The sequence below is a fragment of the Salarias fasciatus genome, chromosome 22 (assembly GCF_902148845.1).
Source record: "Salarias fasciatus chromosome 22, fSalaFa1.1, whole genome shotgun sequence".
NCBI classification, from domain to species: Eukaryota; Metazoa; Chordata; class Actinopteri; order Blenniiformes; family Blenniidae; genus Salarias; species Salarias fasciatus.
Genome location: NC_043765.1, coordinates 4,777,346 through 4,849,434, shown reverse-complemented (window position 1 = coordinate 4,849,434; position 72,089 = coordinate 4,777,346). Strand labels below are relative to the sequence as shown.

The 72,089-nt window shown below is 45.0% G+C and overlaps 1 protein-coding gene across 2 annotated transcripts; it reads left to right on the top strand.

Annotated features, from left to right (window-relative positions):
• The first annotated feature begins 23,900 nt into the window (after window positions 1-23,900).
• On the top strand, window positions 23,901-67,336 carry erf (Ets2 repressor factor). Of its 2 annotated transcripts, XM_030120339.1 has the most exons (6): window positions 23,901-24,515; window positions 50,365-50,599; window positions 58,604-58,716; window positions 61,719-62,623; window positions 62,801-63,449; window positions 63,840-67,336. In XM_030120339.1, exons 1-5 carry the CDS (start codon window positions 24,494-24,496, stop codon window positions 63,431-63,433), a joined length of 1,908 nt encoding a protein of 635 aa, XP_029976199.1. In that variant the 5' UTR covers window positions 23,901-24,493; the 3' UTR covers window positions 63,434-63,449; window positions 63,840-67,336. The 2 variants fall into 2 exon arrangements, with proteins under 2 accessions (XP_029976199.1, XP_029976198.1); XM_030120338.1 differs by having other exon boundaries at window positions 62,801-63,950.
• Window positions 67,337-72,089: the final 4,753 nt, after the last annotated feature.

The following is a 72,089-nucleotide window of genomic DNA, read 5'->3' as shown; positions in this document are numbered from 1 at the left end:
AATGATGGTGGTGGTGATGAAGATAAAAGAGGAAACAAACACCACTCTGTGAGCTTTAGTATCTGTTTCTTGGCTCCTTTTCTTTCCGTTTTGAAGTATGCTTACGATATGCTGTTTTTCGACCTCGAGGCTCTCTCTGTCTGAGTTGATTCTATATCCTGATTCTGTTGGAAACGTTTGGGTTTGAAGCTGTTCTCGACCGTCCCTTGACTCATCGCTATCTGTGTGCCTGTTGTTTTGGGGGGCCAGGGAAACGGGGACAGAACCAAACCTGTAAGTGTTAGAAATAAAGTGCGAATTTAGACCAAAGTCATCTCCCGTGTCCTGGTTGTTCTTTGAGTTCGGTTGTTTTCACGCAGATGTCGCTGAACGAGGAGGAGGACAAAACGCTCCTGTAAAGTCTCGACTTTTAGCTTTAGCCTGACATCAACTGATCAATCAATCAGATAAGTTGTAATGACTGAGGGTTCAGCAGGTTATGACTTTAAACTGATTTAAAAACAATTAAAAGCATATTATATTTCAATTTTTGCTTTAAAAAATGTTTTTTTCTTTTGCATGTTACCATGGCAACGGCAGAACAAGTAAAAAATAATGTAGTTTTCATGTTAGGCCACAAGTTGGCCTTGTTTATTTTTGGAATTAAACCGCACACAGAGAAAAATACCTTATAACAATTAACAATGTCAAAATGCTAAAACTAACAGGAAGCTGAGTGAACAGGACAGAGAGAGAGAGAGAGAGAGACAGCAGCTCTCTGTCGGTTTTCACCAGAAAAAAGTAGCGACTGAGCCCACCGGAACTTTAGTTCATGCAAATATTCACAGCCGAGTTTCAGAAAACGCTACTTTGAGTTTCATTTTTATGGCGAATGTAATTGTGAAAACAATCTCAGGACTTCGTCGTAAACTGCCGTTTCCTTCAGAGACATAAAGCCGTCAGAGGTCATCCAGGGTCACGCACGATAGTAAATCAGAGGAATGTCAGGGCGCTCTGGAGAATTAAAAACAGTCGGAGAAAGGAGGCATTGTTCAGACGCCTTCAGGTAGACCAGGAGGGGAAAAACCCTTCCAGGGCCTTTGTTTAGTCTGCCGGGTTAATGGTGTAAAACCATGACCCTCCTGAGGACACCGGGCTGGGACCAGGTCTGACTGTTATTTTCCTCGTCCAATAAACACTTCTTATCCTCGGCTGTAGTGAAGCCAATCATTCAGGTCTGGTTATAACTTAAATGTGATTATTCTGAACAAAACTACGTCCGTGTCTTCATCTTCTATACCGCTTTATCCCGCTGGAGGTCAGAGGTCGGAGCTGGGATGGCCGAAGTGATAGTGATGCTGCTTTCTCTCTGCTCTGTTCTCTTTGTTGAAGAGTTGCTGACGGAGCAGAAGGGATTTTCATCCCGTATTTGCTCTTTGCTTTACACGTGTCGGGGGCTGCCGTCGGGAGGGAAACCCTTCAATCATTCAGGGGGCTGGAAGCAGGCCGGGACCGGAGCCCCGCATCCCACCACGGATTATAGATATTTAATGATTGTTGCTCTTGTTGCCATGTTTTCGAGCGGCGCCGCTGCACATCAGCCTGCACCTCCCACCACCAACTGCTGGAGCTTGAAAGAGTCGAAGTTGTTTCTGTTGTTTCGGGACCAAAGATCGAAGCCGAACTGCATCTTCAGCCAGTTTCTACATGCTTCTCCTCATCAGTTTTTTATGAGCCGGTTCCAGGCTCGTATGAGGGCCTGTAATGTCACGGATCAGCCAAACCATCATCCACATGCCTCCTCCCGACCACCGGGCATCCAGCTGCACACAAACGGCTCCGGGTCAGAGCCGCTCGCTTCAGTTCTCCGTCCAACACACACTCTGCTTCAATCCGCTCCGGTCTCCTGTTTCAGCCGCCGATTCGCGCCGCTAATGTCTGTTATGAATATGGGAAATCCTGCCGGTTTCAGTCTCAACCTGTTACCCTCGGTGCTGCGTTGACTTAGGCGGTCGTTTTATGTGTGTGTGTGTGTGTGTGTGTGTGTGTGCTATTAATTAATCCTTTCATACACACTCAAACACCAGTGGTGAAACTTTTGGTTCAATGCCTTGCTCAACACCACTTTGAGGCTTGGCAGCACAAGGTGGGGAGTTGAACCTGCGACCTTGCGATGAAGAAGACAACCCACTTCACCAACCGAGCCACAGAGAAACGACAGAGCAGAACGTGAGATAAAAGGATGAAGCTTTTCTCCTTCTGTGAGTTTCTTGGTTTTTTTTTGTTGATCAGTGATCACACGTGGGAAAATAAAGAAAGCCTTTAGTGTCTTCATTCGTCTAATTTTCAGGCCCCTGTCTTCAAGATGTCCAGCTTTCACTGAATTTATTTGTGAGTCTCGTTCTGAGTGGATTATTGCAGATATGTTAACTTCAATATCACACACTTGTTTCCTGTGTGAAAGTTCAAGACTTTCACTCGTTTCTCAGCTGGTTACATCAGTTTTATTCTATATTTTTATAACTAATTATCCTTTTTGACGTAAAAATACTGACTCACCAAATCACTAAAAGGAGCGAAAAAAAACAAAAATTCATTTATAAATATTAAAAATCATCTAAATAGTACCAAACCAATAACAAAGTGCGATCTTTATGTTTGTCTTGGTGAAGAGGAGTTTCACCTTGTTCAGATGAGTTTCAGTGCTCGTTATAAAGCGACCGGCTGGCAGAAAAGAGTAAACACGCGTCCTGTTGGAACTTTCCATGCCTTATCAGGGAATCCTCTGCTACTGTATGTCCAGGTTGTCTCTGCCTGTAATACGTGGAGAACTCAACGTTTTCTAATTCAGCTTGACTTTTATTCGATGTGGAGCGAGAAACTAGAACAGGATTCATCTGAGAGTTGATCATCTGGTCAGATGTGGATCAAACCCTGTAATTTAGGTGGGGTTTTTTTCTCTTTTTTTTTTCCCCAATCAGAGTCTGAAAGCTGTTTCCATCGTCCCCCTTTGTTCAATGTTTAGTTTGTCTTTGGCCCAGTCCGACCGGGTTTCAGCTGCAGCTGCGGTGAATTAAAGACAGATATGGAGGCTGATGGACTTTTAGCATTCATGAAGTGGTGTCATGAAATCCTGATGGTGGTTGGTCCCTGATGGCTCAGATCTGGGTGGCCCGCAGTGTGTGTGTGTGTGTGTGTGTGTGCGTGTTTCCAGTCAGCCCTGGTCTCCCTTCTGGGAACCCTCCTGCTGAACTCACACGAGTCCCTCAGGAGCTGCTCCAGTCTGCTTAGCTTCACAGGAGAAGCTGTCTGCGTCTCTTTCTGTCTCACTTCCACGCTCCGTAAGCTGTGAATGGGCCTCTGTGTGTTTGCACCTTCACACACTCTGCATGCCAGATGTGTGCGAGGGCCAAATGTTTGGAAACCCAAATGAAATGCCGGCTGTGAAGCAGCCTTGAAATCGTCAGCTTGAGTCTGACCGCAGGGCCGCTGCTGAGCGTCGTGGGGGGGTTTGGGGGGGTTGTGGGGGGGGGGGGGGGGGAGGCCCTCACACACCACTTTGTTTCCTCATCACACCGCTCTGATGTTTATCTGCCAAAAACTTGGAGCTCAGGTCTGGTTTTCTCATTAATATACAAAGAAAAAACTCTTTCTGTACCCAGTTTGATGCACCTGTATGAAATATCTACATTTAAAGAATATTTCTCGGACCAGTTTTAATAATCAAATGAAAACTGAAGATTCCGTTATGTGAATTTATTGTTAGACTGTTAACATAGGTACATTTTTATTTGTGGAAAAATATCTAAAAATAATTGTGGCAATCACAATAATTGAAGTAATTGTAATTAGTGATCTGTTTATGTATCTGTAAAGTAGACACACAAACATGATAACAGCATTATAATCAAATTTTATTCACCATTAATTTAAAATTCTCCACATTTTCACATGAAACATGGAACTACATCAGTTTATTCCTATTCCTTCCCTGTTCAGGAACATTGAAGTTTCCCCTAAAAGCCACTAGATGGCGCCCCACCACTACAAACAGCTCGTGACAGCAGCACTTACACACACACACACACACACACACACACACACACACACACACACACACTGAACCATTAAAATCCCAGCTTACTGGGTTTTCTAACTTGTTTGTTTGGATTTCTCCCAAACCTGCACTGATTCATTATCTGTGTGTGTGTGTGTGTGTGTGTGTGTGTGTGTGTGTGTGTGTGTGTGTGTGTGTGTGTGTGTGTGTGTGTGTAACTATAATATAATAATATAGTTCATCATAGTTTATTATTACTTATCCAGATTTTTTTTTGCCTTAAAAATGCCACATGGTGTGTTGTCTGTTCTAATGATTTTTTCTTTGTAAAACCATTTGACCAAAACTATTTCTAGCTCTAAATTGCACAGAAGTCACATTGCGTTCATGTTACTAAGCACATCTGCCTTTCCATTTCATTTCATTCATTCATTTATTTTGACCAAATAAAATGATATATTTATAACACAAATGACCTTCATGACTTTAAATCCAATAATACTAACACTTTTAACAGAAAAACGGACAACATGAAGGTCAAATATTGTTTCTTTCACTGCGTTCAAAAAGGAGTCGGAATAAGAAAACTAACTTAACATAAAACCAGGAAGAACAATGATACCCTAAAGTGACACTGTTTGCACATTTAGAGAGAAAAATGGATGGATAGATTGATGGATTGATGGATGGATGGGTGGATGGGTGGATGGGTAGGTGGATGGTTGGATCTATAGATGGATGGGTTGGTCGATAAATGGCTGTGTAGATGGATGGATCGAGGTGTGGATGGGTGGACGGTTGTCCTGTGGAGGGCCGGATGTTCAGGCCAGCCTCTGAGTTCCAGCAGATGGAAATGAGGTATCGTTGTTTTGAATTGCGGCGTGACGCTGTTGCAGTTTGTGTATTTCGCTCCATTTCACATGTAAATGTTCCCTCAGCAGTTAAACTGTCTGTGTGGCTAAACCGGTACCAACATGTCACACTGGTTTGAGTTATTTTGCATAAATATTAAAATGACTGGGCAAACAGACCACACAATAAGCTTCCAGGACCCAGACTGTCGGCTTTGTTTGTGTTCAGTCGGGGATGTTTGATTAAGGTAACCCTCAAATTATGTGTGCTTTGTTCGGTGGCGCTCTGGTAGCGCTCGTCGTGAATATTGACCCCGGTGACAGATAAAGGCCATGCGATGCAGGGTTAATTGTTTACCTTGATGTCTCCATGCGTAGGAAGCATTTTTATTACTATCCAGCAGTCAGTTGAATGAGATTTAATCCAGTGTTTCTGAAAAAAGAATCATTAAGTGCAAGTTTTCAGACTGTGCGAGGAATGTAGATTACCTGGAGAAAACCGGTTTATGCACAGGGAGAACATGCAAACAGCTCTCAATAAACCCTATCTCCAATTAATGAGCGAGCGAACCACTGCACCACCACAAACAAGTTTAATCTTCAGTTGGATGTTGCTGTCTCTGAGCTGACTGTCATTAGCATCATAATCTGTTTTTATTTCACCAAACCCTTCTTCACTGAAGGAGGAGACATTCATTAATCCATAACTAACTCCTCCGGCACCGTGAAAGATGTCCCACTGTGTGAAGCATTAGCATTAGATTAGTGATTTCAAAGTAAGAGGTCGACTACAGTGAGTACCGACAAAAGTTTCCAATGTTCAGTTATGTCATTGAGATTGGAATTATTTAAAAATGATGTACAGATACGTATTAAAGTTAAAAGGTTGTTTAGAAAAACTCTTATCTGATTCATTGGAAAGTGTGCCGCCCACCTCCGTGAAACAACCCGAGTGAGAAACAGACTTCATCAAAACACTTGAACTTTGATGTGTTTTTCGGTTTTAGACTCTCCTCAGTCTCACGTCATCATCAAAGCTGTGATTAACCGTAATGACGACACAGTGATTCTGCTGAAACATTTCAAAGTTTTATGAATCTGATAATATGCGCCTTATTGATCATGTCAGTGTTGAATTACGGCGAGCAGCCGCCTCCTCTGGTGTGTTGTGAATGTAACACTGCGAAGTGTTTTGGAAGCCGTTGAATCGGTGGAAAAGTGTTTCATACTCCATTAAAAACACATGATACTTCTCTCCATTTGTGGACGGCAGAGGTTCAAAGTATGTGAGATCGCTCTTCATGATGTCTGGAAGTCTGCTCTTCAGAAAATGTTCAGCCTTGCTCTTCCATCTCTGCTCGTGTAGTGATTTTGTCGCGTTGCGTAAATCGAATTGGACTGGTTTTGGTCTGCTTTTTAAAGTTTCCGCGGGCGTTTCCTCAGATGGGTGTTTCCCCTCCTGACTGTCGGGATGGGTGAAGCCGGCGTGGATCGTCCTCCTGATTCCCGCTCGCCTACAACGTAAAGATGTGAGAGCGACGACACCGCGTCTGCGTCTGACGTCTGACTGTCTCCCTGAGGTCCAGACGCCTCCAGACACAGCGTCCTCCGTTAACCGCCGTGATGCAGGCAGCCGCCCCCGTCGCTATAGAAACCAAACCGTGCCCCGGGGCTGTGCGGTAGGTGGCCGGCTTCTTGTGGTCGGCTGGATGGCTGCTGTCGTGGGGCGGGCTAATCGCCGCAGTCCCGGCGTGATGCCTGCTGCCGTCGTGTTCGCCGCCCGGGCCAAGAAGAGCAGCGCCGCAGCGTATTGAGGGGCCTATAGGCAGCGTCCCGCCCTGCCAGCATCACCAGCGACCGGGCCAAGCCTGCACAAACACGGCGCCAGCCAATCTCAACCCAACTCAGACAAACTCAGCCTCGGTCCAAACCCACCCAGGCGTAGCAGTCGGGCCCACCGCTCCCCACCCGGCCCCAACGTAAGACTGCAAACAGTGGAAGAAATCATCCTAATTGTGGGTGGCAGGATCCCCCTGTGGGTAGAGGGAGCGTCTGAAGACTGAAAGGTCGCAGACTCCATCATATCGAGAACAGATTTGTCTGTCAGTCCGCTGTCAGAGCGCTTCAATAAGACAGTAAACCACAAACCGCTCTGTCTCAGATACTCTGGATAAGAGCTCCTGCTGAGAGCCAAAACCATAAATCGCAAATAAATCCCAGTATAAAGGACAAAAATGCAAATCCAAATAACTACCAAATGATAGAGTGGAGGGGAAAATCGCGGTGCCAAACCTTCAGTGTCAGTTTTTCAGGTTTTATTTCAGGATTTCAAGTTTTCTTGGGCAGAAACTGTGAACCTCACCCAAAGACACACGCCAGGACTTTTTCTTTTCACATCAAAGCTATTTTTATTCTAATACAAGAGAAGTCAAGGAAAAAAAAAAGCCCAGCATTAGTCTGAGTCACAGCCTCTGTGAACGTCACAGGTGGAGACAGGCAGTAACATACAGCAGGGACTGGCAGGCCTGCAGCGGACAAGACAGTAGACTATACACATCAGTCTGGACGTATACATTATATTCAAACAATAGGAACAGGGAGGAGGAGGAGGCCGCAGCCTCACGTCTGTTCCACTGTCAGCAGTACGAACGAAGAGCAGAAACAGACAAGGAAGATGAAGAACAGCAGGAAGTGAAGGAGACCTTTAACCGAGGGGGGACAGAGATAAACGTGACGCTGGAAGCAGTCGTCTTCTGCAAGAATGGACTGCGTTAGCTGCTTTTCATTACATCACAGATTATAGAATCACGTTCAAGTTTCACAGACAACTTAGAGTTGCACGTTTTTGGAATATCAGAGACAATCCACCAACAGAAGAAACATGCAAACTCAGAAGTGCTCCCAAAGCCTGCACTCGAACCGCCGGTGATCTCGCTGTGAGGTGTGTGTGCGAACCACTGCAGCGCCGTGCGGCCTGTGCTCCCTCCTCAGAAAGGTTAAAAGCTCTGATGAGAGGTGGAAAAACACACCCCACAGCTCGGGACTTCGCATCCAAGCCACAGACGTTTGAATCAACACTGAAATGGATCTGAGCGCCTGGTTTGTGTTTTCATTGGCCTGTTAGCACGTTAGAGCCATCGACACACTTCACAGTGTCTGCAGTCAACAGACAGTAAAATCACATGAACGAACTACTGTGAAGTTATCGAAAGAGGAGATGGAGATGGACCGCATCTATCATTTGGATGGATGGACAGCAACTCGGGTTCTAGGGACACACTTTCATTTTTCTCTTTTCATAGAGAATCTCAATAATTTAGAAAACAGAGAAGTTTATTTGGTTTGAGTTAATCGTCTCTGCTCAGAATCTATTTTTTTGTGGATGCTTCACAGCTTCTCACATTAACTCTTGTTTCCTATAAGACTCTTCTATAAAAGTTTCAGTCCAAGAAGCGTCATATTTGACTGGACCACTTTCTAGTTGAGATGCTCTAGGTTTACACTGCCGAGGGACCTTTTATCTATCAAGTTTCTCTCCTTTTGTCCGCCTCCACTGATCCATGTTTTGATTGCATATGGCATTTGAAGACCGATATCTGTTCTTCCTCCTCCTTCAATTCTTAAAGGGATACTTCAACATTTTGGCAAATTGGCCCATTTAGCACAATTCCTTAGTCATTTCGAACAGCATTACTTACTTTTTTTGTGAGGGCGAGCTATTGTTTATTCAGAGGCGAGTCGGGGAAGGTTTTCGGGACGGACACAATGAAAGTGGATGGTATTTTTGTTCCCCCTCGTCAAACTCATCAAATATAAAATCCAACAACCACTAAACACTTTGGTGGACACGTTATAATCCGCACATTCACTACGCTGTGGAACACCAACAAATAATATTGTAGCGTTACGACACTGAAGCAAATACTGGGAACTACTTTTCTTTTGAAATCACTACGCCCAGACGCCATGTTTAGTAAGTAGTTCCGTTCTAGCAATCTTCGCGTAAACAACTCAATCTTGTAATTTTGCATTAATATTTCACAGCGTAGTGAATGTGCGGATTAAAACGTGTCCACCAAAGTGTTTTGGGGTTGTTGGATCGTGTATTTGATGAGTTTGACGAGGGGGAACAAAAATACCATCCACTTCCATTGTGTCCGTCCCGAAAACCTTCCCCGACTCACCTCTGAATAAACAACAGCTCGCCCTCACAAAAAAAGTAAGTATGCTGTTTGAAATGACTAAGGAATTGCGCTAAATGGGCCAATTTGCCAAAAAGTTGAAGTATCGCTTTAACTGTGACTGTGGTTACATGGTGTTTTAATTTGGAATGGGCATATTCTGAATTAGGTAATTCAGAATTATATTAATAAACTTGGTGTTTACATGAGAAAAACGAGGAATTAATTCCTCTCTCACGCCGGGGTCTGTGAAGCGTTCTGATTGGACAGGGGTCGGCTGTGACGTATGACGTTCTCGGAAGTCAACAGCGTTTTTCTCAATTGAATTTGACGCTACAGCTTTGGAAATGTCCGCATTGTTGAGCGCCCGTCGATCCGCTCGTTTCATCACATCCAAGTCTTCTAAAACTGCCGTTAAATAAATCGTCTCCATATGAATCGAAACGCAGATTGCGGGCCGCCATCTTGGAAAATTACGTCATCATGAGTGAGCATGCGCAGAACGACCAGAATGAAGTTGCGCTTAATTAGCATAAAATTCCTCTTCCAAAGGGGAATAAACCAGTCTTATAGGATTTAAACTTAAGTCCGAATAAAGTTTTCAGGCGTTTACATGGTCATTTTAGAGTGGAATTAGGCTTTATTCAGATTTATAGAGGAATAAAAAGTCCCATGTAAACGCATATTGTGCCATGGCTTGTTTTAAAGGTGCTGTAGGCAGGATTCAGCATCTCCGCCATCTTGCTTAGGGTTACCTAAGCAAGATGGCGATTTGACCCATCTAAGATGGCGATTTGAAACCCAGCACAGCCAATCCTGTCCTGTTTTCTCTGACATCACGCCCTTACACAAATTAAGCCCCTCCCACAAGAACGTGTGACGAACGCCCCTCGACCAATCACGGTTAGAGCCTCAGGGGCTCTTCTGATTGGTCAAAGATACCTGGAGCTGTGATTCCTTTTCAGCTCAGAACAGAGACAGATGGAAACGCTGCGCCCTCGCGGTAGTGCAATTATGCTACACTCCTAAAGGATTATCAATGGATACTCTAACATTTAATTCAAAGAAAACACTGAAAAATTAGCATTGACTAGCAAAATCCTGCCTACAGCACCTTTAACCTGTAGGAAGATTCAGTTTTCCACATTGAAGTTGCAGACGGTGATCAACTAGCAAGCGATTAAGTTACATTATTAATAGTTTAAAGGCAAATTGTGCTTAAGAATAGAATGTCAGTACTTTTAGCAACTGCATTCGTTTCTCATTTCATATGACATATTTGTCACATGTTTCCATTAAGAAACCCAATTTCATTGCATTTGCACTGTTCGTCAGCTGTGTATTAACACAATTTCTTGGATTGAACAATTTTTTTTCATTGACTCTTATGTCAACAAGCTGCTTTGCTGAGCAGCCTCATTTAATTTCTGAACCCGGCTGATTGAAATCAACATGTTCCAACACGTCCTCCAGGGCATGTTGGACGTGTTCCTTGGCTCGGCAGGAAATCTGTAATGAAGTAGAACTACAGGCAGCGGATTGAAGACACATGATTGATGATCCAGTCTGGGAGTACGCACAAGGCCGCGGCTTGTTTCAGCATCCAGACGCTGTGCGCTTCTATATTCACAGGTGACGGAGCAGTCTGGGTATTCGTGGAGTGCATTATGGGAGGAAGCGGTGCATAGTGCCAGTAGGAATAGGAAGAGGGAGTTCCTCCAGAGATAGACGGAGGAGACTGTGAACACTGAGCTCGATATAGACCGACACCGTTCCTCACATGCCTCGCTCTCGCTCTGACTGACGGACGGACTGCTGCTCCACTTCCTAACCCCCCACCCCCCCACCCCCGCCCCTCCTCCTCCTTTCATTAACATCTCCTTCTCCTCCTCCTCTCCGCCGTGCCAGCTCACACTCCTGTCCTGCGCTCGCCGCCTCGTTCCCCTCGGCTGTCTGCGCCGCCTCTCGGGTTTCCCTTACTCATGTTCTTCTTCTCTCTGTGTTACGGACTTGGCACAGGCCTGCAAATAGGTCAAATATAAGCGGTGCATTCCTCTCTGCGGCCCCCCCTTCCCCTCCGAGGCCTGAACCAGGCCTCTCTCACTCGCCTCCTCGCTCCACATGAAAGGTTTAATGAAAGTGACTCCAGCATTCCTCTGCACAAAGGTTAACTGTCTCCTGATTACTCTTCATTCAATGCTGGAGCTTTTCATGGACATTTATGTATTTTTAAGTAAGAAAAGTTGTCAGAAGGGAGTTTAAATACATTGTATCAGCTTTCAGTAGCTGAATAGCCACATTATGAATATTTCTGTAATATATTTGTCAATGTTTGATTTTAAAGAAATGTTTTGTCTCCGCCATTTCTGTATAAATGAACATGGCTTTAATGTGAAACTTTTCTGAAACAAAAACACAAAAAATATGCACTCTCACTTGAACCAAAATTTAAACAGAGTGTTTAAGCAGATCTTTGAGCAAAACATAATTGAGCTAAATTTCATAAATGTTCAGAATTTTTTTATCCAAATTACCACAAAATATGAATTAATAATTTTAGACTATCCACCATCCATCATTTGACTGTTCTCACAGCAGGTCACTGCAAGTTTGCATGATAATCTTAGTGGTAATAATAACCGAAAATGTCATGTTTTCCACTCTTTGCTTTGACAAAGCACTTCGTCTTAAAGTGAGTAAACCACCGTATCATTTTAAAACATTTCCTTTAAAATAAGAGCATGATGACAAACACAACGCTAATGCGAGCAGCTCTTTAGAAACATATGTCTAATGCATCTATTCATAACGAGGAAGTCCAGCCTTTATGTATATGGCACATTATTAAACCATGCACAGAACTGGAATTAAAGATGTTTTTAAAAGAAATATAGCAAAGCTAGGTGACGCATGAACTTGAAATTTAAGTTTGATTTCGGTCAGTTTTAGCTTACGTAACTTTTTTCTTTTACTTATACATGCCATTATGTTCAAATCCAGTTAGATCCCGTTCAGTCGACCATGTTCCAAATGTATCATTTTTGTGTTTTCATTTCATTAAAGCTTTGCGTTTACACAGCAACGCTGTCAAAGCGAAGTGTGTTTTCACAGAAACACTGAAACGGATGCAGTCTTCATGTTGGGCTGGAATAAAAAGACTGTTGACTGTATTGGACTTCAAAAGAGGAGATGATTGAAGGTCAGTGAGACGCTGCTGATTGATCGCTGCACATCGTCCCTCTTGGTGTGACTGGATGTGGATGAAGTTCCGAGGCGGGGCGTCGCCCGTGAAATTCAAATGAGCCCAAAATGTCGCCCGTGACCTCCTGCAGCCTCGTAACAAGCCGACGGAAAGAGCTCAGCCAGCCTTCTTTCTTTCCTCTGTGCATTTGTTTTCCTTTTCAGGAACCCCCCCCCCCACTCCCTCCTCCCACTCTGCATTCACCCTGTTTTTTGGCCCTCTCTCTCTCCCCCTCTCTCTCTCTCTGTCCTCCTCCATTCTGCCCCGGCCTCATCCCCTCTGTCCTTCTTCTTCTGTCCTCTCTCTCCGTCTCTCCTCCGGCGCGGCAGCGTGTTAATCCCATTACACATGTGTGAATACCAGCTGGAGGAGAGGGAGACAGACAGAAAACAGAGGGAGGGGAGAGGAGAGGGGAGGAGAGGGGGAGAAGGAAACAGAGTGTTTTTGTCCCAGTGTGACTGACTCCATACAAGCGTGTTTTCCTGACTCAAAACACCCCCAGTGAGGCTCGCCCGAATACAATGTGACATGTTAGAATCGGCTGCAGTGCAGGAGTTTTTCATGTCATGACAGTCACGGACGCCCATCTTTTAATTGGCATATTTTTAAGAATAAATTCTATTTTCGTGTTTAATCCCCACTGACCCCAGGCTCACAAATCTCCCCAACTGAAGCCCCAGAGTGCTAAAAATAAGATGCAGAGATAGATTGTAAATGGAACGATAGATGAAAATATGTGGATTATTTCCTTTGCAGCGAGCCGTGTTGTAACTCAAGGACCACGTTCTCAGAGCGTTCAGCAGCAGCATGAATAGAAACCCAGAGAGGGAGCCTTGAGTCGAGATAATTCTGTCCATGGTCAAGAATGATTTGTTCTGCTCTCTTCACTCATCATCAGCTTTCATAATCCAGAACGACACAGGGACACGAGGCATGACGGCGTTTTTACCTTAGAACTGTTTAACTGCAGAAAAAGGAAAGTTTTAATAATTAGTAATTAATAATTACCATAATTCTGCATTTCCAGGCTCCCATTCTGCAGGCTGAGTGTGCACGGGGTGTTGTGGTTTGCTGCTCTTGCTTCACAGTGAGATTATCCTCAGTTTAAGTCCAGTTTTTTAGATGTTTGAGGAGTTTTCTCCAGTTTGGACAAAGCAGTAAAAGACTGATGCATTAATCACCTGCACAAAGAATTAAACTACCTGCTCGAAAAATGTACAGTTAAAATGATAAAGACTTATCCAGATTTTAGAGCGTCTTCCTCCCACAAACTGAAGCAATTTCAGTTAAAATCCAGATTATTGAAAACTTCTTTGACACATTTTTTCTGTAGTTTGCACAAAATCCTACTTTGTTCTAGTTCTTTTGCTCAGGTGTACCTTTCTTTACGATGACAGTGTGTAAAATCGGACATTTTGAAGTGATAAGTGAATTTGTGTCTATTCTGGAAAGTCAAAAATCAATCATGGATCAAATATCATATAAAGCAATGTGACTGGACACACTGTATTTAAACTGAGGGTCATTATAATCACTTGATATGTTCTGCAACATTTAAAAATATGGGAAATAATAAAGGAAATGCAGTTTATACCTGCATTCACATTTAATTTGTATCCATAACTTGCGGAACTACTGAGTCTTAGCTAAATATACAACACTAAATATACAACCATAAAAAGTCATATCTTTGTGAAATGCAGTGACTATTATGAGAATGTAAATAAATTGGGTGTTATTGGTTTAATGCATTGATCAGTGCATCATACTTTGCAGAGTAATAGAAACATGTATTTCAGTAAAAGTCTGAAGTTATTAGATGAAGTAATCCCACAGTCAGGTTCACCTCCAGCAGAAGTTCCTCGGAGCTGGACTCTTTCAGGACCTGCTGCTCCGCCAGAGCTCTGATTTTAAATGGAGCTTGGTGTCAGTGGTTCAGATCTTTTTCTTTTTTTTTTCCGTGTTTGATGTGCTTGTTTTGGTTCTGCGATGGCGGCTCCTCCCGGCTGATTCAGGGCCGGTTGCTGGGATGTCGGAGGGACAGTGCAGACAGGCCCAATGTGCTTCCTGAAGAGTTCAAGCGCCAAGAAAATAAACAAGCCTTTTGATCACAAAGGGCCCATTCACTCTCTCACTCTCTGCCTCACTCTCTTTCTCGCTTCCTTTCTTACTTTCACTCCCTCTCTCCCCTTCCCCCTCTCGACTTATCCTTCAGCTCTCCTCTCCTGACCTCCATTTTTTTTTTCATCCTCCTTGTAAAACCCTTCCCGGTGTGCGTCTTCCCCGTCTTTCCAGACTCTTTTCTGTCTTATCTGCACATCCGAGCCTGCTGGAAGCGAGAGCCGGCCCCCGCGGAGAGACAGACGGCCGCGTCATGTGACCAGCCAGAGGGCAGACAGACGGACAGACGCGCAGACAAGGGCCTCCTTATTCCGCAGACGTACTGTCACAGAGCGGAGAGGAGGAGCGCCGCATGGAAAATGTCTTCATCTCTCCATCTTTAGCAGGAACAGAAAAGTTTTCCCCTGCAGCCGCTCCAACACTTTCGGCTGTCACGAACATGCGAGCGGCTCCAGTGTGTGTGTGTGTGTGTGTGTGAGTGGGACAGTGTTTTCACACGCACGCAGATGGACGGGTGTGAAGAGAGACCTCTCCCGTTACAGCGCTGCTGCTGGGGGCGAGTGCAGCTCACGCTGGGCGCGGCCCGGCCACCATTTGGCCCCTCAGGCCTGCTTTCCATTCCCAAAACAAGCCTGATGCCGTCCGCAGAAAACACTCAACTCTCACAAGAAAACACAAAGACGTGACGCAGCTCCGGGTGGAGCTTCGAACGCCTCCTGATCACACCGTCACACACTGATCTGCCGAACCGCTGATATAGCAGAGTTTTTTTTTTTTCTCAGAAACTTTAATCTGCTCAAAGTTACTCTGACAGTTCGTGACATCCAGTGATTGATAGAAACGGTAACGGTGTGGATGTGATCGTCCTGTGATCGGCTGCTGATCAGAGTCACCTGAATTCAACTCCAGCCGCTTGTCAGATGAACACGCAGAAGATAAACGGAGTGTGTGTTTCATGGGTTTTTGTTTCGAACAGAACGGGACAAAGCATGAAAAAGGATTTACACTTTGTGTAGAGTTTTCTTGAGACCTCCTCTATTTTTCATCTCTTTCACTCATTATGTCAAAGTTATTTTCATCATTTTGAGAAAAAGCAGTTTTTAATAATTCAGAGATCTGAAGCTAGGTATTGAATATCAGACATTTTACTCCAGATTACATTTATATTACAGGTGTGTATTATTGCAAACACCTGTATGCATTGTTTTAATGTTGTAACGTCTTACATACCTGATTTAGAAGATAGATTGTGGAGGAATAACCACGAATAGATCTTTTTAGTCATACTGCATTCATTTGAGTGTGTCTAAACACTAAAATATGTATCTACCTTAAGATATTTTTTTAATATATTCCATCTTAGAAGTTACTTCCTGTGGAATTATTCAGAAAATTCTTATGCTGTGGTTTGAAAAACCATAATAAACAAAGATAGATGGATGAATGACTGTCTGAGGGAGAGAAAACAAATGTGGCGGGGAAGCGTCCATCTTATCCTGAAGCCGACTCAGATGACCTTGAGAGAGCGACCAATATTCCAGACTGGGTATTGAAGACGCTTCTGCATCCGATCAGCTTCACATCGTCTTGAAAATACTGTTGTGTGAAGCAGTGTCTCTGACGTTTCCTGTAACTCGCTGCAAGATGAGCGGCGGCTCTTGTCTCGGCGTCAGACCAGCTCGGCGCCTTTTCTTTGTGCCGGACAATCGACTCACTCATGGTGGCTGCATTTCCATTGCGGTTGATTCATCCATGAAGACGAGTCGTGTCCGAATCCCCGCCAGCCCTGGAAGGGGCCTGTTTGGACAGTCCTGCCTCCTGATTCCGAGAAAACATGTTGACAGCTTCAGACAATACAGATAATCGAAGGTGAACTCAATAATCTCATACAGGCTTTACGTTTATGTCACTTGTTTGTTTTGTGGAAGTCTGATTTCCCAGTCGAGTCCCTCAAGTCCCCCTTCAGGATGTCGCCGTTCCAGGTTTGATCTTCCAGGACTCGCCGTTGAGCTGTAATGTTATTTGCCCGTTCCGGTTCCAGCGGCTCCGCAGAGCGTCACACTGCAAGGAAGCAATAAGATTAACTTTTTCCCGAAATAGCGACCCGGCTTTCTTAGAAAAGTACGATGATTCAACAGGCTGTTTAGTTTCCCCGAGTCCGACTGAAGCTTTGGTTCATGCAGCAGGAACGCAGAACATTTATCTAAACGCCCCACTTCTGAGAACGACGGCAAGAAACGGCTGAGGCCTCACGTCATCTTCAGAACAACCCGGTCATCGGCTCTAATAAACCAACAACCGGACGAATCCGTTATCAGTCATGCGCTTCATTTGTTCTTATATGGAACTACAGTCAAGCCTGTTTTTGTGCTGAAGCTGTTTTTTGCCTTAACTGCAGAGCATCGTTGAGAAATACGATCTCTCCAGTAAATCTGGCTGCGTTTCTGGTTCTGTTACAGCAAAACTTCCCACAATCTCAGTTCGAAATCAGAGCTCCAACTCCTCGTGTGAGATTGATTTTGTCAATAAATGTTTCTTCAGTGATTATTAACTGTTTGAGATGCTTGAATGTTCTTCTCTGATCAAAGCGAGTCAAATGTCTCTGCCTGCCTCAGCCTCTGTTACTCCGATTTTAGAGACCGCTTTCTGAATATTCTGATCAGGTTTGAGGGAAACTTTCAAAGCAGCCACAAATAACTTGAATTGGAACTGCGGTGCTGATTTCCCCTGCAGGTCAGTTCATGACATTAATATTAGATAAAGCCGGTGAAGTGCGCCTCTCACCAGATCAGATATCATTCATTAATTCTTTAGTTCTTGTTTTTCTTTGTCATTTACCATCCTGACTGTTTACAGACGGGGTCATTACCGCCTCAGAGTCCCGATCACCCCGCCGGGTCACACCTCTGTAGCTGTCAGATCCCCCGCCCTGAGCTTTTGTTACCCAGGTTTTCACATGCATCTGGCGTCTGCGTCTCCCACCCAGGCCGAGTCTCTGCCGACGCGCCTCGGCGGGAAGCTGCTGCCGAGTGAAGGGAATTCAGGAATCCCGTGGAAGATGTTGACCGGGAAACAAAAATACATGACTCAATGTGTTTTTCATACACAAGCAGCATTCCTTCAGTTCTCTCCCATCCATTCATCCATCTCTCGTTCTAATTCAATCAGGCAGTTATCAGGACACCACAGGACAAAACGCTGAGAGACACACACTCCACAGGCCGCTGATAGGCACCGGTTCAACTCATGTTCTTTGACTGTGGGAGAAAAGCAGATAATCCAATCATCACCGTTACATAAACTAACTGAACAGTGACACAGCTAAAGCCAGCGGCTTGAGCGAGACAGCGGCTCTGCAGCTGTCCGACTATTCACCACCAAAGTATGACTGACATTCGGACCTGTAACGAAAAGTACAAACATTACCGGAAGAGAAGATCACTTGTATTTGTTAAGGTGTTAATTAATTAGAACTTGTATCATTTGCATAATTTTTGCTTTACAGTCTCCTATGAATTCGGCTCGAGAACAAACTTTGAGAGAGCGTTTCTTCCTCGTTAAGAGACTGCTGCCCTCAGCGGTGGGCGTGGAGCTGCATGTCTTCCTTCAGATTTCCTCGACACCTGGTGCTGGCAGCGGAGAAGGCTTTCACCGCCGTTCCCGCTCCGCCTCCTGAAGGTGTTCGTTCCGACGCGTCCTTGAGTTGAGCCAAAGTTCAGCTGCAAAAAACTCTCAGAGCGATTTGGGACTGTGGAGCTGAAACAGTCGCTCATCGGGCCTTTTTTCACACCAGACATTCTGAAATACTTTTCAGTGGGAAAGGAGAGCGAGTGAGCCGTGGGAAAGCCAGTCAGTAAATTGTGTTTCGTTATTCACAACAGATCCTACTAATCTAAAAACAATCTTATTTGATCACTGATGAGATTCTTTCTGAACGTGAACTTCCTCTGTTATAATCTTTATTTACTGTGTTTATTAATCCAAAGTTTCTATGAAGATCATAGAAAACTACAACTTATTCCAGATCCTCTGCGATTCGATCGGATCCAGTCCCTGTTCTCCAGCCTGAAGACGAACTTCAAAACATTTTTCTTCCTTAATCATGGTAATTCATTACAGTAAAATGGTTGTGTAACAAATTCCTTTCAGCAGGTCTACATTCAATCCGATGCTGAATGTGATATTTCAGAAAGTTTGCCGTTCAGGTAGCTCAAGGCTTATAAAAAAGAGAGTTATTCAGAGACGCGGCGCCTCCTCTGTGGCTTCACTTTAAAGAACCTTCTGAGTTCCAGTTACCAGAAACACACATTAATGTGGAGAGTTTGGGGGTGGCTGTAATGAAGCATCACACTGACAAACACAGGTAAGGAGAGGAGGAGGAGGAGGAGGAGGAGGAAGACGCGAGGTGGGAGAGAGCGCTAGTGGGAGTGGAGGTGGAGGAGGCGGAAGAGGAGGAGAGGATGACGGGTCCGTGTGGAGGAGAGGACGGAACGGAGCTGGAGGAAGAACTGATGAGATGCTTTCTGCGGCAGTGTGTGTGTGTGTGTGTGTGTGTGTGTGTGTGTGTGTGTGTGTGTGTGTGTGTGTGTGTGTGTGCGTGTGTGCGTGTGAACAATTGTGACAGAGCATAAAATGCTTTACCTTCTGGTTGCCTTCACTTCCCACACACTGCCACTCAAATGAACAGAGCAGAGACGGGTGGAAGGATGGATGGATGGATGGATGGATGGATGCAGGGAGGAACAGTGGGATGACTGATTGCCTGGAGAGCCGGCGGTGGGCCTTGATCCACACTCTCGTTCCGGGCACTTCATTTCCAGCTCGGCCTCGCTCCCTGCTCTCCAGTTGAGTAATTATGGCTCCTTTCTTTTAGCTCCTCTTCCCTCTGCAGCCTCCTCGCCGCTGATGGAAGAGCTGAAGGGCCCTTCATTAGAGAGCAAAAAAGGAGTGTGGGAGAAAAGAGTTGTGTGAGGTTACAGTGAGACCATATGGCTGATAAGCCCCTGATGGGCTGCAGAGGAAGACCTCTCGGAATCACAATCTATGTAAATGCGCTTGTTTTGGTAACTAAGCACCTGTTGATTGGCCTTTCTTTCCTTCCCGCGTATCAGACGGCGGCGGCAGCTCCCCGGCCGCCTGGCTCTCGCAGATTACAGGTAAACACGGCTCCTCTCATCACCCGCGGCGCTCGCGGGTCTCCACAGCAACGCGGTGACGCGCCAGCCGGGAGCGAGCGGGGCGACAAGCGCGAGGCAGCGGCGACAGCTCCGGGCCGCAGCCCAGCACCGGGCCTCCAAGATCCTCTATCGAGGCGATGGGCGGCTCGGAATGAAATCAATGGAGGAGATATTGAAAACCCGACTTATTTAACAGCATAAAACTATCAATTAATCGTTAAATTACACAACTATGCACATATAAAGGTGTAATTTTTTGAAGAGGAGTGTAAATAAGGGCAGCATGGTGGAGGTGGAGGCCACGAGCTGGTCTTATGTGTGGTTATTTTCATCAAGTCCCTGGAGAAATTGAACTTGGAGTCATGACAGTCTGGAGACTGTTATTGTTGTCATTTTCCATCTCCTGCATGGGCAGAACAACTATTTCTGCATTTCAGGAAAGTTGCATATTCCCCCATTTACACAGAGTCGGAGTATTTTCAAAAATGTGCGTTTGCCTCCGTTTCCGAAGAGTTGCTTTTCTTTTTCCAATTCCCACAGAAACTGAGACAGAGTATTTTCAAATCTTCCACCTTGGGAGCTGTTGACAAAAACTTGCATTTTGAGCAGCTCGGAGCGCTGTTGTCTTGTAAACAGACACCTGAAACACAGCAAAAATGTTCCGTTTTCTCTTGAAACTGTTGTGTAAACGGAGCCTCCGTCTGTTCTGGTCCCAGGAGACTCGCTTCCTGAGGCTCCAGCTGGGCTGCTGCCTCAGATGTTACACAAATTCAAAAAAAAAAACCCTGTCTGTTTTCAGCAAGTTCACATCCTGCAGTACACTTTATTAGTCTCTTTCTCAGAACAGCTAACTGCTCACGTTCACATGCACGTTTAAGCAGATGCACAGGAGCCAGGTCGCTCTATTTACTGCTAATGATGGAACAGCTGCAAACATTTCTGACTGAAAACATGAGTGTCATTTGAAGGTGTAATTTGTGGAGATCACGTTGTTGGCCCGAGGTCACATTCAAAGGAGTTCATCAGCTGAATCAGACACTCAAGGAAAATGTGTGTATCAGACTTTTCTGGTTCTAATGAGTGCTGGTAAACCAAATGGAAAAAATAAGCACTAATGGATAACTTTACAAATAGAATAGAATTAAATGTAGGTGTGTGGGTATGTTTTGTGTCAAGGCTTGTTCCATTTTCCACCATGATGCTCTGAAATGTTCCACAGCTTTGTCAACATCTGAAACACACAAATGTAAAAAAAATAATACCAGACATGTGAAGAGAGGAGGCAGAGGACGGGACAGCCGACACATCTCAGACCGAGAACATGAAGCCACGCAGAAATCATCCTAGATGAAACATGAGCATGTATCTGACAGAAAATAGATTCCCAGCCACTGTAGTCCTGCTCTTGTGGGTGTTTTCCTCAGTCCGACTGACAGCAGCTGTATTTGCTTCGATCTGTGTACATCAACGCTAAATAAAGCGATCCACCTTCGATCCTCAGAGGCATGGCTACATAGTCAGCGGTCTTCAGCGGCTGTACCAGCTGTGTTTTTATCTGTTCAAACAGCTGTGTGATGCTCTGGCCGCGGCTGCTGCTGATCGTCTATCACAGGGTAGTTTGAACAACTCGCCGTTGCCTCGCCGTCTTACCGCTTAACAATTGTTTGCTCTCTCAGGGTTTCCATTGAAGTGTTTTTCTCAGCCACCGTCCGGTTCTTGTGCTTGTTTATGTTTTGGCTTTTCTCAGTTCAAATCCTGTTTTCTGTGTTCATCGTTGTGTGACTCTACATATGAAGGAGCACACGTTCAGACTGAATAATCCATTTTCTACAACCTGATCCACTATTCAGCCGTTTGTAAGAGGCAGCAAGTGAGTGATCAATTGGGAAAGACTACCTCTGACAATCCGAACCAAAATTCAGTCTAATCCAAGTGAATTGGATTCATCCTTTGTGTATATGAGACATTTGCAATTCGTTTCACCTCACAGTCCCTTTGTAAGGAGGATTTTAGGAGCCATGTAAGCATGGTGTAGCTTCATTTACGGGTTTGTTTACAGGACAGCAGTGCTTAGAGCAACTGAAAATTCAACTTTTGGAAAATGACTCCCGAAGTGAACGTTTTTAAAAACACCTCTTACTCCGTCTCTGTGTAAACGGGGGAAAACACAACTTCTTTAAAAACCGTGCTCCTGCACCTGTGCCGGCAGACGGAGGATATCAATGAGGTCGGCCTCCAGAGGGTCATGTGACCAGAAACACCGTCCAGAACAACCGTCACAACAACCGGACAGCAAACACCAACTGTAGAAACCACAAGGAAAAAAAAACACAAGGAAGGGAAACAAACTGACAAGACAAGACGATACAGACTATTGATCATATTGATCACATGATCACCAGCATCAACAGGCTCATTTAAAGGGAGTTTTTCACTCGGATGTCCATGAATTTTTAATGTGATTTACTCCGAAGTATTTCCTGTTACCACGCTGCGCTTTACATGTTATTTCTAACAGACATGTTTTCTGAGGCTGAAGAAGTTAAAGAAAGATACAAAAGCAAGACGCTAAAAAGATTAATTAAAGACTGCATTTAAAAGACACTAAAGCAGTAGTGAAATATTAAAATGTGTGCTTCAGATTTCTTAAAATTTTTTTGGTATTTTTTTAATGAACTGAAAATATCAGCAGACCAGTGTGTTTTTGGTGCTTCTAACCTCAGATGAATCTGGCAGCTTGAAAACACAGCTCAACCAAATGCGTTTGAATTTGTTGCCCTTTTTAGTGTTTTTTTTAAGCAGCAATACGGTTTAACATCTTTCCTCTGACACAGGAAATCACTGCAGCACGTCCGCCGGCTCACCTGCTCTCAGTCTGTCATCTTTATTACTGACTCTGCATAAATAGAACATAAACAAGCAGACGAGTCAACGGCATATGAGTTATTGTCAGCCTTTTTCAGGAAAACAGGAGCCGCCACAGCTCAGCGAATGATGAAGACAAACACTCAACGCTCATTTCTGATAAGTGAACGTTAAGTAAACGTTCCACAGATAGATTAAAACACAGTAAACGTGACCACACTGCACTGTACTTTGAACATAAATCTGAATAATCTTCAGATTTTTAGATGTTGCTTTAATCTTGACCTTATTGCTATGGTCTTTGTTAGGGCAGAAACCTGCTTTTGCCTTCATTTTTCATTTGATTTCGTCACATTAACTTTGGTGTTCACTGTGTCATCAATAAGACAAAAAAAGTATATATCTAATCTTGTAATCCGATGTTTGAATGTATTGGTGTTTCCTCCCTCTGCTGCTGTGTTCTGTGTTGCATTTCATTTCTAAACGTGTGCAGGATGAGTCTATCAAAGTAATCCAGATCCTCCTTTTCTACCAACAACTCTCAAACACAGGTTTTGATGACTCTGGGAGGAAACTTGAGAAAAACAAGGCACACACATGGAGAACATGCAAACTCTGCAACTTATATACCATGCACTCACTCATCACATCTTTATTCAATCTTAAAAGAATGTCAAAAAACTTCTATTATCAAATCTAATGAACATCATGCTTTAGATCGTGGTGTCAAACGTAAGGCCCGTGGGCCGAAACTGGCCCACAAGAGACCAATCTCATCCATAAAACCCAGCAAATGGTAAACATTTCAAAGAAGGCATTGATTTTTTTTCTCAGAACACATTTCTTAGGAGTAGTGGACACAACACAACACTGAAGCCTGAGCTGAAATATTGGTGACGCTGCTATGAAAGTTCGCTGCCTCGTTACTATCAACGTGACCTCCAGGGAGTTCGGAAAAACATGCAGAATACCACAAATATAGGAGAAGCTTTATTCACATTTCACTGTACTTTGCACAAGAAGGTTTCATTAAAATCATATTTATGATGAGTCTGTATTAATTTGCCATAGTAGTTATTTTGGTTTTGTGAAGATATACTTGTTTTCATCATGCATGCTCTGCACCGTTTGAATGTTAAGGCCATTATGGCACAGTTTTACCTGTAGGGCCTACTCAGGATGAAGTCGGGCTGTACGTGATCTCTGAAGTATGAAGTAAGAAATATGTCTGACAACAATGATTTAAATGTTTTACATTTGGGATAAGTAGCAAAAAGTCTTTCAGTTTAAAATTTAATTTTAAAAAAATCAAACAAATAAAAGTTATCTTCAAAAACCATAGACGATCTTCGGTAAGAAGTGGGCGTTGAGTTTCTCCCTCCCTCCCTCCCTCCGTGGGTCAGCGTGGGCGGCCCCGTGTGGCAAGAAGAGAGCGAAACACGACACCCCGCCAGAGGAAGGAGGGGGTAGAGAACACGAAGTGACTGAGTGAGTGGAAAAAGAAAAACTCTGGTGAGTCGGAGAAAGCGAGAGGGACGGAGAAAGAGTGGAGTTTTGTTCCTTTCTGTGGCGCCGCGGTGGAGGACGGAGATGATGTGGAGGGGGGATCGACCACGCGTCGCGGCTGCCGCCGCCGCCGCCACCGCCGCCGCCGCTGCACACGGGGTGAAGCTGTAGACATTCCGCCGCTCCAGCTCCGAACGAACGACCGACCAACAGCAGCGCGACTCCTCCAAACTTTGACCTGCGCCATTCAGACCGGGCGGCTGGATTTCCCCCCGAGGAGCCCCGGGGGAACTTCTCGCCGCGAAGACGCAGACTCTCCGGCGCTCGGAGAAAAGTTTCGCCTCCACTCCTCGATGGTTACTAAACTCCTGGTAAAGTTACCGGGCTGCTGCGAACTCGAACCCCGAGCGGGCGCTTTCCCGACGGGCCGCCCCTGAGAACAACACCGGAGGAGGACGGAGCTAAAGCTAACTGTCGTCTAAAGTTACCGATCGACGGGAAAAGTGACCGAAGCGATGAAAACCCCGGCGGACTCGGGTAAGTGAGCTTCCCCGCGGGTCGGGCTGCAGTTTGTTTGTCTGACTTTGTTGTTTGTTCTGGTGAAAACAGCCGCCCGGCCGCGGCGGCGGCGGCGGCGGCGGCTAGCTGCAGCTAGCAGGCTAACAAACTCTCCGCTCCGGGGAAAGTGTGACAGGATGATGGCGCTGAGAGCCGAGCCGAGCATTGTTCCAGCCAGCCGGGAAACTCTCTCCTCTCTCTACGATCCCCGGGTTTCACTCCCGCGTCGCATCGAAACGACACTTGGGAGACTTTTGGTTTTTCCACTTGAAAACTGCTCCGGGAGATTTGTACAGTAGAGACAGTCCTGCTTCTGATCAGCGGAGTCGAGGTGCTTTCAACTAGTTTTAAAATCAAAGTTAACTTCAGTGAATATTTAAGGTTTGCGTCTACAATCATTCCTGCAGTCCCATTAAAAGAGGAGTAATCCAGACTCATGTCACATTTCTGCAGACCTCTGGGGAATTGACAGTAAAAACCCATGCAAAGTTTTTTTTCTAATCACTTCCTTTGTTTGTAGACTTCAGTGTTGGAAGCAACAATGCGTAATGTAGAATTATTGACAGTTTTTGAGCTGCTGATCCTTGTAATGGTGACACAGTGCTGTAGTGGTATGCACGTTCACCTCTCAGTGGACCTCTGGTTCAACTCCAGAGTCATTGACCTTGCTTTGGGGAGTTTGCATGTTCTTCTTGTGCAGCAGGGATGACTTTGGGTCGGTTGGTAGAGTGGCCTCAGTGGTTGAGTCTCAATTGGCAAGTTTGAGTTTGATTCCTTACATGTGGAAGTGTCCTTGAGCAAGATTCTGAACCCCGATCTACTCAGATTAAATGTATAGTGTGCCTTACATGGCTGCCACATTTATTAGATGTAGAATTTTTTTTTATCTCATATTAAAGTATTTCTCCTCTTTGCATGAATCCCCCCCACCCCCCACCGTTTGCTTGTGACCCCCCTGGTGGCACATTGGCTTACGTCTTACCTTGGAGTGTGTGGAGCCCCAGTTTGAGTCCTGGATGTGGCGAGAGGAGTGTATGTCTACGTTGCAAATTGCAGTGGCTTGTTGTGCTGCAGTTCAAAAACATACATTTGAAGTTAATTGGTCTCTAAATTGACTGTAGTTTTGTGTGTGTCTGTGATTGTATGTCTGCCTCTCTGATTGCCCTGTTGTTAAGTTGGATATTGAAGTCACATAGACGTAGATACTTTACAACTTTTTGGTTGATATCTACACATTTTTTCAGAGGCGATGCTCGGTTTCCTTTGCAGTAATGCACATATAATACATACTGATGATGAGGCAACATCATTATTTTTCAGCATGCTGAAAACTTGTACTGGAGCTGGTAGTGCCAATGTGTATATATATTGTGAATTCTCATTTATAGCATCATTATATGCAGCACGAATGTCCAGAAACCCTGCAGATTTTCTTTTTAAATGCTGCAGCTTTTTGTGAGATCTGGACAGTCACAGTCTCCTCCTAAATAACACCGAGGAGCCAGATTTGGGTTTCTTTAGTATTCAGCTCTTCCACTCTGGTGTCCACTGTGTTCCACTCACCCGCAGAGAAAATCAGGTCTCTTTCGGTGTGATTAACGTTGTACTCTGCGTACTCTCACTCTGATCACTGCAAATGGGAAATACAATGTTCAAGATGCACATGTTGAACACAAGTACAGTTTCAAAGCTTTTTTCATGCAGCTGTTTGAGTATTTAGGTGTAACCGCAGCTTGTGGCGGCCCAGGAAAGTGGCAGAATTATGCATTGTGATGATGATGCTGGTACTGTTGTTTTGAAGCCAATAATATCTAAAATGTGCTGATAATCTCATTTGTCCTCCACTAAAGCAGTGACTGTTATTGATAAACTACAGAGGAGCACTGCCTTCTTGCCTTCCATAAGCCTTCCTTTTGTTCACTTATTTATAAATTTTAGGCTTTACATGTTGATCTGCATTCACCTTTTTCCCCAGGTTTCATCATATAGCGCTCTCTCTCTCTCACACACTCACACACACACACACACACACACACATTTTTCAGCATCAACAACAGCTTTGATGATCTCCTAAAGAAAAGAAACCCCTTCAAAGAAAATAATTGCCCCCGGCTCGTCTTCCGGCTGCTTGTGGAGTAATAATCTGCTTTTAATATTTTCACCTTGTTTGCTCCTCCAGATGAGGGGCTTAAAGATGGTGTGGGTGCATCACGACCGAGGCTGTAAAAGTGACTCACCAACTGCTGAGTGCACGATGTGTGTGTGTGTGTGTGACTTCAGTTAAACTCCAATCTGAACAAATTCATATTGTTTTGGTTTTTTTTCACACAGAGGGAGTCCAGTTCCCTTTAGAACAGCCGTGGACTCATTAACCACGATGAAGAAGACCAAAGCGGCAGAAGCACTCGCTCATTACACTTTTTTTTTTTTTTTTTTTTTGACGAATCTACATCTATAAAATAAACATAGATCCAGACGTCTTAGTCATAGAAACCGAGAGTTTGTGGGTGTTTGTTCAGTAGTGGAGCTCATGTTTGGGAAAATAAATCTTCCAAACAGCACTTGTTAAATCTTTTCCTTTCCTCTTGTCACTCTCGCCTAGATTCATTTCTTCCACTATATTCTGTCCGTTTTGTCTGGAGGTTTTAAATGAGGGAAGCTCTCCTCATTAGGCTTCCTCCAAACAGCTGAAAGTGTTATTTCTTAGCTAGTGAATACTTAAAGCATTTCATGTAAGAAGAAGAAAAAAAGTTTTTGTTTTACGTAGTTTAAACCAGCATTGTGAAGCTTCTTCACTTATCTGACTAATACTGGCAAAAAAGCCTCGAAGCATTTCAGTTTTTTTTTGGATAGTTTTTAGAGAAAACAAGTGTAAACTGAGGCACTGTTTACACGTTGAAATAAAAATGCTTTGTTTTTGCATTTCCATTCGAAAAGTTTTGCATTTACATGGTGACATTTTGAAATGTGGTGTCAATTTACACAGAAACGACTGAAACACAGCAAATGATGCAGTTATAATCATTATAGTACATCTACTGATGCGTATGCGGGGGGACATTTCACTACGCTCGTGGTTTACCTGCTCAGTAGCAATGTTTTCAAAAAGTTGTGTTTTCCCCCGTTTCCATGGAGATGACATCAGTGTTTTTGAAAAGTTTCTCCTTTGGAAGCAAGAAAAAGTTTCATTTGCAGTGTACGTCGCCGTGTAAATTAAATGCATTGGCGATCATGGTGACCCGCCTGAAGCTATCTGACGCTGAACACTGACACATAAACGGAGACTGTCTGAAATATGGAGCAGAGTTGGGAAACTTTAATACTCCTGCTTTTGTATGCTTGTGACGGCTATTGTGCTCACCAGTGTTTGGCTTCACTGTAATGTTTGGGCAAATAAGAGATTTGAAAAGTGGCCTGCGATCCGGGGGAATGGGAACAACTTGTTTAGACCGCGGTCACCTCGGTGCTGGATACACAAATGACTATATATTACATTATTTTTGCATGAAAAGCTCTTTTGAAGGATCTTCGAACAGAAAAGGAAAATGGTCCGAGATGTGAACTTGCGTGTGTGTGTGTGTGTGTGTGTGTGTGTGTGGCCGAAGTTGAGAGGTGAGTATAGTGTGTATAATGGAGAATCTGGGCCACAGTAAATCCAGTTAAATGTGCCGCTTATGGGGGTTTTCACACACGTAATGTGCATGAGGAAATTACCCGCAGAAAACTACAGGCACTGTGTGTGTGTGTGTTTTCATAAGCAGAAAGCTAGCGTACGTTTTCAGTTATCAGCACATCACAGCCTGAGGCCAGAGGTGGAGCGTCTGGTGACGGGTCTGCTACCGGAGATCATCCCAGTCTCCACCTTAACGTGCTTCACCAGAGTCCAGGAACAAACCTGTTGGCCTGTTTTTCATCGCTTTCCTCACTTTGCATGTAAACTTGTTTCACCCTTGACTTGTTGGTGGGGGGGGGGATCGGAGCCAATTAATCTAATCAGGAAATCTTCCCCCCTGCTGTTTTGAGTTTCACACACTGCGATATTCCTCACGCAGGTTGTGATTTGTTCTCTATTGGACATTCAGACTCAATTTAGTCGGCAGTGCCTTGTGGGGAACATGCGGCAGGCAGAGATCCAGTCCCCATAATGGATGTTTGAAGCCGCAACACAACATCATAATTACATATGTCATTTAGAATTCTACTGCTTAAGATAACTTTTTATATCGCAGTTCGTCAGTGGAAAAACTGAACTCAAGCAACATTTCAGCCACACTGGAGCTTTTTCAGCTGCTGCTTTAAGACCAGCCAATATGCTGTTGAAACCAGATTAAATGACAATATTTAGCAACTTACTACCCGTGTTATAAGTTGACCACAGAGCTCCTCGTGCCAAAAAACAAGTCAACTCTACATCCTGATTCTCTCCCAGATGAAAGACATTTTACAATTGGTCAGAAACGCCCAACGGAAACTTAGTAAAAAAATAAAATAAAAGTTTTACGAGAACGAATCTTCACAAGTGGCCTTTTTTATTTTTAGAGGCACCACTCAGCAAACATGTCTGCAGCCTATTTCAGACTTGTGAACATTGTACTCTCTCCTAATGACTTCCATTATCCAGAGGAGCAGATTAGGAAGGTTATTTTGCACACTTCCGCTTCAGAAGTCGTCGGCCCTGCGGCGGAGGACGTCTCCCTTTGTGTTGGTAAATTATGCTAAAGCTCACGCTGCTGCCGTGATGGCTCAGCTTTTCACAGAAAGCCCGCTTGGTTCCTGTTGTTCTGCATTTGTTGTGTGATTCAAATCAACTTCCCCATGTTTCCAGGGAGAAACTTGGAAGTAAAGCAGTTTTTGTTTCATGTTGCATTGATGAGTCACAGCTTTAAATGAAGTGGTGTAGCTTCAGCAGTGACATTACCATAGTGTTGTTTTTTTTTTCTTCTTTTTTTTCTTTTTCACATTTTTTTATTAGGGGAACCAATGCTGTCAGTAAAAGACCCAGGTGGGAGCCATGATTTGCAACCAGGTGTAAATATGTTGCGTTTAAATATATATATATGGGTCAGCTTCCACGCTCTTCCTATCAGGAAGTCTGAAGTCTGGCCCCTGCAGCTCCAGCTCCAATTTTCCGCTTGTGTTGCTTCTTATATCAACAACGCGCCACATGTGAGACGTCACAGCTGCAGAAAGCCAGCACACTTTGTTGCGCTCCGTATGTGTGTGTGTGAGTGTGTGTGCAGTGAAAGGAGTCATACATGAGCAATTAGCTGGAGTAAAGTCTGGTTAAAGCAGGGCTGCTGTTTATGACCATGAGTGTATTTATGTGTTTGCGAGTATAAATACGTATGTGTGTGTGCGCGCCCATATGTCTGTGACACTGCGGCTCTACCTGACGTTGATGTGGTCACAACAAAGTGAGTGTTTGACTTTTAGCAGCAACACCAAACTGCTGCCCTTGAGGAAGAGCATTTGGTTGTGGCCAGGTTGACTCAGCCCCGTTTGTAATTACAGGAAGGGCAGCCAGACGTCTTTATGCCGATTCAAACGGCTCTAATAACACCGGTTAGACCGAAGCTAATGAACCGCAGTCTCATTTTGTTTTAAAAATGATGCCGTTAGTTTCCTTTGGGAAGGATTCTGTTGTGCCACCGTCTCACCGTTATGCCGGATTATACTGTTGGCACCGGCCGCACAGATGGCACAATTACGCTGCAAGTCTCAGGCCAAGTTGTTTGTGTAAAGGACGGTTTGAGAAGAGGTGCTGGAGACCGATGAGCCGCGATGCCGCGCTGCAGTTCGTCTGTGTCGACGCCTCATTTCCAGGATTTAGTGGGGACGCTGTAATGTCAAGTGCTGCAGTGGAGAAAAGAAAAAAAAAACTGTGGAGCAGTGGGACTTTGTTTGAATGGTTGCGTGAGATGAGATTGTAATGAGAAAAGAAATGAAACGGTTTTTGGTCATAAGATTTTGTTGTGTTAGAACAACAATCACTTTCAAGCATGTTGTTCTGTAAGATAGACTATAAAGTTTACATCTATTGTTTTACATCAACTTCTTTATACAGCATGAGCTGTAAAAAAAAATTATTAAATTCTTCCAGTGATAATTGTACATTGAAACTCTTCTGTAGTTCAGATACCTGCGTACAAACAAGGCATGCAAGGAGCTCTCTTTTTTGGTGCACATCCATCAAACTAATGCTGCACTTCACTTGTGCAAAAAAACCTTTTTAATTCAGAATTAAATTAAGACACTTGAGGTTGGGTTTCTGAGAGGAAGCAGATCCTGCGAGGTCATGATGAGCCGTGGTATTTTCTCAGACTGACGGGATCACAGTGTCTCTGGTAGATGATATCAAATTGGCCTGAGTTTGGCTAGCGCCGGCGATGGCCAAATGGTTGAGTTGAACTATTTTAAAACGGCAGTCTGCTGGAGCTCGGCTGGGGGGGGGGTGGGGGCTCTGGCTGGTGGCTGGCAGCTACTGATGAATTAAACATTTAGCATTTAGTTTGTGGTTCTGACTCACCAGAGGGCAAACAAACATTGTGCTGAAAAATGTCCTACCCCCTCCCTTTTTAATTTTTTTTTCCTCAATCATTATAAATGCCTTACCTGTGTTACATTAGCACAATCTGCAGCAGCTTTTCTGCATGCAGTAGAATGGTCTAGCAGAACCTTACAGTTTTTATGGGTTTTGCAGTATTAACAGTAACTCCTAAAACGTCATATTAGTGTGAACAACGTCTAAAGACAGTGGAACTCAAGCCTACCAGTAGTTTGCAGATTTGATCATTATTCAGAACTGAGAATTTTATTTGTGTTTGAATAAATTTTTCCCAATTGTCATACAATAGAAGTTTCACATTTTAAATAGTAGGGACAGAGTGTGTTGTCAACGCACTTCAGTGTTGAAGATTTGTTGTAGTTACACCAGCTAAAAGTTTCCCTTTTGTTTCCATGTTCAGGATCTCAGCCGCTGTAGAAATGGATCTTGTTTCTGTGTTTTTTCAGTACCAGTCGGATCAGGCCACTAAAAGGCCTAAGGTCGCTCCAGTAGGCAGTTAATTATCACTGTATGCTTTTAGGAGGAAGGCACCATAACCCAAAAAAAATCCCCTAAATGCTTGTATTTCTGACAGGATGCACTCTTTTGCCTGGCTTTCCTCCCATTATATGGTGGCTGTGAGTGATCAGGTCGACTCTGAGGTTGACCTGATCACATTCCTGATTAGCGCCGAGCCAAGCCTGGGCAAGCAGACCCTGGAAAAACTCCGCCAGCGTGACGTCAGTATCTCTCCTGTGTGCTGTCAAGTGGCGACCCGGGTCAGCGCTGCCGCGAGCATCTCCCCGTGCTACGGCAGAGCTGTTTTCCTGGAAGTGTGTGTGCACGGTGGCTTCACTGACCCGTGCCGAGCTTCAGAGCGGAGACAACAGGTCGCTCGAAGCCGGGACATGGTGGCCAAACAAACTACAAGGCAGTCGCTCCAAAAAGAGCAAGTAAACATACAAGCTTCATTTACATTTCTAAAATAAAGACTCCATTTATAAAACAGCTCATGCTAAAAAAAACAAAACAAAAGAATTTCTTCCAGAATCCAAAATGCAATTCTACATCAGAGAAGAAAAGGCTCTGCAGTGTATTGTAAATAGTTTTTTTTTTTTTTTTCTTGTGTCTTTGGGAAAACTGTTCAAAAAGAACCTGTTGTGGCGGTTGAAGAGTTGAATGACGTCATCTCACGTTAAATTCCCTCCTCTTCCCTTCCGGTAAAACAATGTCAGCTGGTGAGTCATCCTGCTCTTGAGGGGCTTCATGAGCCTTCACCCAATGGAAATGCAAATGCGGCGTCTTCAGAGACCGGCTCGAACCGGCGCGGCTGTGTGTCACACCCTTGGTGCTGCCCGAACTGTTGCTCAGGTCTTACCCCCCCACCGCCACCTACCCACCCCACCTTAATGAATCAGCAGCTCCAGGAGAGACACTGAAAGCTGGCGGGAGCCGCCTTCGCCCCAGACCCTTCCAACAGACTTTTTAACCCTTTAGCTTTGAAAGAGCTCTCCTACAGGAGGCGTTTACGTACTACGGTGGCCTGCAGGCACACAGCCTGAAGATATGAGTGAGTGCGGGTGCGGGTGTCGTGTTTTAATTACCACAGTTAAGGGGAAAATCCATTTTAACTTTTTCAATATCTGACTCGGTAAATAATTCAATTACTATCTAAAATCGATTAATTGCGCAGCTCTAATATGGATCAACAGGTCTTGCCAGTTCAGAGCTACTTTTGCTGAATTTTCAGAACGATAAACTCACTTCGTGGAATCTGTTGTTTCTGTTTATGACGATGTGACGATATGATTGAGCTGGTTTGATAGTCACTGGTTCTGCTGTTTATATAGCTGTCAAAATGCGTTCAAATCGTTGGCAACCCTGGAAGATGGGCGGGTTTCCTGGTGAGTGTCAAAACCATCCTCTACAGCTGAATCGTGCTGATTGTGTGTTAATCGTCTCTTGTTTTGGCACAACACACACCCTGGCATTCACAGGTAAATTCACAGTCAAGCGAAGGGATTGAACTCTCCGTGTTTTACTGACAGTTTAAAGCTTCGCGGTCTTTTGAAGTGGGAGTTTCTTCCTCTGTCTAAGCTTGTGGGATGTCTGGTGGAGTGACACTGTGCAGCCGCAGTACCTGAGCAATAACTTTCCATTTAATTTCACTGTAAGGAATTCGGCTGTGGAGCTGTCAGAAAGCAGACACACCAGTTGAGCTCTGACAAACCCCAGCCTCGCGCTCTGTGCACTGTCATCTGTAAAGTGCCGACAGTACCACTTTTTGGTCCAAGAATGTGCTCATCTTACGCCGTCTCGTGTCCGTGGAGCTGTTGGATCCGTATCTCTTTAAGTGTTTGCGATTGAGCGACTGCGCACGGGGTCTGTGACAGCTGACCCCCAGCGGGGCGAATGAAAAGAGCGAGCCGCTGAAGTGGAACCGGCGACTCGCTTCACCGAGCAGATAAGGAAGAGTCCTGCAGGAGGACAGATATCTGCTGAGCACCTGACAGGATACAGAGCTTCCGGCCGCACTCCTCTTCTGTCACACGCACAGGAGAATCTCACTTCTCATAAACTTGTCGTTTGATCGGCCAATATTTATCAGAATTGAGCTGAAAGAAACCTAATAAATGAGGTAATAAATAGACTTGTTGTATTATAATATATGGTCGTTTACACCCTTTATCCTGTTTGAAGTGACAGTTTGAGCGGGCGTGTGTGTGTGCTGTGGTGGTCATCCAGAGAAGGGATAGAAGAGCTCCCTGCTGAGGTGGCTCTCGGTTTGTTTTTTTTTTTTTTGCCATCATTTGGAGTTGCTCTTCAGCAGACTTGTAGACCTGCCGCCTACACACTATAAAAGGGTAAGTTGAAAGATTACAGGAGTGTTCCTGTACGGCTCTGTGCAGTGCTGCCCACATTGCCAGTGTCAGTGGTAAAGTAGTTACAACCAAGTCTCTGTTAGAGGGGAAAAGGCCCTCTGAATGCCGCCTGTTTTTACAGCGTGATCTAACGTGGAAGAGTGCTTGGAGGTAGTCAGGCAGGCAGGTTCTGCTCGTGCAATTACAGTCACCTACAGTGGGTGGCAACATCTATTAATTTACAATCAAACGGTAGCATTGGCATGCACTTGAAGCGAAGTGCGGCTCTCACTGGCACTGCATTGCACTTTCACTGGAAAGTCTCAGCTAATTCATAAACCAGTTGTCAAATGATGCAAAATATTTTTTTTTTTTCACAGGAGACCACCTCAAGAGCCGCTGAGGGGAAACTCTGTCAACAGGCTACAAAACAGCACAGTTTGGTTTTGTGGTTGTTTGGACTTGTTGGTCCAGCCCAGACTTTCACTGCTTCTACTCCTGTTGACTTTGCACCTGCGTCTTTCAGACCACACTGCTCGACGCAAAATGCGAGGCTTTGTGAAGCTCTCAGGGTCATCGGGCTTCGTTTCTATTTATGTTCTCTCTGACTCAAAACCAGCGGACTTTTCAAAATACCTGTCCGCTGGTGTGAAAGCAGGAGTCGAACGAAGAGCGGTGCTGAAGCCAGCCTGTTCCGTTTTTTTTTTTTTTTTTTTTTTTACACCTTCTTGTAAAGTGTCAGTGTCTCACTGTGTGGTGCTTTCTGAGCTCATTCATGAGGGCTCTAAAATGTTTATTCAGGCAGACGCTGATCAAACGGCTGCCAATGGGTGTATTTTTACTGGGCTGGCGTAGTTTCAAATTAACTATGAAGTTGTTAGTGCGGAGGTTAATCCTTTTTTCTTTACACTGCTCCATATTTGTGGCCCTGACCACCTTTGAGCGTGTCTGCAGTCATCAGCTTTACGAGCAAAATAGAATTTTGTTTGTTGGAAAACCAAGTCAACAGCTTCGTTAAGATGCATCTGTTTTCTATACTGACTCAATCCGTCTTCACGTTGGAAGTCCTGGAGCCCGTCCCGGCCGTGACGGGGCAAAACACAGCACCTTGGACAGGTTGCATCATTATGAGCCCAGCAGAGGACTGCAGCCGCTCTCACGCGGGATTAGTGTGAAGGGGTCAGCTGACCTGGCTATCTTCCCGAGTTGTTATCAAGTCAGACTCTGATCAGCAGCTGTAGGAACGGCGGACGCGCTCTCACTCACGTCGTCGAAATGTCACAACGCAACTGCTGTCGATGGAAACGGCAACTACCAAGGAGGTAATAGATTAAAAAAATCTAGCAAAGCGGGCCCGAACTGGCAGGACTTTTTAGCACCCGTTCCCAGGTCAGTGCAGTGGGCCAATTTCAGCGTGTTTTTAAAAAGGTCTTTTTTGTCCAGAGTCCATGTTTTGACAAAAAGACGGTATGGCTCCAGCACGTGACCTGAAAGGACAGAGAATTACTTTCACAAGTGTCCTTGTGTCAAAAATACTCGAATCCAAAGCATCAACACATCGTATAAGTGTCAGTCTGAAAGACATATTTCTCCGAATTGAAAAGGGACCTTTACCTTCAGCTGCTCTTTAATGATCTCTGTGCAGCAGCGTAGAATTACTCTGAATACACACATCATACCAAAAACAAAAGGCTGCTTGTGGATTGGAAATGCAGAATATAAATCCATTTATTTATTTAATTTTTTATCACAAATTCCGAGAATTGGTGAGCTAAGAGAGTGTGAAGACTTTTTCCTCTGTGCTATTTTGAAATTATTTTAAATTCATCCATGTGTTCAGTTTTACTGGTTATGCCGGGTTTGGACGGCTATCAGCCGTCATTATCATCAACAGGCAGTTATGGCAATACAGCGGTCAATCAGTCGTTCTCGCTCTGGCCAACATGTTGTATAACATAGCAGTGGCTCATTCTCTGAAATGTCCTTTCACCAATTTATGCACAGGAATAGCTGTTGGATTTATTTTGAAATTCGAGGTTTATGCTTGGTTTGGTCCAGTCGCTGTGAAAAGCTTCATGTTGCTTTATATCATTCCCACCGTACAGGTTACAAAATAATCAAATAATGGTGGAAATTAATATTTAGTTGTCCTGTAAGCTCCGGTTTCTGTGAGGAAGCCCTGTGGCTTTTTTTTTTTCCTGGTTGCTGCCTCAACTTGTTCTGTGAATGAACATGTGGAATCTGCTGTATGAGCGTGTTTCACATCTATACTATTTAATATTGATCTTTCCTCAAGGTTGATTGTTTTACTGTACTTTATGGTAGGAGGGACGGACTTTCTTTTTTATGTTTTATGATTAAAATGCTGTAAAGCACATTGTCTTTTTATTGCCATTCTGAAAAGTGCTATACAAAAAGTTTGATTAGATTTTAACACTCTAAATTTCATACTTTCTTTTTGCAGAGACCTACAGCTAGCAGCTTTTTGATAGTTGATAAATCATGATTATTAATTGATTGTGAATTGCAGAATAAAGAAATTAAGCTTATTTAGCTATTGGCTCCCAAACATCAGCAGCTTGTTTTGTTTTATGTGATTATTTACTATTAAAAATCATAAATTAATATTTTGCTCAAATGTTCTTGGTGATATTCGTCTGTTACACATATAAAAAGTTAATAAATAAATTAAATCCCAACATAATTCAAGTCCAGTTTGTACTGCTTTTATACATTTTGGCTGTAGAATAAGAAGACCCATTTACAAGGGTCCAGTCCCGGCGTATCGTGGAGCTGTTTGAGCAGATGAAAACACACCGGGAGGCGCTGAAGACTGCTGTCAGCAAAGCTCAATATCAGAACCTGAAAAGTGGGAGAGAGACCTTTTTACACATGTCACAGATACTCTATAGTCTGCTTCAGCCGGGGCCCGTCTGTACGAGATTTGAACATGGATCGCTTTCCTGTTACTCCGATTGTTTTCAATTAGATTGGGGGTAAAAACCAGCTATGTGAACTGGGTGATAATACATTTTCTCCTAAATCTGTGGCTGATTTGTCAGTGTTAAAGTATTGATAAAACCAATATTGTAGCTGCTGATAGAGCATCTAAAATTATAATCCCAATTCCTGTTTATTACCCTAATATTGGTATCGTCTACTCCCACCATCACTAACCATTGTTGAGCAGGTGGCTGTGTTTGTGGTTGGTTTGAATAAAGCAGTGCAATTTTTTATTATTTTTTTTAAGATATAGTATATTTACTGTGACCTAACAATATTAATCAAGCTGCAGACACCAACATCTTTGTTCAAGCATAACACGCACAATTTTTTTTCTGTTGATACATTATCTGCCACCATGAAAGCCAAAAAACACAGTTTTCCACTATTAATATGAGACACGTGAAAACAGAAGGAACGCGCCGTGGAATGATTGAGAGCCTTGTCCTGGCCTTTACTCAAATGGGTTCACAGCAGGAATCTCAGTTGCTGAAACTGTAAAGGAGACTGTAAGGCTGGTCTTGTCTTGTTGGCTGCTTCAAAGGTAAACCGTAAATTCAACTGAGTGATAAGAAAGGCACCATTTGATCAGGACGGCACCATTTGCAGGCCATAAAGTTGGCTCTGCTCCTCTTCTCCTGTCTGACCTCTCTCTGTCACCCACAGCAACGGACGTCATTAAAACACAGATCCCACGCTGAACCGTTTAAAAACTCGGGGCTTTCTAAAAGGTTTTTTTTCTACAGCCGCTTACATGACGCGACTTGATGAATGAGCTAATTGAAAGAAATGACCTGAATAAGAGAGGAGGCTGAATCACTGAGGGACAGCATCACCTCACATGTGGATCTGTTGAGTTGAAAGAGCCACCGTCTTTCATCCGTTAGCTTGCGCCACCCATTTGGTGTCCCTGAAAGCTCCGGGCCAGCGGCGGTGATGAACGAGCTGCGTCTCTGTTTTTATTGAAATGTGAAAGTCAGTTAGTCCCCCAGACACTCGCTCACTCATCTCGCAGCATGCGCACTTTATTAGGGGGTCCGGACCCCCCACGTGTCATGAAAATGGGTGCTATCTGTCTTGCATTAATGCACACGCACACACACACACACACACTTTTAATTTTCTCACTCAAGCACACGAGCGTGCCTTGCTCATTTGGGCTGCCTTCTGCCTGCGGTGACGCCGTCGAGCCTCCGTCTTTAATGTTTTTACACAGGCAGCGAGTCACTCTGTCTGCAGGCTGGAAGATCCAACTTTAATGCAATAGAGGAATTAAGGCTGCGGTGACGCTGCCAATGAGGAAAAGCTGACTAACGCGGCGCAGCCAGACGTCGTATGTGTAGAAAGTCCCGCGCGGGCTGTTCAACATTTTAAAGATTTCACAAACACACTCATCCAGAGAGAATCACTGTCCCTGTGATCGTACTACAAGCCACACGCAGCGGAGAAACAACATGAGAGGAGCTCGAAGCAGTGCAGGTCAGAACTACAGTGATCTGTTAGTAATTATCAGTCTTCACGTTCAAGATGGAAGGAAAACTGATGCAACCTCTTTTTTTTTTTTTTTTTTTTTTTTTTTTTGCTTGCTGTGACGACTGAAACTCTTCAGACATGGCAGATGTTTGTAATTGGGTTCCTTTAATCAAATAAAAGCAACATAAACTACACTTGGGCTTTGTATGGAACAAGTATTTCATGGTTTTTATGTCATTATCCTCGATTTGAAGGTTGAACGTGTTAGGCGACTCCTGACAAATTTTCCGAGTTTGGATCAGAGCAAGTTGCCCTCTGAGTAATAAAGCTGTAGAGTCCCGCTCTTGAGGAGTCTAATCTGAGAAGCTTAAGCATATATCTTGAATTTCAAATGTTTGTCATGGTTGAGACAGGGATGATGGGGAAATCTGTTTTTAATGTGGAACTTTTTCCTATTTACATGGAGATGGAGTCAGAACGTTGTCTAAATGTTCCGCCTTTGGAGCAGATTTCAAGAAGTTGCATCCTCAGTGACTTTAAGCGCCGTTTTCGTGTAAACAGACACCCAAAACGCAACCAAAGTTTCTATTATCACTAAAAAAGCGTTGTGGAAACGGCACCTTGGTTGTTGGTCTGGTGTGAAAACTGGCAGCATGCGGTGCAAATTGCCGTGACTTGCTGTGTTGACCCATATAAACCCAAACGACAGTAGTATTTGCATTTTAACCAGCAGGCGGCGTGCTGCATGCCGCCTTCATTCGAATGTGCAGTGCACCAACCAACATCCAAACATTTCTTAAGCATGATTATATCTAATGCGGAGATTCATGCAAGTTGCTTTCATAGGCTAAAATAGTCAAACATACTTGGAAAAATGTTTTTTTTTTTGTGTGTGTGTGAAGTTGTTTAGATGTAACCTGGTCCATTTGGTAGCTCAGCCGTTATTTCTCAGGTTCACAAAGAGGTTCCTTGTCTTGATTTAAATTAAAAGAATGAAGACAGTGCAGCAGCATTCACTTTGTTAAAAAATCCAGTGAGCCTGCTCCATCTTGACTGAAACGTCACTGTGTCAGAGCTGCTATCAGGCCGGAGGATGCAGACGTCTTCACGCGTTTGATTCCCTGGAGGATTCTGATGGTCGTGTTTTACTGTCAAATCAACTGCACTGACTGGGTGGTTGATTACAGACAAGCCAGACCTGCCAAATGTGAACGCTCCCAAATAGTATTTCTTGGAACACATTGTGGAAGTTTTAAGAATACACAAACCACCTGATCCAACTAGTTGTACAATTGACTATTTGTCTGTTATTTCATCTCAGCTGCCGAGTCTGTTTTTTTTTTTTTTTAAATTCCCTCACGCTGTCTGTGATTCAAATATATGTTGGACATCGAGACTCCAGTGTATGAAAAATGGAACCAGTTTGAATCCATTGACCAGGTTAATATCTGTGTAGCTGAACCACAGGCATCTGATTCAGTGTAGCGAGTCGCTGCTCTTTTTTTGTCATCCTGTTTCACCACATTGTGTTTCAGCTCTGTCTGCTCTGTGCACAGCAGCTACTGTGTGTCAGCCCTTCCTGAACAAGGTTTTCCTCCCATGCTGCTCGTGAAGTTTCTCGCTGATTTCCTTTGAAAGTTTTTTTTTGAGTTCTGATAAGTAGCTGTCGAGGACACGAGTGAACCCTTGAGAATGAGTTTTTAAACTGTATTGTGGGTCTTCATGTCTCCATGTGAGCTCAGCGTTATTCCAGTGAGGATCAATAAAGTAAACATTATTTCAATGGATTTTAAATGCTGATGCAGAATGTAGTGAACTGTGATTTTTTTTTTTTTTGTCCTCCACATTTCTGTCCTATCAGAGTCACATCTGTGAAGTGAATCTCCAGCATTGTTGTAATCAACTGTGGAGCCTCTTTGTCTGTGTGGAAAGACGCTGAAAGGAAAACAGCATGATGGGAAAGAAGGGGGTTGGGGCGGCGAAAGGAGGAGTTGAAATTTGATTGGCATGGACCACAAGCATGAGTCACCTATCCAGCTCCCTGGATCTGGAGCTGCAGGCCTATTCTGGGCTGCGGTGTGTGTCCCAATCAAATAGCTAAAGTCGCCAAATTTGCCTGGTTGCCTCAGCCTGCGAGTGTGTGTTGGAGGAAAATGAAAGTAGTCTGGCAACCAAACCACAGCACAGAAGCCAGATTCAAAGTCAAGATATTTATCTTCTCTCCCTCTCCAGCAGTAACACCCCCAGCCTGCCGATCACTCCAGCGCCCCCCATCAGGAGCTGAAAGTCGTGTTCACGGCTGACTTTTCACCAATCGTCTGTGGACAGTTTAGTAGCCAGTGAAGTTTGTCGGTGGATTTTCTGGGTTTTGCCCTTATTCAAAGTGATGAAAGTACAAGACGAGTCATTTGAATATCTTCATGTAAATGCTTTTGAATGACTGTAAAATGACAAACTTGCTTAAACTGGTCGTGTATTCTCTGCGGAGAGGTTCATGCTGAATGTCCTTCAGCAGCCAGGAGTTAATCTCATGCCGGAAGCCACATTGATGATTTGTCAATAGCCTAGCCTCAACCAGTGAACATCTATCATCTACTTCTGTTCTAGAACTGGACATGGAGACACCAAACAGACAGAAATCATGGATTGTTTATATGTCCTTGAGCTGACTCAGGTTTCCTCATTTCTTCTACAAACAGATATCTAGTCCCTTTCTCTGACTTTATCGATGTAAAGTCATTATGTGATATTTGCGGATGCTTTTCAAGATGTTAACTCGCTGAAGGTATAGCAGTGTGTCAGTCTAATTACTCTCTACCGATTGATGATCGTTTTGACTTTGTCAGTGAAAAACAAAATCCAGCAGTGGGATCAGCTGGAAAACCCGACCCTGAAGGCTACATTTCCGCTCTCCACATTTCCATCTTTCCGGGGGCTTTTGCATTTTGTTCGATGACTTAATGGAATTCTTCTGAGTGAATTTTATTAAAAATGTGCTTGTTTGATCAATTTTGCCAGCCGACTGCTCAGTTTCATGTTAATCAGCATTAGTCGTTGTTTGCATTCGTCGCCTCCACTCGGCGTATTCTCATCAAATCAGTTTGAATGTTGATTTATTGTGTCCATACATGCAGAAGGACACAGCCTGCTCCTCTGTGGTACAATGCAGACACTAATGTGACACCAAACTGGGTGATAACTGAAGGTGGAGGCAGACGTGCTGCGTGAGACAGCCAGGTAGCCGGAGGCTCAGCTGAATGGTTTACAGGGTTATCATTTTCTGGAAGGGAAACAAGCTGAGACGAGTTTGAGCGCACGTGTGCGTGCCTGTATGTGTCGTCCCCTCCCGCTGGGAAAGTAGGTCTGAAACTGATAAGTGTCCAACCTTGTCTGAGACGCTGCAGATTAGGAGACAGAAGTTTGAGCTCTGAGATCATCTCTGATGTGATTGTTTAGGATTTTGTTCCTCATTAACGCTCCAGTAACAGTCCTTTCCTCTGAAGAAGGCCGGCTTTCATGCTGTTAATCTGTTCTGCCTTTTCTGTCTTCCCATCTGGGCTGACGGTGCTTAAGGAGATTTCTTATGGAAGATTGAAAGGCGCGGAAGATATTGGCAAGTGACCGCAGTAACGTCATTTCGATGTCTTGGAATTAGACGGATAGCCCTGAAAAGCCTGCTTTATATGATAGGAGCTTCCCTTTATATCGGAGTGTAATGACAGACGCTTGAATGCATTCACACACACACACACGCCCAGTCTTGTATTTCTATCCTTGTGGGGACCGTCCATTGACTCCCATTCATGTCTAGCCCCTAACCCTGACCCTTACCCTAACCCACACCACAACAAAGCCTAACCCTAAAGAAATGTTTTTGCACTTTTACTTTTTTCAGTAACAACAACATGGTCAAGAAAACACTGTTTCTCCTACTTAGGACCGGAAAAAGGTCCCCACAAGGCACGTCGTTCCACGTTTTGCTATCCTTGTGGGGACATTTGGCCCCGACAAGGATAGAAATACAAGAACGCACACACACACACACACACACACACACACACACCATCCCGGGGCCTTTTCAGTCTCAGCCTTGGCTGCCTCCGAGCTGCTTCGAACTACTCCAGGCCGTGACGTGTTTCTCTCTGGTCCATCAAATCACATTTCAGAGCAGTTTACGTGCCTCAGTTGCTGTTAAATGGTTTATACCGCTGAATTGGAACTTTGATCACTGTGGTTGATGCAAAAATGTGATTCTCGGTACCAGAAGACCAAATTGTGACCAAGCACACCGACCACCGGTGTTATGCAACATTAATAAAGTTATTTTAAGTAATTTCAAATTATACTTGGTTCACATGTGCTGAGTTTCTTCAATATGGGTCGTGGGGACTCGGGCCACCAGGTCGTGATGTCTGGGTCATATTTTTATGGCGCCGTGTCAAACGGTCAGACAGCGACTTTGTTCTTCTGCAGAGCCGAGCAGCGCAGCTGTCTGGTTCGTCCCAAACGGCGAGTCCGTGTTTGGTTTGGATCGCCCGCAGTCTACGGGAAGCATCATTCACAGCACGGCTCTCTGAAAGCAGCAGCCCCGAGCGCAGGGACGGAAAGTGACCGCAGGAGAACCTGTGGGCTGATTTAAGCTAAGCAGCGCCACCACTTCGGTGGCTACTTAAAGCCCCAGCGGTGTTACCAAATCTGCCAGCAAACCCAGCACAAGTCATCATTATCCGAACAAATTTTCTCTTTTCAGCTCAGCTTGTAGAAGATGTTATTTTGAGACTGCAGCCTTTAGCATGATTCCAGGAATCAGATGTGTGGGTACTGTGCTGGTAAATGAAAATATTTTATCTTGATCTAATTTTTTACAGATGTGTATGTGCACTTTTTTTTTTTTTTAACATATCCAGCTCAGTTCCTTCATTATGCACTAACACACACTTTCTGACTATTCTAGTTCTCTAATCTGGCTTTTATTCCTTTATAAAGCTAACATGGCATGCTTATTAATAATGCTTAAAAATGGATGTAGTCAGTTGTGTTTTCTTTTTACTGGGCCTGGTGTTCAGTGGCTTTTTTTCCTGAATTTGGTTTTAGTCATTGTGAGGTGACTTACTCACATGGATATCTAGGTTTGACAGATGTTTAGCCTCTGTTTCTGTCGCTCATATTTTTTTGTTTCAATACCTTTTTCTGACTATATATATATATATATCTTTTCAGATATATTCAGATATATACTGTACCCCAGTACATAGATGACATTACGTTTTCTGTGCTTCTCACAGCTTTAGGCTCCTCTTCTCTCTGACCCTCCTATCCTCTCTGTATCTGTCTGCCTGTCTCTAATGAACAGATCATGTGAGCGCTGAGGTGAAAGTTCACGCCGTGCACCTGCAGATGGTCATCCTCTGCTCTCTTTGATCTCCACTTGCTTGTGTTTCTCCTTCTTCTTCTCTCACCTCTTTACGTTTTCCACCTGATTTCCTCCCCGCTCTGTTTCTCTCTCCAGCTCCTCCCTGGCTTTAAGCCTCTGGCTCCAAGAATTCAAACTTCATACTTTCAGGGTAATTATGAGATCAGCTCGGCGAGGAGCAGAGAGTGTTTAAGCGGTAGTTTCAGGCTCAGGACTCCTCATTAAAGAGGCAGTGGATTGTCTGTTGTGTTGCAGAGAGGTAGTTAACTTCCTAAGGCAAAGATGGAAACCCAGACAATTTAAGTGTGTCATTAATCATCTCGGTATATTTAAGACAGCAGGAGCTTATATCCAGAGACCATAATGTATTTTGGTTTAGTTTGAGCTCTTTTTTTTTTTGAAGATTTGTTTTTGTTTTCCCCTGAAAGATGACTCAGCACATGCCAGCGCCGTTTACGCCCAGCAGAGATTCCCCGTTTCCTGCTTTCACCCATTTATTTCCTGCCTTTCTGTGTTGTCCTGATCCCACTCCTGATAAACCCCATCCAGATTTCAGCAGTCAGCCGGCCCCCCCGGTCATTTAAACTGTACTCCACGGCGCTCTGCGTGCCCCTGAATCATTACCCTGCAGACAGACACAGGCCGACCTTTCCAGCGGCTAATTTTAGACGCACCGAAGAATAGGAGGAAGGGAGGGAAAAATAAACGGGGGGATAGATGGATAGATGGAGCAACATGTTAAAGAAACTTGCCGGAGAGAAAGAGGCACAGCGGAGGAGAGCGTTTGTGTTTGCTCCCAGCAGCCACAGGCCTTTTGGACAATACCTCAATGATGGCTATCAGGCATTATGAGCACCACTCAAACTGTGGTGACGTCAGCGTCCCGGAGAAAAGCAGCGCTGCGTGTTAAACTGGCTCCCCCACTGCTCCGCAGACGGCGTGTTTCTCTTGGAAAGCAGAACGCAGGTGGCTCGGGACTGCGGCCTAATAGTAAATGAGTCGTTCTGCCCTGTACTCGGCTATATATAGACTCCAGCGAGCCCTGAAATGTTGTTTCACCTCCGGCTGACAATCAGAAATTCTTCCTGTCTGGAGCGGAGTTCGCCAGACGTTACAAAAGCTCTCGGTTTTGACCAATTCGTGGCTGTGCGTCCACCAAATCCAGAGCCGCTGTAAAGGATGTGCTATAATGTCGCTGCCCAGATGGTCTCGTTTCAGGGACCTGTGCTGTGATTTCTGGAACCAACACGCCAGTTTGGCGTGTTGGTGTTGCTTTAAAAGCTTTCCAATCACCTTTTTTTTTTTTTTTTGAAAGGTTGTCTGGAAGATTGCCGATTTACAATCCATTTACACCTCTGTAAAACTTTCTACGCAGCTCAAGTGTGGGGGAAAAAAAGCTCTTACACTGCTAGTAAAAAGCACACTAAGGGCCGAAATTTCCGTAAATTCGTTCACATCCACGCCGAATACGAGGAGCAAAGACCAGGGGTGAAAAGTACAGGAGGAAAGTACCTTCAGCGACTTCACTCAAGTACAGTTCTTCTGCTTCTCAAGTGTTTCTTTCCTGCTCTTTACTACTCGTCATACCTTCATTGCGTCTGTAACTTCACCGTATGGTAAAGTTTTGTGTCAAAAGAAAAGAGAAACATCAAGTATTAATCTCATAAACGGTTTATCAGGTTTGTAGCACTAATTCATTGTGATTATTCCAATTATGGCATTGACTGTAGGAAGCGTTGGTTTGATGTTCCTCTCAAAGCTACAGCGGCCAAACAGCTGTAGGCGTCCCATAGTGCCATTTGTTTCCTCTGTGCCGTCGCTGCCGTCCTCCCACTGTCTCAGCCTTCTGTTTTTGCTCGCATTACACGAACCAGCAGCTGTAACAGATGCAAGACGGAGGTCCAGTTGGAGCTGCATCTGTCTGAGCGCCGCGCCATCAGCCGTGCCGTCTGCACCTCCCTCTCCACGTCACCTCTGAATCTGTTCAGAGCCACGCTTCCAAGATTCATGACGAAACCAGCCAGTAGTCATAGGTCTGCCGCACTTTAAGTGCCAGTTGATGTATGTGATGGCGAAACGTGCGTCTGCCGTCAGAACAGAGCAGCGCGTCCTTCCTGTTGTAAATACAGTGTGACAGAGCGGCCGGCGCTGCGGAGACGGATCACACCTTCGCACTGAGACTCTCTGGACATCAGCCCAAACTCTAAACTCTTTTGGCAAGTTTCTGTAATTGAATCATATTTTGCCTTGTTTGTCGTGACTCGGCCATTTATTTTTAGCGCTAAAAGCTTTAGTTGCTAGGAGACTGCGTCTTAGGAGAGGCTGCATGAGGGAGGGACAGAATGAAAGAGAAAATAAAGAGAGAAAAAAAAAAGACGGTAGCGGTGTTGAGGGGGAGAAAGGCGGAATCTGTGAAAGCTGAACGACAAACGAGCGAGCTATGAGTCAGCAGGGACATCTGCAGCGCACACACTCACACACACACACACACACACACACACACATGCAGTGGGCATGGTTGCTATTCCTGTGTTCTTTGTCTGTGTGCTCTGTGCACCCACGCATGAACCCACTTACCTCTCCCCACGAACCTGAGATGTGGGAGCTTGTGTGTGTGCGTGCGCGCGCACGCACACACACACGCACGCACACACAAGTGTGCATGTGTGTGAGATATTAGCTCGCCCACTTTGATTTAATTCACTCCTGCTGTGTGCTGCGTGCGTCAGCGTGTGTGCCACATGTGTGTTTTTCTATCAGTGTACCCCATTATGCAGCAGTGGGCTGCGTCTGTGTCACAATGCCTAACCTGTCCTCAGCGACAAGAGCTTTATTGTCTGCTGTATGAATCATATGCCGCTCGTACCCCATTAGTAGTCTGCCTTAAAATGGCTATTAGTAACCATCACAGCCAGCTCGCCCGTCTTTTGGCTCTCTTTCCGGGCACCGTAGGAGATCAGATAGCAGCATGTGGTTTATTAGTCATCAGGAGTGGCTCTGTTTTTCACAGTATTTTTTTTTTTTTTCTCCTCTCTTTCTTAAGTCTTTTGTATGATTTGTGTGAGTGTGAGCCCAGCTTGTGAAAGTTAAACAACCGCCACGTTTCCTGATTTGAAGTCAGTCATCGGACACTTCCCGTTTTTTGGAAATGAAGTTTAGAATTCCTATAAGCACTTAAAAAAAACAACAACTCAAAGACAAACACAAGCTGACTGGGATGCACAGTTACATCTGAAGATGTGGACATTTATTCAGAATAAATGATGGTAAAATATCAAGTGGATGTTCATTTAAACTATTAAACGTTCACCACTTGATAGCCAGCACTCCAAATACCACTCTTTTCATTGAGTCATTGTTTTATTAATGCATAAGGTTTCTTCACTGTCATGCGGCCGCCTGCCACTAGTCGGGGCTACAGAGTTCAAGCAGTAGTTCTGAAAAACATCGTTAAGTCTGAAACGTAAAATGTACAAAGCCGTTTGATGTGGTGGAATGTTTGTAACTCTTACCTCATTGTCAGAGCTCGTGATCAATAAGCTCCCTAAGTTATCGTAACTATCTGAATGCTCATCACAGTTATTTCTGGGGGAGCTAATCAGTAGCTCCATTCAGCACACACATCTCGCGCTTTTGGCTTTAGGTCAAGGAGTTCAAAATGAGAAAAAATGTCCAATTTCCCTTTGCGATTTCTTTTTTTAACTCATGAATTGAGCCCTTTGATACAGAAATAACTTCAGTAACCGCCTTTACCTCGTTGGACAAAGTGGATGATGGAATCAGTAGATTTAATTTAAGTTAGACACAAAAACAGCGCAGCGCTTCCCCCTCCAGTGGTTTTCCAAATCTGGGACGACACAGCGCAGCGTCTTCCCGTCCTAAAGGGGGAAGCAGATGGCAGTTCCTCAGCTGGTGTGTGTCTCAGTTATCGGAGGGGAGCTCGGGGGGCAGCATGCTGTGCGTTTCATAAACGTGTGTGATACGAGCTGGTTATCATTCACCAATGAAATCACTTCCCAGAACTTTTTGCTCTTGACCTTTTCTTGTAATGTGACAGACGGTGTTCCGTGAGCAGCAGGTTTTTACTCCCCGCTGGCTTTTTCTGTGGCTTCCTCTCCCTCTCTACATATCCAGTGTTGTCATGGCTTTTCGCTGACAGGCCAACATTTGTTGTGGTGAGACGTTTCCACTTTTACTTCCTCGCGCTCACAGCGACTTCTACTACTCCAGAGCTCGCACCACTACTTCCTCAACCTGATACGCTCTGATCTGCAGAGACACGGCCGCGCTTCACCCGCCTCGCCGAGCACTTTGGTTTCACTGCGTCCTACTTGTTGAGTTTTTCCATGACTCACTTTGACTTCATTTGCACCTGCTAATAAAATCTGTATCTGGTTAAGAGAGAACACACGCTAATTTCAAAGCAGCTCGTAAATCAGCGCAACATGGTGTTCGGGATTAGGCCTCACGCTGTTTGTGAATGCCGCGGCGATATTTGAGCTTTCCTTTGTCAGACGCAGCACGCGTGTGGGAAGGGGCTGTTATCGTCCACTCTGATCTCTGTCATCCACTCAGTATCGCCAAACCATTTTTACAACTTTTTGTTTCATCAGTCGTTGCACTTGTAACTGGTTTCATTGTGAAGGACTCGACACAAAGACTTTTAGAGCAAAATCCCACTGAAATACACCCTCGAACCATGATGACAAATGAATGTCAAGTACTGCGGATCAGTGGCGTTCGTCTTGTCAGTAAATGTATCGGACATCGTTTCAGCGAATGCCTTCAAAATCCGCTGCAAGCCAGTGGCAGGCCTAACATTTTCAGAAGAGCCATTAATGTGGCTTTATTGTAACTCTGGCCACACGGTTTACCAGCTGAGTCTGACAAGTTTATCTGAAAACCAACAAATTCTGTCAAGAAGACTAGTTTTCAACCAGCAGTGGATGAACTGGAACTGTTGCTTCTGGAAGCCACAGCTGGTCGTGGTTTACCTTCAGCTTTATCATTTTCAATAAACTGGTGCCTGCTTTGTTTACTTCGCTGTTTCCCAACATATTAGATGACTGAGCCCGTTTCCAGTCAGCCAGCCGTCCAAACAGAGAGAGCACGTGCTTCGTAAATGGAAAAAATCTTAATTGGTTTAATCATCTTCTGGGCACCGTGACTGGGATTTAGTCACCAGGTGTGTCCTCTTTTCTTCCTTTCACTACTTTTACAACCCCGTTGTTATGTTGTCTTATCTGTTTTTCATCTGGCATTGTGCTCTCTCCTCTGCGGTTGTTCTTTGCATGCTAGTGTCTGGGTGGTTTTTTTGTTTTTTGTTTTTTTAACGCTGCCCTACAGCGGTCTCCTATCAAATGTTGACAGGGCAATAAAAGATAAAACGATGAATATTTAGTGGTGCGGTCATCCGCTTTGTTGGCTGCACACATCAGATGGTGTGTTAAGATATGGATCTCATGCGGTGTGATGCAGCGACTTTGACATAATATGAGCGCAGTGGCGATGGAACCCTGGTCAATAGGCCAAATCACACCGCTGCCCGCGTCTGCAGCCTTGAACAAATCACTGTTAACAGTTGGCTGTCACTGCTGTATAGATATGACCGGCTTTGTAGACTGTGGGAAACTGATTGTAACCTTGGTATTTAGGATAGTGTTTCTTTATAGCCACACACACACACACACACACACACACACACACACTCACACTCACACTCACTCAAACATTAGCATAGTTATATTGTGCCCATATGTTTCCCACCCTCGGTTTTCTCAGCCCAAATGCCAAGACACATCTGGTCCTAATAAGGTGTGTGTATTTTGTGTGTGTATGTGTGTGTGTGTGTGTCACTATGCTGTTGCCGTTGAGCCTGGCCTTCTGCTGCAGTGGTGTTGAGTCTTTTACTGCCACCCACCGCTTTACAACACAAAGCCTATACTTTTAACTTTGGGATAATGGTGTTTGTGCGTGTGTGTGTGTGTGTGTGTGTGTGTGTGTTCTGATAGCAGTTATAAAACCATAGCTTTTATTTTGTCTGCACACATTTCAAGGCCTGTTAATCTGCTGAAACAGGGCTGATTTTCCAGCTTTCATGTTGATAGCAGGGACGTTTTGATATGGCTGCAGCCTGTGGGAACCGATTCAACCGCAAAGCTCATCAGCGGCTTTCAAACAGAAATATTTTAAGGATTTCATGTTTTGTCCTTTTTTTTTTTTTTTCTTTGGCTCGCAGTCATCTCATGTCTTTCATCCTTTCTGAGACGCTTCCATCTCAGTTTGTAGCTTCATCCTTTCTCATCATGATGAAGATGTAGAGACTTATTCATGGAATCGTTATCATCTTCAGCTGTAAACACAAACCCGGTACCTAGCGCCAAGTTCATCCTTGATGAACTGGTGACCTGTCCAGGATCACCACCCTGAGGCTACATGTGGACAAATGCTTTAAAACATGCATTTATGCAAGAACTCAACACCAAGCCTGAAGTCTTTCTGGTTCTCTGACTCGTCTTCTCTCCCCCCCTGCAGGGTTTGCCTTCCCGGAGTGGGCCTACAAGCCGGAGTCCAGCCCGGGCTCCAGGCAGATCCAGCTGTGGCACTTCATTCTGGAGCTGCTGAGGAAGGAGGAGTACCACGACGTGATCGCCTGGCAGGGGGACTACGGGGAGTTTGTCATCAAGGACCCGGACGAGGTGGCCCGTCTGTGGGGGGCCCGGAAATGCAAACCGCAGATGAACTACGACAAACTCAGCCGAGCGCTAAGGTGAGCCTGAAAGAGAGACAAAACCAAGCACGTCCATAAGATGCTGAAAAAGTGCAAATCAACTTGAAAAAAGGTTGAACTTGGAAAAGCACAACTTTCTGAAAACACTGTGGCTCTACACAAAAACTGCCCCGCTTTTAGCGTTTCTGCAGACATTTTCAAAACGTTGCTGTGTAAACGTGAAACTTCACTCATCTACAATATAAATATGTTGTCAGACAGAAATCACTGCAGACTCGGTGCACACTCATCTACACAGAACTGTTGTAAGTTTACATCAGTGGCTTCATCATGTGTTTATCAGCATCTCTGATCCTCCACTTCACCAAAGCTCAAGACATCAAGCAAGCTGTGGGTCCTTGGTTTAATTCCCTTCAGCCTCGGAAGGGTTAATGCCATGTAACCCTGTTCCCCTGTCAGTGTCGTAACTGAACATTTTCTGTCACTGATGTAGATGATTGAAAAAAACTGGAAGGCTGTTAAGGCCTCAGTATGCTCCCCCGTCGCCGCCACGGCGTTCCTACGCCGACAACCCTACGCCGCTACTGAACATATCTTGCTCCTGCGTCAAGGGAACGCCCTCCTCTGCCAAGCCGCTAGCAGTCACAACAACAATGCGGCTTCCGTAGCTCCGGCTTTACCTAGACATAGATCTATAGACATAGATTTCTAGACGTACGTATCTAGACACGCGTGCATTTACCGAACATATATCTGCATATATGACATATCTGGCGACACCGAGCTGTGGTGGAGGAGAGGCTGAGCAGACCGTGATGAAATATTGGTGAAACTAATGAGCTTTTGGACGATTAAAGCCGTTTTCGGAGCGGCTATACACATAGCCCCGTCTGCTAACAGTGCTAACACTGCTAACAGTATAGGGATGTGCGCCGCTCAATTTTGGATCTCAATTTCTCCCGAAGCACTGTTCGGATCAGAAAAGTTTTCCGGGTGAGTTCTACTTTATTCTATAAACAACGCGAAAGCGGACCAATCACAGCCCTCGACGTTCACGTCACCACGCGTCGAAACGACGCGAAGTCACAATTTTCGGGAGGCGCACGTCAAGCCCTGACGTAGCCCGACGTAGCCCGTCGTAGGGCTACGACGTCTACGTCGTAGGAACGACGTAGCGGCGACGGGGAAGTATACTGAGGCCTTTAGTCATTCTGACAGATCGTATAACTAAAGACAGATATTTTTTTTTTGTCTTACACAGTTACATTCATCACTGGTAGATCAACCCGTGCAGAGGAGGTACTGTTGAAAAGAAACAAATATGAAAATAGTAGCAAAGAACAGATCACATCAGTGCCATTTTATGTTGGAATATTTGCATACAAAATCAATTTTCCATGTTTAAAATAATACAGAGTTAACCAACAGATAAAACTTTAAAAAATCTGTTATTTGGAGAAAAAAAATCTAGAAGTAGGCATATGTACTTAGAAAACATACATAGTATCAATAGTATAAACAAACATAACATTATAATGGTAAATGTTTTTATTTGAGAGATTCGGTGAACATCGTCTTTAATAGAAGAAAAATGACTAAATGATCCCAATTTAATCCGAACCGGTTATTAAAGTGGGAAATCTGAAACACAAGTGGAGTCGTGTATAAATAAAACCCACAAAGACACAATATAAATGAGCACTGAGGTTTGGGGATTTCTGTTCTGTACAAAACTGACATCCCACTGACAAGCATGAGAATGAAAGTCTGCAGCCAACATTGTTCTGATTGACTATTTGTTTAGTTTATTTGGAGTGGATTCTGTGAATCTTTCATTGCATGAGTGTCTAAATCTTGTTTAATGTGTGATTATAGAAATATCAGCTATTTAGTTTAAGTCGGTCTTCATCAGCCTCGGGTGTGTGTGTGTGTGCGGTACATCTCATGCATCTCCACCTCAACCACTCAAAACTTTACACTGTATCACTTGAATGTTTGTCATGGTGAGATAATGTTTTATGATATGAGGTGTTATAAATTGATTTATGGTGCTACACCAATATAATAAGTCTTCCATGGACATTCTCAGTGGGATAATGGCGAACAGTCTGGTTCGTCTGTGTGTGTGTCAGTCTTCAGCTACAGGACTAAAAATCATCTTTCTTAACTGCACATGCACTTTGATGAACTCGGCACAGCACACAAGACTCATTTGAAAATAGATCCGGTTTGTTAGCGGTGAGATAACAGTGCATCAGACCACAGGGTTAAGAATAACACAGAGTCTGTTCGCTCACAGCAAGATCACAACATGCTTTCTCTCCAAATTCTCATCAGTCTGCTTCTCTGCTCCGTTTCCTCAGCACATTACTGGGTGTTAAAAACAAGCTAAAATAGCAAGCATGCAAGCTCCAGAACGAGAGGAACGCCAGGCACACATCCTATTTACTCGCCTCAACCCGTGCTGTTTTTCCGGCTCCTTCGCTCTTGTGCATCATGTTGAGTATGAAACTTCAGTGATGTAGGTCAAAGGGCAAAGCTGAGTCATGAGTTCAGAGCTTATGAAATGTACAAAGCTCACCACATTTGACCTGCTTGGACATCTTTTGATTCATGCTTCCTTACTGGATTAATCAGCCATCCTGCAGATTCTAGTTGGACGCGGACAAAGACCTGCAGATTAAATGATATTAGCGGTCTTGCTTTAATATTTCCATCCATATTCAACGTGCACCATGCTTCCAGGAATGAGTCGCACAGCACTAAACTGGAGTAGTTGCATTCATTTTAAAGGCATTTAGGCTAATTTCTCTCATTAGTATTGGTTATGTGCACTGCCAGTGAGCTTATTTGTTCTTGTTTTTTTCCTTTTCTTTCTAATTTTCATGATTAATTTGGAGTCATTTGCAATTGTTTAATATGTGAGTGTGTGACCAAAAAAAAACCAAAAAGGTGCTTTGTTGTTTGTGAATTGTGCACGCTGAAGCTCCAGGGTGACGGCCGATTTAGAAACGCACACCTTCACCCTCTGCGGAGCACATGTGGGATGCTGCAGGGTTTTATTTAGCTCCCAGTCTGTTCTCATCGCCGTGTACACAAACACACGAGCTCACGAGCATCCAGTCATCGCTGTCGCCTCCTGTGTGGTAGGCTGGTGTGGGTTAGAGTTTGCCATGGTGATGAGTAGTTACACTGCCTCATCACCACACACACACACACACACACACATACACACACACACACGCACACCACCTTGTTATCCGTCAGCCCTCCTCCAGCCCATCTGTCTTGTTTGTTAAACTTTTTTTTTTTTTTCCCAGCACAACCTCATGTGACTGAATATTTAAAGAGACAACCATTTCTGAGGAGCTCTGCAGCTTATCTGAACCCGCCTGGCTATTTAAGAGGCATTGTTTGTTTTTGTTTTTTTTCTAAGTAAATTTTTAATTGTATGTACTTCTAAAAATAGTGATATCTAAAAAGAGACGTGAAGCAAACGTGAGAATGGAGCAGATGGGCAGCGAGAGTCACAAGTCGTGGCCGCTGAGAGGGGAAATGAGTGAAGACAGACACCAGTCGCTGGCCCAAATACAACTTTCTGTCACTATTTTTAGGACAAAGTGAAAGCTCAAATATGCTTGTCTTAACCTGTTTGCTTTCTCCTTCCAAAAGCTCCATAATCTGATCCGCGATTCCAAACTTGAGTTCAGCCTAAGCTCTTCCTTCGCTGCAGTCCAGGTACAACAAAAACGTTCAGATTGAGCAAACTCAGCGCAAGAAATCGAAAGAGAACGTCACATCACTGCGCCGTCCTGCGCTCTCATTACACCCGCAGATTTAGCATTTCTAGTAAATATCTGTTCATCACGTTGTAGCTGAAGTATTGTAGCATCACGAAGTCTGTGGCTCGAGTATCTCAAATATTTTGTTATGTAATCTCCCTTCCTGTATTTTCCATTGCGCGCTCTCCTGTGACGTCCTCATCAAAGTTTTCACGAATACACAGAAACACTCCAGACATAAGACGTCTGCAGTCAGCGCGGGATTTCACCGGCTTCTCCCCTCTCAGGGGAATTAAACCCTCAGAGGTTTAACAGTATATCAACAGTCCATTTGATAGAGGAGCACTCACTTTCTTCCAGCTCTCAGGGAGCGTTTGAAGGAGCAGCTGGAGCCAAACTCTGTTGTGAATGCCTTTCCTGTGGTTTGTAAACCTTTTATATGAATGACGAGCTGCTAATTAATTCAGACGTCTTTGAAAGGGGCTTCTCTTCATCTGTGATTGATGCTTCTCAGCCTCTTTTGAACTGAGGTGAATTGGTGTGTGTGTGTGTGTGTGTGTGTGTGTGTGTGTGTGTTCGTGTTCAGTGGTGCATATTCAGCACATGTGTGTAAAGACGTGCACGTATGCGCTGGTGGGTTTGTGTATCGATGTGTGTGTTCCTTGTATAGACGTTTAGTATTTGCAGGTCTCATTTGAAGCATGTACAAATGGTTTTCAAAGCGTGTGTGTGTGTGTGTGTGTTTTCATGTGTGTATGCCCGGCCTTTCCCAACTCATTCGAAGTTGCCATCACCCACCATGTCTGTGAACATTATGTCCCTGCAGTTTTCACTGCATAAACAGCTTCAATGTCGTTGACACCCACACACCAATCCTGCCATTTCCCTCCTGACTGCATGTGTGTGTGTGTGTGTGTGTGTGTGTGTGTGTGTGTGTGTGTGTGTGTGTGTGTTAGACCCACTGTGGTGTTTGTATTATTACAGCTCTCAGTGTTATTGCTTTAATTGCAATTAGACTAATGTCATCAATAATGCGTTAAAATATTTTAATGGCAGCCTTTTTGTCCCTTCTGCTCGCCCGTAGTCGGCTGGTCTGACTGTACTGTAGCATGAATGCAGCCTCTAACATCGTGGCCCCGCCCCCTTCTCCCTCTCAGCCAATTACCTGCAAACTCACTCTTAACGGTGCATTCAAGGAACTGTAATGAGTAGGAAACTACAGAACATTGTCCAACCTTGAACAACGTTAAAGTAACAGCAGAGATCAGTTTAGCTTAATGATACATCTAAATGCTGTGCGTTCACAACACTCTGACAGCATCTTATTCTTGTCGTTCTTTTGTAATAAAGTGTAATTCTGCTCCGTGATCAGACTGCTAGCTAAACTGAGGCTAAATGCTCTCTAGATTCACGCGGGCTGGAATTCAGTCTTCAGGATCAATCTGTCACCTTCTCATAGAGCCAAATCAAAACCACTTTCACACACTGCCGCACGCAATTCCACCTTTTGGAATTATTGGCTCTGATGAACTCACTGCAACTGACCTTCCTCTCCACAGGTTATCTTATCTTTATATTTTTAGGTGTATTTTTTTAATCCCTCCTCTGTCGATCATCATAGTTTTGTATTTGGAGTTTAGTGATTCTCCTATTAATCACGATTTAAGAAATGAATCTTTTGACAGCCTTAATTGTTCCACAATTTTAGCGTGACGTGAAATTTTTGCCAGCTGTAAACTTTCACCTGTTCAAAGTTCAGTGATGTCCCAAAATCAGAGGCAATCAGAGGACTTTGATGCTCTTAGATAATGCACAAAAACATAAGGAAAACTGGGATGTGTGTGTGCGAGGGCATAAAAAGAAACTACAGTTTTCAAAATGGTACTAATGACACTTTCAAAAAGTAGCATTGTTAAAACCTCAGAAGTCGCACTTGAAGTTGTGTGACATTTACGTTCGTTCGTTTTATGGAAGACGTGATAAAAGGTATGTCATAAAATAACTTGTAACTGATTTCTTGTTTTATTGTTAGAAAGATGTTTCAGATTTCAGAGAATCATTTTTATGGACTGTTCCAGAGAGACACGCCTGTGAGCGTCACATATAAAAGGCTGTAAATCGTCACATTAGATCCTCCCAGCTGGGCAGCTGCCGCTTCTCCCATCGTCCTGATGCTCGCCGGTGACTCTTTATCCCCACCTCAAAGGTGGTCAGTTGCAAAATCGCACAGTGGAGATGAAATTATGAGCGAGCGATTGGCTGAACATTAACCCGGCTGAACCGAGTGAACCTGTGGGCCTGAACCTTCACCTGGCTGGAACGTGCCGCCGCCGCTGACCTTACCTGGTGCACAGCAGGCGGGAGGAGTTTCCTGCTGCTCTTTCTTACGAGTTTAAGTTTGATGAAAACCAACTGTGTTGCAATAGCTTAGTCCGCCTGTTTCTGGAAGTGTGAATCTGCACAAAAAAGCAGGCGCAGCCATATTAAAAAGCAGGTTATGAACTGTTCACTCCAGAGTGGTGAGATTGAACTTTGACTGGAATCTAAACGCAGCAACACCAACTAAAAAGCTCTAAAAGCTAAAAAAAAAAAAACAGACCAAACACAGGAAGCTTCAGAAGTCGTGCGTCCAAGGAACAAATCCTAACATCTTAAAAAGAAGATTTGGTGCGTGAAAATGCAGCCATACAAGTGCCTTGCTCAAGAGGGACTATGTTTACCCCTCCAAAAACAAGAAGCATTACGTGATGCTGCAGAATATCATTATAGCCTGAGGTGTGTTAATTTCAGTCTGATTTCTCGTCCTGTTTTTTTGACTCTCAATTTGACATTTTTCAGTCTAAATATAAACACTATTTTGTTAACAGTGCTGTAAATAAAACCAACATATTTACAGAACATGTTTAATTGTAAGGCTGTTCACCACAGTTCTGACTCATCTCATATTGAAAACATCTATTCTGGGTTTTCTTCTTTGTCAATAACAGCTGGCCTTCTATTATTTCCCCTGTTGAATGAAGTTCACGATCAAAGTTTTGTGTTCTGAGTGGCTCCGATCAGAACTGTCAAACAAGCCCCCAAAGCACAACGTTGTCGTGTAAACGCAGCCTGGGCTCAATGGTTTTATGCAGAGTGTGTGTCTTGATACCTGTGGGGTTAAGAGGACTCCGGCGCTGTGTGTTCTGCGGCCGCGCTCCCATTTGTCCTCGGCGGTTTCTGTCGTCACTCGCATATGTTTTCTGTCTGACTTGTATATGCGAGTCTTTGTGCCTGCTGTTTACCCGCCTGTGTGTGCGTCTGCGTTACATCTGATGATGTGGGTGTGCGTAGCAGCCTGTCCATTATTCACTGGAGGACTGCGTGAGCCTCCTGCTTCACTCTGTTCTCTTTTGCACTAATCACGCACGTCGACACTGAAGTGTGACCGACTGCTGATCGTACCGCCACTGTGTGACTGACCTTAGCAGAGGAACATAGGTTAATTGTTTAGCTTCTTTTTATTGCACCATTCTTTAATTTGTTGTGTTTGAAGGTTTGAGCTTCACTCGACTCAGATTTTCAGACATTGTCATTAAAAGAAACGCTGCTTCTTACTGAGGATTAACATTGTCATGACTGTTGTGTGTTTAGCCACAAACAAGCCTATTATTTTGCTGGTTGAGTTGATTAATAAAGAAAACTGGGTTGATGGCTGCATAAGAGGCGGTTACACAAGCTGATAAACTCCCTCCGTGATGCTGGACAGTAGCTTCATCAGTAAATTATTGACGAGGGACCCATTAGCAAATCTGAATTTCGATAAGTCCATATTTTCCTGTATAAATATGGTGCGGTGAGCTCCTCTCCGCTTGCCGCTGCTGGAAAAAATGAATAACGTATTTCATTTCTCACAATGAAGTGGCCAGGCTCAGCTGAATGAAAGACATTGATTTAGAAGGGTTTTTTTTATGTGAAGAAATATGAATGTTGTTTGGTCCCGAAGCGATCGGTGACTCACACGGAGCCATTTTATCATCTTTTCAATGAGCTGTCAGCAGCTGGCTATTCACTCCTCGACATGACTCGCTGTATCTGCGATGACTAATGTGCTCTCACAAATAGAGCTGCCCGAGTGAGACTGTTTCGCTTCCTGAAGTCATCTCGGAGCGGCGCATCCCTGTGTCTTTACAACGTGACCGGCTTTTACCCGAGCCGAGAGATGAGGTGCAGTTCCTTCTTCACGGTGATGCTTAACGCCCGTTTCTGCCCCCTCTCCCCTCAGATATTACTACAACAAGAGGATCCTCCATAAGACCAAAGGGAAGAGGTTCACCTACAAGTTCAACTTCAACAAACTGGTGCTGGTTAACTACCCCTTCATCGACATGGGCTCCGGTATGTACACCCTGTTCCAGTCTGCCTTTGTAAACCACCAGTGGGCCGGAGTGCCGAGGTATTTCTTCATGTTCCTGAGCCTCAGTCCTGCAGGTTTTTCATGTTTCTCTACTCCCAGCACACAACGACGGGAATACTCGTCTCGATGTAGCCATAGACCAGTTTTACTCAGTTCAGTGACGCTTTTCCTCGGCAGAAATCAGGCTGATGTGCCACAGTAAGAAAATACGAGTGAACCGTCATAGTCTCTGAACTGAGGAGCTCTGAATCAAACAATATGGAGGCCATTACCGGGCTCAGGCTGCAGTGGGTTGTCTCCATCTCTGAAATGTTGACTAAACACTGACTCAGACTATAGTGAACCGCTCTAGTCCCTGTAGTAACCTGAAGCAGATCATAGTGGGCCGGAACAGGCTCCAATTCTTAAAATATGGTGGGAATCCTGAATCAGACTGTAGTGGGCTGTCAGTCTCTGTTTCCTTGAATCCAGAACGGATCTTTGAAATTGACAAATGCTTCTATTGACCACCAGCATTTGTCTTCACTGTAATGTGTTTTAGCGAAACGGAGAGACGAGGTCTGCAACCCTTCTTGGACAAAAATGTCCGAGAACCGCTGCGATAGACGTCTTGATGTCTGTGAATATTCTGTCAAAATACCAGACGACCTTCCAGTTTTCTCACTGTTCGGCCCGCTGGTCAGGGACAGAGACTGTTTCATGATTCAGACCTTGTGGTTTCTTTGCCCAAACATGTAACCTCACTCAAATATTTATTTGTACATTAACCAAGTGGGACACCTTGAAATTCTGCCTGAGCGCCTTTCTTCTTAGTTTTTCAATGCAATTAAAAAACCACCGCAGTCTCTTTTCCCTGAACACGGTGCAGCCTGTGTTCGCCACGACATCAAAGCTCTAATTCAGTCTCTCTCCTGGTTTTGGGTCGTCGGCAGACAGGAAAAAAGCTTCGTCGGAAAAGACTGTTTCAGGGCAGACTAGAAAGGAGCGTGTCTAACCAGGACGTTAAAATGTTATTGTCTGTGAAAGTTTCCGAGCCGCTGTGTCGTTTCACTGGATCACCGCAGAAGGTGCCGACTCGGAGCCAGGTTCTGGTCTCGGTCGGGGTAGATTCACTGCCTCCCTCAGATCCCGTACCAGTTAAATGGGTTTACTCGACGTCATTTGTGTGACGTCTCCCCCCCCGGTTACTGTGCACCAGCGTGCCACGTCCCACTTCACCCCCCGAGCGCCGTCCTCTGAAGTCGGCGCTCGCTCTGCTCTGGTCGCGGCCACCCAGTGTAAACACGGCCCATATGGAGCGTTGGATCCCGGGTGACATAAGTGCAGCACGAAACTTTAATTATAGCCTCCGTGTGATGTGGCCCACACACTGACATGTTGTGATATGATGGTTTCATACAATGTTCTCACACACACACACACACACACACACGCAGCAGTGTGGATTGATCGGCAATCACACAGATTTTTCTGGTCATCATCTCTGAAACACACATGGCAGAGATGTGTGCTCCTGTAAAAAAAAAAAATATACTGAGCCGCTCTGGAAAAAACAGAGGAACCCAGCCCATGTTTGTGATGGCAGTAAGAGCCACTTTTCCAATATTTAATTCTGGCACGTGCGCGGATGCCAAGAATTTATTGCAGTGCCACAGTCTGACTGGCGGAGGAGGGAGAAAGAGGAGGGGCGGAGAGCGGGCCGCTGTTTTCTTTGTGACCCTCCGGGTAAAATTAAGCCCACGCTCATTAGTTACTGTTCCCATTCGCCTCACTTTTAAAAGCTACTTCATCCAAATATAGAAATAAAAATCCCCCCCCCCCCCCCCCAACATTTTTTTCCAAGTTGAGTCATACAAGATCACCCAAAAACCAGTTTTAGGGCTGTTTTTTAATATTTGCTTGTCTAAATGTAATATTTGCTGTATTTAATTACCTCGTAATGTAAGATGACACAACCCTCCCCACAAGGCTCGTGTGTTCAAAAAAAAAAAAAAAAAAAAAAAGACCATATTTCGTTTTAATAAAGCCATACACATGAAATTAAACAGCGGTTACTATGGGAACAAGACACACGTATGCCTGCATAGACACACAGGAGGGCAAGCGCTCAAAGCGCCACTTCGCTAAACTTCTCTGTTTCGTGGAGACATGAAGTTTTCTCTCCGGCCTCCGGTGTCCTCGGCTCATTCACATCTCCTGCCTCCTGCTCCTCCCTCAACACGTCATCCTCTCTGCATCCAGACGCTCAACTTCCTGTTGACGGCATCCAGCAGCTGTATCTGGTTTCAGCTCCTGCATGTGTAAATGCAAAGCGGCTCTGAAAAACAAGAATGATGCGTTTCCGCTTGAGGTGTCGGGTAAACAGATCCTAAGACAAGCCCATTTTTTCAGACCCATGTCAACAAACAAACAAAAGGAGCAGCACCGTGATTATCTGATTGTCTCACAATGCATATCGGTCTAATCTGTGATCTGGAGTGTCACTATAATGCAAAAAAGAAAAAAAAAACGTGAGAATTACCAGGAAACTAACTTGTTTAAAGGTTTAAGTGGAAGTTTATCTTGTCGGGTCATTGTAGCTATGAACAGCATTATTTTGTCGGACGGGGCGGGATCGTTGGATCTCTGGGTAAACCGTGTCAGATTGTCCTGAGTGTGTTTGAACACACTGCTAGCCGCCGCTGCCGCCGCCGCTGTGGTTCATGCTGAAATGTTTGACCTGAATGTGGTTGTGCTTTTCTTCTCTGGAGTCATTTTGTGCCAGTTTTTGGTTGTTGTTTTTGTTTCCTGACCAAACTGCGATGGTTCTGCCGTCTGCTCAGGCAGTGGGGCTGCTGGGTGACGGCTCTGTAGCTCCAACTAGTGGCGGTTCGCTGTATGACTGTTCAACAGCTATGTATAAAAATAAAACCAAAAAGAAGCAAACCAGAGAAATTTCTGCTGTAAAAAATAAATAAAAATAAACATTTTTTCCTTGACGCAGGTCGAGGAGTCCCCCAGAGCGCCCCCCCAGTGCCGACTGGAGGCACCCACTTCCGCTTCCCGCCGTCCACGCCCTCCGAGGTGCTGTCGTCCAGCGAGGAGCTGCGCAGCCCCGGCATGTTCAGCAGCGTGGCGCGCCGCATGGCCCGCGGCTCCGTGAGCGACTGCAGCGACGGCACCTCCACAAACTCCGAGCTGGAGGAGGCGGTGGGCGCCGAGGAGCGGGCCGTGGGGCCCGAGAGGGCGTTCCGGGGCCTCCTCCCCCCTCGCCTGGCCCACGAGTCTCTGTTCAGGGTCTACGGCGGGGCGCCGAACCCCGCCGGGCTCCCCAGGCCGGCGCCCAGGGTCCACCCGGAGCCGCTGTCCCCGTTCCCCGTCTCCCCCCTGCCGGGCCCCGGGGGCCTGCTGGCCCCCACCCTGTCCCCGGCCCTGTCGATGACCCCGACCCCCCACCTGCCGTACACCCCCTCCCCCTCCCTGTCGTCCCCCATGATGGGCTCCCACTTCTCCTTCAACCCGGAGGACATGAAGCACTACCTGCAGGCCCACACCCAGTCCGTCTACAACTACCACCTCAGCCCCCGCGCCTTCCTCCACTACCCCAACATCGTCATCCCGCAGCCCCACCGCCCCACCCCCGAGAAGCCGGCCGCGCACCACCTGCACGGCCCGCCGCTGCCGCTGCCCCACGCGCTCGGCCAGCAGGACGACGGCCACCAGCACCCGTCGCCCTTCAAGTTCAAGCTGCAGCCGCCGCCGCTCGGCCGCAAGCAGCGAGAGGCGGGAAGCTCGCTGGCTGCTCCCTCCTCCTCCTCCTCCTCCTCTTCCTCCAGGGAGGCCTCCTCCTTCACAGCTTCTGGTCACCTCAGCGGATCGGGGCTCGGCGCAGGACCTCCCAAGATAAAGGTGAATAAAAGCTCTGAATATAAGCACACGGTGGGATTTTGACGGTGAAGTCAGCCGGACTCAGATTAAAGTACAGGTGCTTGTTTTTGTTTTGAGTCTGTGAAGAGTTTGTTTCTCACGCCGTCCACGTTCAGGAATCGTCCGTTTGTTCCTCAAGCGTGTGATTGAATGTTTCAGGTGGAGCCGATCTCGGACATCGAGTCTGAGGAGGAGGTGGAAGTGACCGACATCAGCGAGGAGGACGAGCTCAACCACGCCGAGGACGGCGAAGGTGACATCTTCGCCCGCGCTGCCCTCCAGCACCACCTCCAGGCCAACGGGCGCGGCGGCAGCTCCCCCGCCGCCCCCGGCAACCCCAACGACGATGACCCCGACGATGACGAGGAGGTCTTCAAGACCCCCGCCACGCCTCCCCCCGGCGGCCCGGCCTTCCCCCTGACAGGCCTGAAGAGCGAGCCGGGCCAGGCGGCTCCCATCAGCCCCGGCGGCACGCGCTGCATCCCACTCAAGCTGCGCTTCAAGCGCCGCTGGAGCGAGGACCAGAAGATGGAGGCGGACGGAGAGCGGGACGAGGCGGAGGACAAGAAAGTGAGGGCCGAGGAAGGGGAGGGGGAGTCCGAGGGGAGGAGGGAGGAGGAGGAGGAGGACGGGGGAGGAGGAGGAGGAGGAGGAGGAAGAGCAGCAGCGGCAGGAGGAGGAGGCGGGGTTATTTTAGGGCTGATGCTGCCGCCGCCTCCCACCCAGCGCCGGGCGAGCTCGGAGCTGCAGAGAGCCACCGCGCAGCTGTCTCTGGAAAACAGCGGCTGCTGAACACACACACACACACACAGGATCTCACAAGACACACACTTGTCCACACACTCAAAGGACCAGAGGTGGAAACCTGCAGCTGACTCTTGGTACAGACAGCGACGAGCGCAGCAGGTTTTACTCAGAGATCGTTTCTGGGGGTTTTTTTATTTGCTCAAATAGGAACAAAACCTTAAACACGTCATTAAACCGTGTGTCTCACGCAGGACGCTTCATTTTGGTGCAATAATTAAAGGAGTCGTCGGCCTTTCGCTCGCCACCTCGCTTCACTCCTGAAATTACTTAACAGAACAAAAAGCCTCCTGCTCCCGACACGTCTGCACAATCACCGCTCCCCTGCAGGTGTTTAGGTTTTCTTCCCGTTTGTGCAGAATCCCGTTTTCACAGCCTCTGTTGTACAGTCAGTCCACACACACACACACACACACACACACACACACACACACACACACACACACACTTCTGTCTCTGGACGAAACGCAGCGGGACGAGCTCCTGCTGGACTGAAACACTAAGAGATTACACGCTTTTCTTTTATCTTTTATTTTTAAACCTGACGAGGAAATCTAACCGTCATACTCTTTGCAAACTGCCTCGGGGATGCCTTCACGCCTTGTTAGTGCCAGTTGAGTCTCCCGTGCACGAGGAGACGCGCCGAGCGGGCCTGACGGTCGGTTTTTAAAGTGACTTTTTGAGGCGGTGAGCGTCCTCCTCCTCCTCCTGCTTTGTACCCGCAGACATCCTGATGTTACTAAAGAAGACTTTAAGCTGCCCCGATAGAGATTACAGAAGTGCCTCTCTGTCTGCGCCGCCGCCGCCGAGCCGAGCCGCCGTTTACAGGAAGAAACAAGCAGGCTGGAAGTGGAGCGGCTGAAGGTTCAGACACTGTCGGAGTGCGCTGCTGCTCCTCCTCCTCCTCCTCCGCTCCCTCACCTCGCTGTACAAAGACACGAGGGCGAGCCGTTGGTGCGGTGGGTCTGGCCTCAGACCTGGAGGGTCCGCTGTGTCCCACTCGGCTCATCTCTGAGGGGTCTGGAGGTCTGAGGGCATTACCGCCGCCGCCGCCCGCCGTCACACGGATCCACAGCTCTCTTCTGCATTCCCCTCTATATTATGTTTTTGTAGGACCGTATTCCTTCTATTACAGGACGTTTGTGCCTCTTTTAAAGGACGTGGACAGTATTTTAGGGCATTTGCAGTGAGCGGAGGGCTTCTCTTTTGGAAACGTGGACAAAGACGCTCGAGACTTTTCACCGTGAGGAGAGAACCGGTTGGTCCCGGACGAGAAGCTCCTCATGAATGTTAACTCAGGCGAACCCTCACTGAGACGAAAACGCAGCTTATTGTTGAACCGAGTTTTAAGGAGACGCCGTGCCCACTTTTCAAAGAACAAATTATTCTGAACGAGATTGTGCCTTTTTGTAAGCCAACATGAGTTTTAACTGCCCCCAGCGAAATGTTGTAACACACACTCACACACACATAAACACACACACACACACACACACTCACACACACTCTACCACCATGCCTTCTGCTTTTGTAAAAGAGATACAAACAAATCTACACATATATATTTTATTCAAATATATATTGAATTCAAATATTATATTTCAATATGGTCATTTGATACAAATCGGGAGAATCCTACTATTTTTAGAGGTAAAGATGTGTATATATTCTGACGGGCATATTATTACCAGTATCATTCAGCCTCTGCCTTCTCACCCTTGCCTTCTCTCGACCTCTGAGCCGCAGCGACAAAAGGCCACCGCTGTCACACTTTTATATTTATAGTGTAAAAATAAAGAAACTCTTATCGCGAGGGTGTGACGGGACCACGAGACGCGGGTCGGCGTGTTTGTTTTAGCATCCCTGGAGTGGCAGCCGGGCGGGGCTTATCAGAGGAAGGTAAATTGAAAGCTGTCGCGTTGTTTGTGTGCGGGGCAGTGAGCGATGGGTTTTTGTAAGAAGTGTTTGGCAGCAGCGGCGTTTTGAAAGCTTTCGGCCTCCAGCTGGTGTTCATGGATCTGCTCCGTCACTTCCTGATTTGCCTCTGGTCATTTTATCCATCGAGATTCTGCTTTCAGGGTCGTTCAGCGACGCTGATGAAGCTGGAAATGTTGAAAAAGATGAGTTTAGTTTTCATGAGTTTATGTTCCTGATTGATGACAGCTCTGTAGTGTTTTGTGGTTACAGTAAGTGTTGGCACAGAACGACAGTCACACGGTCAGGAAGCCGACATGAACATGAGCTGGAAACCTAAACGAAAACGTCTGCTTTTAAATCATGTTTTAGTGTTTTCTCATCCTGGTTAAACGCCGAGCTGCCTTCACTTCCTCCTGCTCACATTAACAGTCAGCAGAGCCTGGATCAGGCTCCTTCTGATTGGACGGCACAGACATGAAGCCACTTGGTGTGTATGAACAGACAGACACACACACACACACACACACACGGGTTAGCGAGTTTTTACTGTGTCTCGGCTGAGAGGAAACTTCCCGTCACAGGTGACATGAGACAGAACCTCAGCGCGAGAGGGACTTCCCTCACTGTGTGTGTGTGTGTGTGTGTGTGGTGTTTATAATCGCATACACACTCGCCACAGCTTCATATCTGTGTCGCATCACTTTTTCTTCAGCCGACAGAAAAGTCTGAACATGGACTCTTCAGTCTTCAGTTTAAACCTCTTTCATCAGGAGGAACGTTTTACATCTGCTGAAGGAAAATGAGCCTCTGGCTGTTCCATCAAGTAAACCCACCTCCCCCCAGCTGGCGCAGCTGTTCCCCCTGTCCCTCCCCCAGCCGTTGTGGCTGTTCTCCCTGTCCCTCCCCCAGCTATTGTGGCTGTTCCCTCTGTCCCTCCCCCAGCCGTTGTGGCTGTTGCCCCGTTCCTCCCCCAGCTGTTGTGGCTGTTCCCCCTGTCCCTCCCCCAGCTGTTGTGGCTGTTCCCCCTGTCCCTCCTCCAGCTGTTGTGGCTGTTCCCCCATCCCTCCCCTAGCTGCTGTGGCTGTTCCCCCTTTCCCTCCCCCAGCTGTTGTGGCTGTCCCCCCTTTCCCTCCCCCAGCTGTTGTGGCTGTTCTCCCTGTCCCTCCCCCAGCTGTTCCCCTGTCCCTCCCCCAGCTGTTCCCCCTGTCTCTCTCCCGGCTGTTACAGCTGTTCCCCCTGTCCCTCCCCCAGCTGTTCCCCCTGTCCCTCCCCCGGCTGTTACAGCTGTTCCCCCTGTCCCTCCCCCGGCTGTTGCGGCCGTTCCCCCGTGCCGCCGCCCTCCACCCGCCGTGTCTTGGAGCTGACTCTGAGAGGAGAGCCGTGTATTTCCCCCTCACCAGGTCGATATTTCCACCAGTGCTGTTCTTGTTTTTTTTTCTGTATTGTTATTTTTCAGACATATTACTGTTACTCTTGTAATTATTATATTATTAACATGTCTATGTTTTGATTACGTTGTCCCCTCTGGATGGCCCGGCCTCCCCTCCATCCATCTGTGAGTTCTGGTTCCAGTTTGCACTCGTTCAGAGGAACTTCAGTCGTCTTCAGTGCAGTTTGTTTCCCACTTCCTTGTACTGTTTGTTTATTTACTCACTGATTTCATCACCATGTTACCGTGGACAAGAGGAGGGTCACGTCATCCCCAGAGAGGGAGGATGAAAACTATTGTTTCCATTATTTTTGATGTTTTGTATATATATTTTTTCCATTTTGGAGGATTGTGTGAGAAACGCAGCGTTTCTTGACCCGTTGTTGTTGGACAGGCGCCGCCTCCGCCCAGCCGAGCGGCAAGCCGTCACTCCGGAGGACGGACGAGGCCTTTCAGTCCCACGGTCCGCCTGTCCTTCTGTTCCCTTCTTTTCATCTTCATTTGTAATTAAACAATAATCAGGGTTCATTCAATAAAAAAGGTAAAAATGGTCCGTTTGTCCTCTTCATTCATTCTTTTTTGAGCGCATCGATCAGGAACTTTGAACTTGGGAAATCTTCGCATTTCTTCTGAACTAAAGTCAAAAACTTCTCAAACAACTTCTGTTTCAAGCTTCTCATGCACACACTGCTGTTTTTTTACACCTTTGCATTGGTTTTGCTTGCTTACTTTAGAATTGCTCAATACTCCTGAAGATTTCACGTGAAAGCTGAGAAAAAGATTAAAACATCTACCTGTCATTTTTAGCTAGTCCCAATTTTTTCCACCTTTACACTTTACAAATGACTTATTTACATAAAAAATGACTAAAATAGCATTTTAAAAACTCAGCAAGGTGAAAAAAAGAAATTATCTCTTAACGCATAACTGATAAAATTCAGTTAAGTGACTAATAGTCACATGGTTCAAGTTCATAAATATGTTTTATCCACCAGGAGAATAGCTAGTTCTCCAGCTAGTAGGACATTTATTTTGAGAAGTCCTGTAAACCTGCTCTGAAAGAGGAAAGCTGACATATTTAGTGCTTTAATGTGTCTTTAAAAAGCAAATCCAGGTGATTATCAGACATTATTTCCAGAATTACTCCTGTAGCCTTTACTAGACTCAAACATGAACAATCTGCTCCATTTTTTCCCTCCACATTGTCTGGTTGGTGAAGGGAAGGCAGCATTGTGTGTTTTAACTGTATTAAGGATCAAAGATTCCAATTCAAGTCCTGAAAAAGTCAAAAGCCCACAACCAGACTCGAACTGGGGACGAACGGTGGAGTGACAGTGCTAACCACTGCACCACATGCATTTTGTGACCCTTAGTGTGATCAAGTAGCGTAGAACAAGTAAAGTAAACCTGAATGGTTCCTTTGAGCCCATAAAGTAATCCTGGTTTGTTTCTTCCTGATGGAGAAGTTCGAAGGTCTGAATGAACCTTTACAAACCGTCATGGAGTCGTTTCCACACTGCTGCCCAGTCAGTCGTTTTCTATTCATCCTCCTCACCTGAACTCAGGGCGTGTCAGGTGTGCTGTGAAAATGCGTTTGATGAAAGAGGAACCTGCAGCAGCAGAGAGCTGGAGTTATTGACGGGCTGGCTGAAGCGCGACAGAAGACGGACGCTCCTGTTCTACACGCAGTTTGTTTCTGACCAGGAGGGAAGAACTTTGATTCAATCGCTTTTCAAGTCTGAAGCTGTTTGTGGTTAAATGATTAATGTTACTAATGCTGTTTTGTTATTTCTATCAAATTATAGCTCAGAAAATGTTAATATCCTTTGGTCAACAGTCCATATTATAGAATTATTTTTCTGTTTCAGAAAACCGGAAGTGTCAGGTCATCAATAATAAACAGACAGTTCAGATCATAAAGTTTCCTCCTGTATGTTAAAAAAAGAAAAATCCTCTGACAGATTAAATGTTAACAGGTTTGGATTTAAGTGAAATTGCCCAAACATGTTGCTGATCTGATCTTTTCTCCTGAAATTAAATTTAATTTGTCAAACACTTTCCAGTTTAACTGGTTGTGAATCAGATGGATTATTTCAGTCTTTACTATCCAGTAACTGCAAAGTGAGTCATCCTCCTGCATCCTCCTGCTCAGAACTGGTGGAATCTGTCATATTATGCTTTAATCTTGTTTTAATCTGCTCTAAATATCCAACAATAGATTATTGCAACAGTCACAACTTGTCTATCCGACCTCAGTGTCTAAAGTTGCTGGTTTGATTCCAGATCTTTGGGCTCTTCGGTTCTCCGGTCCGGCCTCCACAGACTCAAACACCAACAGAAGATCCAATAATTCATCTGCTTTCAGCACAGCAGCTGCTTTGCTTTTCAACATGGATTTATTTTTACTTGTTTTGGCCACTTCCAGGCACAATCCTGAAACCCACGTACCAGATATGAAAAACGAGGTGAACGTGTAGATTCTGACTCTGAACATAATCTGTCCGGGATTGAAGTCCAGCCTCCACAGGACTTCCTGTTTCCATTCTTCAGATGAGTCTGGACCTAAATTCTTGTTTCATCACCTTCATTTCAGGGAGAAGTTTATGTAGAAGAAAAAAACTGAATTGAAGTTTGTTTTTCTGTCCACTGAAGCTCTGCCGCCCCCTGCTGGCACATCTCGGGATTACACTAAACTCTTGAGTTACTCGTGCCTGAACTCTCGCGAGATCAGCTGTTTGATTGGATGTTTTTACAGAACGACCTAAACACACATTTAAGTCTAGACTGAAGTTTTCCGGTCTGGAACCTTCTCCTGATGGAAAATCTTCATTATAGAAACTAAAGGAGTGAAACTCTTTAATCCTTTTTAATTTACAGTCCAACAGTGAATTTTATTCCTATTTACCCCCAAAAAATTTCACAGTGTGAAATAAACTGAAATTGACATTTTGATGTATTTATTCACTAATGTTTTCATACCATACGATACTATTGCTGTTTGGATATTTAAATAATAATCACATGACTCTTCCTGCGCTGATATATTAATTCTAACTGGTCTGCAGACTACATGTATAACTCCACTGCTTTACCCTCATGTGTTTCAAAGATTATTTTCTGTTTTACTTTTTCTGTATTTAGATATACAAAAGAATTAGAAGAAGAAGAAAACAAACTGCAGAAGAGGAAAGCAAGTGAAAAAAAATAGTCCATCGAGTCTCAGAGTTGGAGCAAAGGTCTTCTGATGAGAACAGAAAAAAGTGAAATATAACTGGATTATTTCCTATTAATTTATATTTGAATATGTATGGTTGTAGAGTATTAATATTAGTAATTAAGAGATAAAAGTTACAACGGATTGTGCAATAAATGTGTTTTTAACAACAAAAAGTTTCGAAAGCCTCCAACAACAAATCAGCCTCTTGGCAGTAGTACGAAGAAAAACGATTCTCGAGGCGAGTTTGACGGTGGAAAAGAGAAACAGGCGTCTGAGTCTCCCTCCGGTTACACCGCAGCGTTTTCACTTTTATGTGTCAGAAAAGTTTCACATTTACAATTTAAAGGTGCTGTAGGCAGGATTCAGCATGTCCGCCATCTTGCTTAGGTTTACCTAAGCAAGATGGCGATTTGAGACCCAGCACAGCCAATCCTGTCCTGTTTTCTCTGACGTCACGCCCTTACGCAAGTTGAGCCCCTCCCACAAGAACGTGCGACGAACGCCCCTCGACCAATCACGCTTAGAGCCTCATGGGCTCTTCTGATTGGTCAAAGATACCTGGAGCTGTCGAGATTCCTTTTCAGCTCAGAACAGAGACAGATGGAAACGCCGCGCCCTCGCGGCAGTGCAATTATGCTACACTCCTAAAGGATTATCAATGGATACTCCAACATTTAATCCAAAGAAAACATATAAAAAATTAGCAATGACTAGCAAAATCCTGCCTACAGCACCTCTAACACTTTGAAAGATGAAGTCTGTTCACCCGGAAATGGAAGAAACCCTGAAAATGATGTAGTTTTCATGTCCGGCCAGTAGGAGGTGCTGTTTGTTTGGGTTCGTGCTGAAACTGTCTAACTTAAACCAGTTTTAGTTTGACATTTGTCGTCTGTTGGCAGTACTTTAAAACTTTTTCTCTATTTTTCCTAACTTTCACAAAACTCTCACTTTAATCCAACATTTAAACCCAAAATTCCGAATTACAGATTTCCAAACAGTTTTAATGTGGAAAATTTGTCAGACATGTTAAAACACATCGTAGTTAAAAGAAAACCCACTTTTCCTCATTAGCCCCGATGATTTCAGACTTTTTATCTGTTATTTGCTGCAGCGGTTCGTGTGAACTCCACTGAGCGGCGGTAAATAAAACAGAAAGGAGGCTGAGTGACAGGCAGGCCGGCCGGCCTCCCGCAGAGAGGGACCGTTGTCTGGCTGCAGCCTGAGGTCAGAGGTCACAGCCCAGTGAGCCGCAGACAGAATCCAGATCACAACAGAAGGCTAATTATCATGCGTCGCTGCTGGACCCCCGCTGGGACGCACTTTGGCCCGGAGGTCACAGAGGGCGACCTGCGACCGCCGACACTTCAGACCTGGTGAGAAACATGTCATTCATGCAGTGTTTAACGTTTGTGTATTTAGATTGGGTAATTGTTTATTTTTTTCAGATCTTATTTAATGCTGTTGCTTCAGTTTGTGTCCATGTGCTTCTGTCCTGCTGTGGTTGGAGATGCTGAAGGTGTGTTTCTGTCAACTGTGACTCATTTTACTTCGTCATGTTCTCCGTCTCTCATCATAACACTGTTAATCACTTCAGGGTTGCTTTTACTGTTAAATGTGGATTAAATGTTAAGTAATGAATTTATCAAATACAGGTAGGAGCCCAATAAAGTAGTATTTTTTTTATTTTAAAATGGAAATAGGAAGTCATTCAGCTGTTATTCACGAGTGTGAAAAGACGCCAGAGTTTAGCGAAGGCCCCGTTGACACGGCAGACAGCAGCACACACACACACACACACACACACACACACACACACACACACACACACACACACACACACAGTCTCGTATTTCTATCCTTGTGGGGACCGTCCATTGACTCCCATTCATGTCTAGCCCCTAACCCTGACCCTTACCCTAACCCTAACCCACACCACAACAAAGCCTAACCCTAAAGAAATGTTTTTGCACTTTTACTTTTTTCAGTAACAACAACATGGTCAAGAAAACACTGTTTCTCCTACTTAGGACCGGAAAAAGGTCCCCACAAGGCACGTCGTTCCACGTTTTGCTATCCTTGTG

What these genes read in the sequence shown, in the direction of transcription:
- erf (XM_030120339.1), top strand. Translation starts at nt 24,494, where the DNA reads ATGAAAACCCCGGCGGACTCGG. An exon ending in GAAAACCCCGGCGGACTCGG is followed by an intron (nt 24,516 to 50,364) that starts GTAAGTGAGCTT and finishes CCCCCCCTGCAG; the next exon opens with GGTTTGCCTTCCCGGAGTGG. An exon ending in AAACTCAGCCGAGCGCTAAG is followed by an intron (nt 50,600 to 58,603) that starts GTGAGCCTGAAA and finishes CTCTCCCCTCAG; the next exon opens with ATATTACTACAACAAGAGGA.